This window comes from Telopea speciosissima, chromosome 7, assembly GCF_018873765.1.
Source record: "Telopea speciosissima isolate NSW1024214 ecotype Mountain lineage chromosome 7, Tspe_v1, whole genome shotgun sequence".
NCBI lineage: Eukaryota > Viridiplantae > Streptophyta > Magnoliopsida > Proteales > Proteaceae > Telopea > Telopea speciosissima.
In genome coordinates, this window is record NC_057922.1 from 55,028,490 (window position 1) to 55,086,900 (window position 58,411).

A 58,411-nucleotide genomic window follows, 5' to 3' on the forward strand; every position below is an offset into this window, starting at 1 on the left:
TATTTGGAACGAAATTGGGCGTCACACTACTCAGAAATTGTTGCACCATTTAAAGCCTGTTTATATTTAAATAAGGCCACAGCCCAGTTTTGCACCGTTTAAGGCCCGATTATATTTCCCGATTATAGGCCGAAACCTGACCTAATCCGATCGAGCCCGACCAGGCCCGGCCCGAATAATTAAATGGTCGGTCACAATGCAGGCTTTAAGCACCGTGAGGCCCGGCCTGGCCCGACCGAACCCGACCGGTCCCGACCGGTTGACACCCCATAAATAAAAGGGGCGACCATCACCTGCAGCAACTTTTTTCATTATTATTGATATCAAGTCTGTACTGCTTAAGTTTGATAGTGTCTGTATAATTAAAAAACCTAGACATGATATTCACATCACACATCAATTGGCACAATCTGCACCCATTCATTGTAATCAGGGCGACGTAGCTGAAGAAGACCTTGAAATCTTTCTTTAATGAAATTTCTTCCTTTTCATTAAAAAAAAACCATTCATTTGAAAGTAAATTCAATAGGCAACAATGAAACTGGAGAAATGAAATCACAAAATGAAATAAGCCCTAAGAAATTAAACAGAGGACTCGTATGATATCTGCGGAATCGTATGAAATATGCCCTAGAATCACAAAATGAAATTAGGGATTCAAACAACACAAATTGATCACATTAAAGGAATCAATTGAAGGAGGTAAAACTTACATTCGATTTGCAATCGTTTGTTCAAATCAATTGAAGGGGGAAAGCTTCACAGTATCGTTGAGTTACTGGGAATCAGGCACAAAGTCGATGTTGCAGGTGGTCTCGTTTCTTCAGCTCAAATCAGTGGAAGAAGATGAAATTGACGAAGTGAGAGTCCTGGCATTTCCTAATTCTCGGCACAGTGATGTTCAGGTCGTGGGGAGTTGGTTTCATTGTCGACGATTTGAGGTTCGGAGGAACAAGAAGAAAAGCTTTCTTCTTCGTTTTTTATCCTAAGGGTAAAAAAGTAATGTTACATGCACCAAAGGGTATTTTGGAGATTAAAGGTGTTAGTCCTTACTCACGTCACAACTTAACGGCTGGACGCTAACTCTGGAGGGTTCTGCTTGTAATATATTATGAACGGTAAGGGAGGGGAATGTAATTTTAGAAAACAGGTGATGGGGGTGTAATTAAGGTAAAGTACAGGGGAGGGGATGTAATTTAACACAAAACAAAACGACAAAAAAAAGAAAGAGTACGAGGAACACTACCGATTGATTGGATTGTATGTTAGATTCTGAGTCATTCGATATTACTGATCAACAACCAAATCAACCGATCCGGCGAGTAGATTGATTGATAGAGAAACGTTAGTCAATCCGATTCCAATCTGATGGTTGAGCTTTCGATAGCTACTCTATATACGTTTTCTTCCAATCATTTCCTTCTCGGATAAAACGAATTGTACGAAACGCTTCTCCAACACGTGGCATAATCGTAGAGCACTTGGACCTACCACGGGTGACCGAATCGCTCCCCTCTCCTCCCCCTCCCATGTCCCAATTCCAAAACAAATAGAGAAACTCTACGGTTTAAGGCTGACTCTCGTCGAGTTCAAAGCCCAGAGCCCAAAGCCATGACTCCAAAGCTCAAGAGCCCCTGAATTGTTTTCTCGATCGATCGTTTTTCGTGGGCTCTTCAGGCTTTACAGTCAACGCCAATAGTAAAACTCAGTAAGCTTTTCTCAAGAATCCAAATTAATCTTTTACTGGTATACTTTTGGAACTTTGAATTTGCTTCTGAAATCATCCACCATTAAGGGGTCTTACGAAGATTTTATTTTATTTTTTCTAAGGAATATTTGTTGAAATTAAATGCTATTGTTTCTTGTTTCTGGGATTATTCCTTGATTTCAGAACTAATACTATTGAGTTTTGGACTTTGAGTTGGTAAAATCCTTGTTTGAAATGCATATGCTGCTGCTGAATTCTTTAGAAAAAACAGGTTTCGTTTGAAACAATTGGTTGTTTTATTTGGATGAATATTTATGTGGGTACAGAAAATAATAGAATATAATTTTGTGTGACAGTGGATTTTGGACTTCATTTGGGTGTTAGTGGGAAGGAATTAGGGAATTCCACAGCTATGGTTGTTAGAGAGGTTCCTACCAATGAATTGGTTGAAAGTTCCGATCAAGGGGAGATACATGAGGGTGAGAATGGTATAGTATCTCATAGTTCTTCTGGAACAACTTTAGCTGGAACTGAAGGGGATGCAAATTTAGAACCACAGGTGGGTATGGAGTTTGAGTCTGAAACAGCTGTACATGCATTTTATAGTGCATATGCTATGCGGACGGGATTCACAGCCCGCTCGAACAAAGTCTATCGTTCAAGGCGTGATCGGGCTATTATTGGTCGGGAATATGTGTGTAACAAAGAGGGTTTCCGAGTACCTGATAAGCGTCGGAGTGTAATCAAGCCACGTGCACCCACAAGGCTAGGTTGCAAAGCGATGATTGCTGTAAAGAGACTGAGTTCAGGGAAATGGACTATTTCCAGATTTGTGAAGGAGCACAGTCATCCACTAACTCCTGGAAAGAATCGAAAGGGTTCACTATTAGATCAATATCCGGTGAGTCTCTTTCCTTTGTGAAATTCTGAGCTCATCAGTCTATAAGTTTGTCTTAATTTTTAGGCAATGTTTACAGCTGAGACTATTTCTGCCGCAGATTTTATTAGTATGTTCTGGGTCACTCCTTTGTATGTTCTTTTAGTGAATGATTTTACGCGTAATTTCTTGATCCATAGAAATAATATGATATTATATTCTATTCCTGTTATATAAATATATAGTGTAGTTAGACAAGCTACAAACTATATTATAAATGACAAAGTGCTTAAGAATTCTATTTATAAGAAAAAAAAAGGAAAAAAGAAAGCAGTTCAGAACAAAAGTGCAAGATGTTGCACCAGCACTGGGGGTCTATAAACTAACTGCCTAGTGGGTACCTTGCAACCAAAATATTATTTTAATGGAGAAGTAGTGACTGTTGCTTATAGCTCATTTGTGCAACTCTATTGTTTATTAAACACAATTGTAAAGATTAAGAACATTCCTTCTTGCGTATTAGCCATCTGTTATTCCCCTCCATTCAATATCAGAGAGTCATGATCATGGGGTTTTAAGCTGTTTCTGATGAAGTTGAATGTATGTAATGAGGTACTATAATAAATTTGAGCATCTACTAAAGAGAAAAGTGGAAAACTAAAAATGCAATTCTTTGGATCACTCAGCACCTGTTTTACTAAACAAATTATAAAGTTTGACAATTCCATTATTAAGTGTAGTGCAACTCAAATTTTTGATCTGATCAAACTAGGCACTCTTTAAACTAATGTATATTATGATACCCTTGATTAGATGATCAAAATGGGAAAATACCAAAGGCATTTGGATTTGCTTAAGTAACCATAACAAAACTTTATTTGACAGATAGATAAGCCATAATTTAATCAAATACTTGCATTATAAGAAGGGCAAGAATATCAATTTGAACATCATCTTGGTGGAGGTTTTATGTAGACTGTAGAGGTAGAGGAGCCATGGTGTCCTTTTTTTTTCCTTGGCGGGTGGGGGTGGGTGGGGAGAGGAGAGGCATGTTTGGCTTGTCTGACAGCACTTATGAAGTAGAGTTGGTTGGAGTGGTACTTGGGGCTTCTTGGGTTCAGACATTCAGTGATTTTGTTGATTTTGTTTGCTGATGCCTCCAACGATGAAATTTGCTGTGGCTGGTTGGTTTTGGCATGTCTGACCACTTGTGAAGTAGAGTTACTTGGAATGGTACTTGGGGCTTCTCAGGTTCAGGCATACAGTGATTTGTTTTGCTGATGCCTCTAAAGATGGAATTTGCTGTGTCTGGTAGGTTTTGTGCTTCATGGTCCTGAGTTGACATTTAACGTGTGAACACATGTCAGATGCAAGGTTATTTTCTCTATATAATATTCAAAAGACTTGTCATATGCGACCCACTATAAAATTCTTCATCCTTTATTTTATAACTAGTAAAATACTTAATAACACAAAGTGTTATTGTTTGATAACAGTTTAGGATTGTTATCAATCAACAACACTGAAAGTGTATACGGTTTGCCTTCCTTTGCAGGGTGACTCAATAGGAATGTAACCTGAAATGATACCTCTTCCCTTCTTTTATCCCCTCATTGTGATGTTCGTGCTATTATAAGCTACTGAATCTGGCAAGGTAGTGGGTTGGTGATTTCATATTGGATTGTCATTGTACCTTCATGTTAATACAATTAGTCGAAGTAATCTTTAGTAAGGAGAACTTTTGAGGCTTGTGGACTTTGCATATCATCGACATAATATCTGTCTTGGATCTACAAAAATCAAAGCAAGTGATTACTAGACAAGTAGACTATATAATGCAAGACTGGTCCTATTTTAATATACGTTGGGTATGAGCTTTTAATTATTTGGTTATCTTTGTAATGGGCTGAATTATAAGGCCTAGAAGTGAAGGTCTAAAAGGGTGCACAAAAATAAATATTTTAGTTCATGGTGGAGACCATTAGAGATTAGTTTAGGATTTATCTGGTAGTAGTCGTTATAGAGCTTATCTTGAGTTAGAGTCCTATTAGATCTAGTTTCTGTTTTGGGGTTTAAAAGTTTAGCAAGTTAAGAGTCCTAATAGTATTTTCTAAGTTTACTTTTTTTAGGAAACTAAATGTTCAAGGGACTATTCTTTTTATTGTTTCTGGATATTTAAATACATGTAACACCCCTCTATCATGTATGAATGGAATACGAAATTTAGATGAGTTGGTAAACAAGAGATGATTTCCTCTTTCTCTCTCCTCCACTGCCCTTTTCTCCTTGCTTCTCTTTCTATAGGTTGCTGTGTTACTGTTCATTGTACTATTCACAGCCCCCTTAAACAGATTGACCTTCTTCTCCTCTCTCTATCGATCTGGCTTTCTCCTCCCTTATCCCATTCTTTTCTTTCCCTTATTTCTTACCATATTTCCCTTCTTTCTCCCGTAGCAGGCAGCTGGAACATACAAACCAGCAAGCTTATCGGTCCCTGGTTAGTCATGAAAATAGCCTAGACTCGGGCCTGCGTTGCATCTAATTGAACTGTTTATTTCCTGATCTAGGATTAGGGTTGGCTGGCTGTATCACTCTCATCTCCAGAACAAGTTTCACAAAGGCTTTGTTTGGTTACTTTTGAAAAAGCCTTTTTGTTTTAAAAACAAAACAAATAGAATCTTCCAAACAAAATAGGGTTTGGTACTCACCTGTTTCAGAAAACTTTGGAAACAGGAAAATAAGGAAAGTCCTTCTTTTTAAACAAAAAAGAAGCTTTTTATAAAAAAAATATTTTGCCTTTAATCATTGTTGCAAGGGTTTTAAAATGCAAGTGGAGTTTTTTTGGGGCCAAAAAAAGTTATTTTCCCTTTAAACTTAAAAAATGAAAGTTATAGGGAGCTAGAGATGTTCAAAACTATATCTCCTCATTTCATGTGCTGCAACTACATCAGGTGCCAACCTCTTCTCTTTCTCTGCTACTCAATGTCTTGAGTTCTGACGAAATGATAAATCCCATCCATTCTTTTTCTCATGATCCTGCATCTTCAGGAGCGTCATTGTGCTTTGTTCATCATCTTGCATATTTCAAGATCCTCATCGTTCTGTTCATCATCTTGCATCTTCAATAGTTTCATTGCTCTCTCTCTCTCTTTCTCTCTCTGCCTATTTGAAAGACAAGGCCTTATGAAGTTTTGGTACTCAGTCTAGAGAAGACAAAGGTGATTAGGTGAATGACTCCATGTATGGTATAATCTTATACAGTCAACATTTCAAGTATTAAAATTGGATCATGCAGATCATCAGATCTCAAGTATCGGATGATCATAGGGAGTTGGCCAATGCTTATCCATCTGATACAGTGATACTTACCAATATTTCAAAGATGGAGCCAAATTGACCGATCTGCATTGGAAATTACGCAGCCGAATCCTACCTCTGGTACGGGTTTCTAAATGAATATATATAGTCGTATGTATCCATTCACAAATATTCACACCTTAAAACATATTTTGAGAATTTCATCTTCCAAACGCTATTTTAAGAAAGACAGTAAATGCTTTTCCTACCAAACATTTTCTTTTATTCTCAACAGAAACAAGAAACCAAAACAGCTCAAAATACTTTCATTATTTTGAAACAATAAAGGTGAAAGTGTATGCAGAAGAGGCCTATGTTTCTATGGTTCTAATTAGAAATCCTTGAACACTCATTTCAGTTTCATTGTAGGAAAGGAATCAGTTTCCATCTGGAAAGACTGCATGGTAAATTTGCTTTAAATCTGTCGGGGTTACCATCTTATTTTTTGGAAAGAAACTGTCGGCCACAGATGCAGTTCAAGTTATTCTTGGTCTTTGTCATCACCTTTTGATGAATGCTGACAGTACTATTTTTTTTTGTTGCTGAAGAAGTACCACTTGAATACAGCTGAAAGCTTGCAGAGATCTCTCAAGAAATTCTAGATTTCCACTTCATGTTCTCAGATTCTCAGTATCAGCACAAAGCATTTCGTTAGTAGCTCATGTGTTTACTGATCCTTTTAATAAAGGGGTTATAATTAGTAGCACATAGCTTTGACTTCATGAGTGGGAAGCATAAACATTGAACTGGAGAATGGAGATAACCTTCACTTGCACCCAATGCCCCATGTCCTTGTCAATAACCTTCACTTGCATCCAATGCCCCATGTCTTTGTCAATAACCTTCACTTGCATCCAATGCCCCATGTCCTTGTCAAACATCTTTTTGTTAAAGTTACAAATATTGTACCATGGGGTACAGGTTGGAGTGTGCCATGATAGTGGGTGGTTACTTTAGTTAGTATTTGTGTTGGTCTATCTAGTTCCTAGTTAGGTTTGTTTCCTATTCTAGTTAGTTTTCTTGAAGTTGAACATCTTCTCATACAGTTCATAAATCCGGAAAATATTCTTCTCTTGAGAGAAGCTTTCTTGTAAGTCTTCCCAGACACCCTTGGTAGTGGTAAGGAACATGACATAGCAGCAATAGATGGTTCTATGCTGTTCCATAACCATATCCTGATAGTGGAATTCTCACGCATCCAATTTTCATAGGCTGTGAGCGTGGCAGGATCTTTAGAATCAGTAGTGGGAGGATCATCGGTAATGTATTTCATCTTTCCCTTGACATGGATATATGCCTGCACAGCTTGGGCCCACAAGAGATAGTTGAAACTCCAGAAAGTTTAATAGTGGTAATCTGAATCTGAACATTGTTGTGAGGTGGTTTAGGATCAGCCATCAGGACAAATAATCAGTGCTGAGGTAGAAGACCAGTAGTAAAATATGCAATCGATCAATCCAATCAAAGTATAGTTACAACCAAGAAGCAACAGTAGTCGGCAGTAAGTATGGAGCAATAAACACCCAGATTTGGGTGATTTCAGGATACAGAGAAACAGCAGGTCTGATTGACCTGAAACAGTGAACGAAGGAGGGTCTAATGTATGGGAATATAATCCAAAGTGCAACTCAATCAGATGGTTAGACCAAAAGTAATTGCAGTAGCTTCCATCCTCTTCTTCTAGAAACTATATAGATCTCTATTGAATAGAGGAGGACGAGTTGTTAATGCACCTTCAGGCGAGCACAATCGGGTTGCCATTACTCTTCAGATTTTTTAAGTTCTTTTGAAGAAAACCTGCTCTGATACCACTTGTAGGACTGTATTGGCAACCCAAGGGGGTGAATTGGGAAGTGCGACCCAATTAAAATCTCCTTCCAATCCCCAATTGTGTGCTATCTCAAATCTCCAAACAAATGTTAGTAAAACACAATGAAGTAAATAATGGAGATGAAAAAACAAAGAGAGCAGCATACACAAGATTTATAGTGGTTCGGCATGGCCTCACTACCGTTCTACATCCACTGCCGAAACCATCATCGGCTTGGAATTAACAATCTCTGTTTAAAGGAGGGAGCGGCACCTTTACACCAATCACCACTGTGATCAAACAATCTTCGTTTAAGGGGATGAGACACCCATACAGACTATTCTTGCAGAGTAGGAGAAACACTGATCACAGGTTCAGGGCTTCAATACCCTTCACCTAACCCAATCACTTAAAAAGTGATTCACAATGGCCAAAAGGCCACAAGCTAATTTACCTCTTTGGTATGCAAATTTGCAAGTGCTAGTGCGTAATATTGATCCCCTTGCATAGTGGCTTATAGCTCAATGGCTGAATGATTTGCAAGTGTAAGCTCACAGCCTCCTTTTCTCAATAGCTCATATGATTTGCAAGTTTAAGCATTATCACGGTTTTATCCCGGCAGCGTTTCCACGTATTTGTCCAAAAGTCTCTTGTTGAAACACTGGCTAATTCTCAATTCATAGACAGTAAAAAAACTATCTGTTATGTTCTCTAATGGATCTAATTTGAACTTTGGTTGATTGCTACACAGCCAATCAGCCACAACGATTTAGACAGAGAAGATCATCTCTCGGACATCCTCCGAACGATGACCCGGTCGACTGAACTTTCATCTGTCTACAGAGGGGTCTTCTTGGTAACTAGCGGACCATGTTCCGCTCATCTGCTCTGCATGCACTCTGGTCATCTGCTGTGCATGCACTTTGGTCGTCCTCCAATTGCAAAATGGCCTTTTTGCAATTTCAAGCACATCACTTGGACATAATTTCTAGTAAGCTCTTATGCCATGCCAAGTGAACCATCTATTAGGATTACCAAAGGTCTAAGTCAATGATCATAATGGATGTAAACCATTTCTGTCCAGTTGACTTACTCAGTCTACACTAAGAGCCACCTATCTTAGGTTTTTTCCAATCTAGGTAGCATGAGTAGTAAAGATCATTACATCCTAGGATCAACTAGATATTACATATGAAGCACAACACCTAGAATACATTCAAGCAAACTAAAAAAAGATCTTCCATTCTTGGCTCGAGTTGCTTGAATCCACATGGATGGCTTGACTTGATCTTCCAATTTGAGTTCCACCACAATCCATGAAAAAGTCTCTTGAGCAGCTTGAGATATTCCTGTATGATGCTTGGGCTTAAGGACACGCTTTTCAATGATTGGAACCTGTATACTCAATAAAGCACTAGGAAGAGCATTATATCTTTTTCATACACAAATAGTATGTAATCACCAAAACATGAATTCCATTTAAATCCAAGATTGTATATGTGGGGCCTCAACAATTAGCTAAATCTGAGTTTATTTCATTCTTTTCTGAGACTTCTCTGAAATCCTGTATCTTTAGATCTGGAATCTCCTATCATAAGTAGGATTCTTTATATTCTAGGAGTCTGACTGTTCGATCAGGCTAGATTTTTGATATTATATTCTCCCATCCAATTAGAGCCTTTGACCAGAATATTTTCTGAATATGATTCTTTGGTTCTCTGGTATTCAATTTCTTCTGAAATCTGGTTTCTAAACCTATCATTGCGATTCTGGTTTTATGTTGGAATTCTATAACTATCCTTAGGTGATTTGGATCCACATTAATTGGTATTGGAGCTATGGAGAGCAGTGATTTATGTAACTCTGATATGAACAGTCTTCAAATACTCTTAATCAATTGGTTTAGGTGATCAAGAGATTGTCGGGAGTTGTTTATGTTGAGATGCAACAAAAAGGACTCGGGTCTAGAGATGACATCCACTACATGTGGTTTAAAGGACAAATTGAACTGACCTTGAAATTACAGTCTCAGCTTAATGTTGCACTGTTAAAAGAAGATGAAACAACATCAATCAATGAAGTGGAGCTTGAATTTGAGGATAAAGTAGAGGTAATCATATTGACCTGCGATGACAAAGAAGAGACAGACCTTTGGCTGAAACGAGAAGAACAAATCTTGAATTCAATGTTGAGTCACACCTGCAGCAACTTGAACAAACTACGAACAGAATTGAGGTTGAGTCACACTTGTGGTGCTGCCTTTAAGGTAATTCATGTCCCCTACTTCCAAGGATTGTTCTGCACCACTACTTTCAAGATAAAACAACCTCCAACTAGAAGACAAAGCAATACTTCTAGTCCCTTGAAGGAGCCAAAAGCTTCAGCACAGCAAACCTCTAACCTTACATAAACTTAAAAGAAAAGAGGGGAAGGAAAAAAGATAAACTTTATATGATTGCAGTGTATAGGCATAAATGTATATAAAATGTGTATTTTGCAACGTATTTGGCTGGATTTATATACACCCAAAACCAACCCTTGCACACCCTTAGAATCCCCAAGAGTAACCACCAATTAATGACCAATTAACTTGGAGAATAAAAACTTATGGACATGAATTGGAAATTAATTCCTAATTTATGGCCATTCCCCACTAAAGACCATGAAAAGCCTTAAAACTCATAGAGAGAATAACATAACCTATGGCCATGAATTGGGAATTAATTTCATAAATAGAATTAATCCCAATTAATATTCTTGACCCACCTTCCCACTCATAATAATGACCATGAATGGATTTTAGGGTACCCATAAGATGTTATAAACCCTTTGGAATTTAACCATTACTTTGATCAACCATTACCTTGATCCCGTGGGTCCCACACCATAACAAAGCAATCAAAACACAAGGATTTTTTTGGAAATCCTTATATGGATTAAAACACTGAAGCAATGACATGAAAAGTTAGACAAGGTTCTAATTTCAAATGGTTTCGTTGTAAACGACGCTGAAAGATGCTTATATAGCAGGTTCTATGGTGATAGGGGCATATTCATGTTACTATATGTAGATGATATGCTTATAAGGGGAACCAACTTGGAAATAGTGAATCAAGCTAAGAAACTTTTTATGTCAAGTTTTGACACAAAGGATTTAGGAGTGGCTGATGTGACAATTTGGATCAAGATCATCAAGCAAGGAAATTATATTTTAATATCCCAAACCCATTATATAGAAAACATACTTAAAAGGTATGGGTACCATGAAGTTTCAGCGGTTAAAACACCTTTTGACATTGAGTGTCATTAGAAAAGAAACTTGGGTAAACCAGTGAATCAAAAAATATATGCTCAAATTATTGGTTAGGTCACATATCTAATGAATTGTACGCGTCCAGATATTGCGCTTGTGGTAGGAAAGTTGAGTCAACATACTCACAATCTAAGTAAGGAACACTAGAGCGCGGTTGATAGGTTGCTAAGGTACCTAAAAGGTACTATAAACTATAGTTTACACTACAGTGGTAAACCAGCGATTTTGGAAGGGTACTGTGATGCAAATTGGATCTTGAATACAAACAAGTCTTTAGCTACTAGTAGGTATGTATTTATACTAGCAGGCAGTGCAATCTCATGGAAGTCCACAAAGCAACCTTGTGGGACGGGCTCTACCATGGAAGCTGAGTTCATAGCCTTGGAAAATGTGGGAACGGAAGCCAAATGGCTTAGGAACTTAATGGCGGATGTGGCAAAACCCTCGCCATCGGTATCACTACAATGTGATAACCAAGCGGATATACATCTAGCCAAGAACCGGATATACAATGGTAAAAGGAGGCAAAAATGCCTAAAACACAATCTTGTGAGACAGTACATAGATGAAGGAATGATAGCTATGTTATGGTGTGGGAACCACAGGGTCAAGGTAATGGTTGATCAAAGTAATGGTTGAATTCCAAAGGGTTTATAACATCTTATGGGTACCCTAAAATCCATTCATGGTCATTATTATGAGTGGGAAGGTGGGTCAAGAGTATTGATTGGGATTAATTCCATTTATGAAATTAATTCCCAATTCATGGCCATAGGTTATGTTATTCCCTCTATAGGTTTTAAGGCTTTTCATGGTCTTTAGTGGGGAATGGTCATGAATTAGGAATTAATTCCCAATTCATGTCCATAAGTTTTTATTCTCCAATTTAATTGGCCATTAGTTGGTGGTTACTCTTGGGGATTCCAAGGGTGTGCAAGGGCTGGTTTTGGGTTTATACAAACCCAGCCAAATACGTTGTAAAATACACATTTCATATGCATCTATGCCTATACACTACGATCATATGAAGTTTATCTTTTTTCCTTTCCCTCTTTTCTTTTAAGTTTGTGTAAGGTTAGAGGTTTGCTGTGCTGAAGCTTTTGGCTCCTTCAAGGGACTAGAAGAACTGCTTTGTCTTCTAGTTGGAGGTTGTTTAATTTTGGAGGTAGTGGTGCAGAACAATCTTTGGCAGTAAAGGGCATCAATTACCTTAAAGGCAGTACCACATGTGTGACTCAAACTCAATTCTGTTCGCAGTTTGTTCAAGTTGCTGCTGCGGGTGTGACTCAACATTGAATTCAAGATTTGTTCTTCTTGTTTCAGCCAAAAGTAAAAAAAACAACAGCCTAGTTTCTACTGCTTAAGCTATTGCAATGCAATTTGTATTATTTCAATTGTTTGTAAGAAATTGTAATACAGACAGTGCTTGAAGATTTGAAGACAAAAGATAAATAGGTAGGAGATTCTAATGAGGTGGTCTACGTCACATAGCTCAAAGCAGACAAGGCTTAAGTGTAACGCCCCCAAATCCGTCTAGGAGTTTAGTCGTTAACAGTCCACAAGATCATACGTCTTAGGGAATGTGAACCAGAGTGAATTCAACTATAAGTCCTCAAGTAACCTCAAAACATATTGCAGCGGAAGGCTATATCCATATCCATTCAATTGACATGATTAAATTCAAGTTTCCAATAGTATTGAAAAATTTAACTAATTATTACATCATCTCAAAACTCAAAATAATCAAAATTACATGTCCTTAAAAATTCAAGTCTAAAACATAATTTAGATAAACTTAAAAAATTAATCATACTGTACGTCTCTGTCACAACCATAAGCTCCATCCTCTTGATTCTCTATACAGGTCTGATCAGTATCTACGGTCTCCTCACCTGAAACATGATAGGGGTAAGCTTCGGGAAGAAACTTAGCGAGATAACATCCAAACCTCATACGAATATTAAAATAAAAAACATGAACCATAACAGAGTTGGAAAAATATATACATAAACATTAGGGTTACTCATCCCTATAACAAATTTCACAAAAACAACAACATGGCATATTCATAACCAAGTACTAACATCATGCTACACCTGGCCAAAAGCATAACCACGATATCCTAATTTAATCATGAGCATACAGATCAATGTAACCACAAACATCTGCCTTGTACCGTACTACAAGTGTAGCTCAGTCACCAACGGTGAGGACGAGAAGTATGCCCCATACCGTACTACGGGTTCATCTTCTCGATCACAATTAAATAAAAAAATAAAAATAAACATCCATACATCCATAAGCATGCAAGGAGTTGCCATGCTTCCATAATCATGAAGAATATCATCATAACATCCGTTTCACTATATCTCATGCTATTATGCCCTTAAATCAATGAATTTCTTAACATAGTTTTCTCAAATAAAATTGTTAAACACGTGCTTGAAAAAAAATCAGAACTTTAGAATCAAGAGAAGAGAATATTTTTAATATAAAATAAGCACAAGGTGATAGATGTTAACTCACAGGTTTGCTGAAAATCGAATTCTAAAGAAAAAGCTTGAAGGTGCTTTAATGGTGGAAGACCTCGCTCCTTTGGATGAAGACCGTACTTGAAGGAGTAGCAGTCCTTCCCTTCTTTCTCTTGCTGTCCTTCCTCTTTTTCTCCTTCTCTTTAATTTCTTCCTCTCTTCTTCCTCTTTTTATCTCTCTCTCCCTTTCACGATTTCTGTCCCCCTCTTTCCTATTTCAACTCAATCTCTTTCTTCTCTAACTTCCATATTTTTTTCCTATTTCAACTCAATCTCTCTTTCTTCTCTAACTTCTTTATTTTTCCTATTTCAACTCAATCTCTCTTTCACGATTTCTTTAAACATGGAGAATCTCCACCCCTGCTTTCTCTGACCTAGTAGTTTTTAAGTGGGGCCCACCAAGATGCTTAAGGCAAAATAAATAAAATTCCTTTTAATTGCTTCCCTCAAGAATTGATCCTTAGACCTCTTTAATTACATATAAGGTCCTAACCACTCGACTAACCCACTTAGTTATTAATAAGGTTATAAACATAGTTCGAAAACTCGTTTTTGGTGTTTCGGGCTGACTAAAATATCCGAAATATCCGAAATTTCGGTTGAAATTTTGTATTTTTTCTGTTATGTTTCGATAGGTCATTTCGGTGGGTTTTAGGCCAAGTTAAGGCCTGAAACTTCATGGAAACCCTATTTTAGGCTATATAAACACATTTAAGTGTTCAAATTGCAAAAATAGTCACCCAAAGTGGTGTTTTGGATTTGCATTATTGATTGGCAATGTACGGTCGAATCCTAATATATAACTTAGTTAATTACACATACACATTGTTTAAGACTTTAAGTACTAGAGGACATAATAAATTAATAATTAATAAGCAATTTAAACAAGTAAATTGACTTGAAAGTTGGAAATATAAAGTGAATGACTCATAAGTCATAACTTAAGTCATAATATTAAGTACATTAAGTCAATAACAAGTTAACAACTTAAGAAGATGATATCAATATGACAATATCCCCAATAGTCCAATACAAGTCAAGTAGTCATCAAGTGACTCAAATATTTACAAATTTTCTAATAATAATTACTCTGCCGTCCAGGATCGACCCCACTCAATAGTCCGATGGAGCCGACGTGTATTGTTCTCCGACTGTAGGACAAATGAATGTCACGTCATAGTCTGGGAGAAGAAACGAGTGTAGTCATCCACACTGGCCATGTAAATTGCATCATCGACATGCTGAAGGTAACCTATCCTAGGATATGGGTCACCAAACTGTGAAGAAGTACTACCCACTGATCTACTATGATATGCCGCCTCTGGGAGCATGTACGGGTACGGGCCGTACGGCTGGTGGGTTGGGTAGGAAAATATGTCATCCACAAAAGACGATCCACTACATCCTTGTAAGTGGGAGTCATACTCAAAACTAGGAATGGATGGAGAAGATATATGCTCCCCCCCCCCCCCAAGTCAACTGCCCTTTGCCATATGGATGTGAATGGGATGAACTATACTCTGATTGTGCTGGAGATGGACTGCTCTCTATATGAACAGATGGGTCACGGAAATGCCCAATCGATCTACTGTCCCTATCGTTAATGCTCAATCCACCAACAGAGCCAGATAAGGTATCAATGTCCATAAGATCAGCCTGCCTACTAGTACCACGAGGACGGGATTGGCCACAACACTGTCTCGAGTAGGTCGAGGTGGCTGGTGTGGCTGGTGTGGGGGTACGTTCACCGTGGTCTGTATCTTGTGTGGCATGATCAAACTGTGTTTCTCCGGTGAATCGGAGTGCCTCTTGTTGCTCTTCTACCACATACGGGACTCGATTTCCCTCATATGCTTGACCACCATCATCACCATCATCACCTCCATCTTCACCATCTCCACCATCACCATCTCCACCATCGTTACCATCAACACCATCATCAACTCTACGAGTCTGAGTTTGAGTCCGAGTCCCACCACTGCCACCAGAGGACACGGACCAATCTTCTTCCTCCTCATCAACATTGCAACCCATAGGCTAGAACGGTATGGGTGACGCGCCCCGTGCGTGTACCTCACCCTCTTCAGCCATGAAGGTTCAGGCCTACCTCCAGGCTGATCTAACACTGGCTCATCTCTATCCCTTACCCAATCCACAATAGGATCTTCATCATCTGACTCCACCTGGAAAATGTTGGTGAGATCGATATTTTCCCTGATACCCTCTTGTCCCATGCGTATGTGTTGCATCTTCAACCTCAAATTGTAATGCACATACACCAAGTCAGATAGACGTTCGGAACCCAATCTAATTTTCCTCTTGGAGTGGATGAGAGAAAATGTACTCCAATTCCGTTCACAGCCAGATGCGGAACATGTCTGGGAGAGACCCTTGATTGCTATTTTCCGTAAATTCTCTACTGAACCCTTATACAACACCCACCATTCAGCTGCATTACAACAAAAGAGACATGTTATATTCAGTTCAAAAGTTTCAATGCATACATAATTTAAAGAATAAGATATTGAATTGAGTAATGACTAATGAGTACCGGAATCACCGCGTGTACGGCCTTGCTTTGCAGCATCGGTTCCAAAACTCTCCAATGCATCCCTAAAAGTCTTCAACTATAATCATTTGGAAAATATTTAAAATTAGTAATGACTCATTACTATTTAGTATTTACTGTGGTAATTCCAAATGAATTATAACTTATAAGACTCACCTCATTGTTGCATATAGCTTGTAATTTACTATTCGGCTCCAACTTGGCAACTACTTGTTTTACTGCTTCAATAAGACTACTATTCAACCTAAGCCTATGATTGTATTGGTACTTGGGGTTCAAATAGTATGCTGAAGTTGACAGTACATATTGTCAATGCCTTAATAGTTAGTAATATATCTTTCAAATTAACTTTAAAAGATGTCATCGCATAAAAAACAAACTACACTCACCAGCCTTATGCAGTGGATGCATAAGTTGATTTTCCCAGCGCTCCTTGATAATTTTGAGAAAGTGTTTGCTACCTCGTGGAGTTGCATTGTAAACACCTTCATTCGTCAAGTCTATGGCAGCATATAGATGTGGTATGGTTGGTCCCTTGAGAGCAGAATTAACTATATGCAAAAACTTGACCACTGGGGCAAATACACATTCATGATCTCATGTGGGGTGGGCCCCTTATACCCTGGGCCAGCCTCAGCAATGGAATCTATCATAGTCTAATAAAAGGGGCTTTGTGCTGTGTTTGCTGGGATGGTATTGTATAACATCTACTTAACTATAGATTCCTTCACCATCCCCTTCAGATTTTTCCATGCTCCCTTGATTTTTGGTTGCTTGTTGCCTTTCTTTCTGTAAACACCAGGTGCTTGGTGAAGTGCTGGGTCATCTCGTGGTGGTACTACTGGAGGTGGTGGAGGCGGAGCTGCCCTCGTACTCTGTGATTTCCTAAAGGGATGAGGCAACCCGGGCTGCCTACCACCTGCTCTAGATGTACCTGCTCCTCCACTACCACTAGCACCAGCTCTAGAGGTACCAGCTCCTCCACTACCACCTACTCTTTGTCTCTCCTGATCCTCATGATAAGTGGCTCTGCTCATCATCTGTGCTCGTCTCCAATCCCTAGTCTCTCGCTCAGTCTCTATATCATCAGGAACATAGACGGAATCATCGCTGCCATCATCATCACCATAATCAACATCATCATAGCCTCCCGTTGTACACCTTACTGCATCCTCAAGGTCTACCCTTCCCTTCTCCCTCTGAGCCTTCCTCTTACTCCCTCCCTTCATGTACTCAATGACAGCCCTAGATACCTCAACAGGGACCATATGACATGAGACCACTTCAGGAGAATTCCCAGCTAGATGTTGTTTGAGTCTAGTGGCATCACCTCCCAAAAACTTCTGGTGATAGTAATTGCATTTTGTTTTTCTTTTATCCCCATCAATTGGAGTGCCGTGCAACCATGCAATGTCACCCCTAGCACGCCTGGGTGTTCTCTCCTCCCCCTGGGCCTGGGCCGCCTGCCTCTACCCCTCCTGCCTCTGGCTCTGTCGTTTACCACGGTACGCTATAATCGGTCTTGTTTACTGTTGCATAAATAAAAGACAATTCATTAATCACTGAAGCACATTAATTCTTTTAGTTTGAGAGCACTAACACAACTATATAGCTATTTAGTATTTTTCCCCTAACCCTCATATTTTTCTCATATTTAAAAACAATTTTTTAAAATATTTTTCAAATAAATATTGGCCTAGCACAACAGAACCGAAATTATATGCAAATGGGCAGCCATAAAAAAACATGTAGAATTTACTTATAGCTATTTAGTATTTTCCCCCTAACCCTCATTTTTTTCTCATATTTTAAAATAATTTTTTAAAATATTTTTCAAATAAATATTGGCCTAGTACAACAAAACCGAAGTGATATGCAAATGGGCAGTAGTTGAAAAACATGTACAATTTACTTTTATATTTTTCATTAATTTTAAAACAAAAACCTCATATTTTCCCAAATTTTTCCAATTTTTTGAATTTTTTAAATATTTTTTTATAATTTTCGAAAATTAAAATAATTAATTATTTACAGAAAAATATTTTCGACACCGTGAGGCTGTAGATCGGCCAATGGTGTCTAACATATATGTAATTGATAACCATACAATGTACATAACCCCTATTATATTTAGATTTTTGTTGTAGGAAAATCAAAATTTTGAAGCAGAAAATAAAAAATAAATATACATACCGAAAAAAAATTTCGACACCGTGAGGTTGTAGATTGGCCTCCGGTGTCTGACATATATTATTTTCATTACAGACAAACAAATATTGATCATGCATTTTCCAAAAAATTAAAATTTTGAGAAGATGGTTTTACCTAGAATAGTGAAAAGGCTTCACAGATGCGCTATTGGTGTGTTCTCCGGTGTAGATGCAGCGAAGATTTGAAGGCCGGTGCAAGAATCAGCAAGGAGAAGTGAAAGGATGAAGAACAAGGAGAAAAAAACCCAAAAAACCAAAGCTTGTTAAGTCTTGGTCGAAATTTCGACCGAGACTAATGAGTTTTGGTATTTATAAAAGGCACTTTTGAAAAGGCATCTCGATATCTTGCGAGATTTTGATTTTATCTCGAGATATCGCGAGATGGTCGAAATATCGACCGAGTTTTTGCATTTTTTTGATTCAAGCTGCTGTTTCGTTTCGGCCAGGTCGAGATTTCGCGAGATTTAGTACTATGCTTATAAATAAATATATTTAATAAAATGATCATCTTACCTCAAAATCCATTGATCGTGGATCCAAAAATCAAGATCCTCAGTTGGTTGTCAATTCAGAATTTGCGCCAATGTGAAATGTCTAAATTATCCTTATATTTTGGGCATGGGTATTACATTATGACAAGGTTGACGTCTTGAAAGATGAGGCCAAGAGTGAGTATGAAGTCAATGACACCTTACAAGAAACCGTCAACATTCGTGACTTTTTTCTTGAAGAAGTAAAGCTTGTGTTACCACCTCAATTCTTTGACAAGAAAATCCCAAGATTGAGGACTTTATTATCTTTACACAATCAGAGTTTTGGTTGGGAATCGTCAAAGCTACTACTCGCATGCTGAAGCCGGAATAGAATTGATGCAGATAAAACCTATAAGTGGGCTTATTTTAGTGGAAATAAGCCTTGGGTTTTGTTACATATGTGTTGGGTCTTTGGTCCAATGGTTTTCATTATAATATGCCACTTTATTGGGCCTAAATTATAGGTAGAAGGTAGGAATATGGGATTTACTTTATTAGTTTAATTTGAATCTTTTATTTCTTTTTTTATTTGTCATTAGAGTTTTTTAATTAGGGTGGATTAGGTCTCTATGAGTCCAGCCTTGTTAAGGTGTTTTCATTTATTTTTAGGCTGAGTTATAGTAGTAGTAGACTACCTCCAAGGTAAGCTATTGGCTGTAGGAGTTTTAGTTTTAGTTTGATTGCTGTTTTGAGTCTTTTATATAAGTTTGTAAGGGGCTAAAACCCTCGACACAGATTTGATGAATGGAATTGGCTTTTAGACCTTTAGTTTGGTGAGATTCATAACACCTATGTGCTGTGAGACTCAGTAAAGCCCTAGGTAGGATGCTGAGGTTGGCTTGGTGAAATGCCAAGTTAGTGATTCAGGTTGGATTCCTGACGCACATAGCATATCTCTTCTTCCATTCTTTTCTCCTTTATCAATTGATCTAAACCCAGGTCAGTTCCCTACTTTCTATTTTTGCACATCTTCTGTATTGGCATAAAACTGTTATCTTTGAGTTGATCTGAGTTGCTGTGTTTCTGCTTATCATTCTTTTAAAATTGTGGTTCTGTTTTCAACATTAAAATCTAATCTTTCTTCTAGTTTCTCGAGTTCTTGCTCCTACAAGGATTTCTAAAACCCAACTGTCAGCCACTGGATTTAAAATCTGGTTCCATATATAGCAATCGGTTTCTGTTCTAAACATCTCTACCATTTCAAAATTTGATTTAGATACTGTTTTCTTGGAGTCCTACGGCAAATTTGATATTAGAAAACCCAGTTTCAGATTCTGTTTTCAATTTCTAATTTCAGGTTTCGGTTCTGCTGCTGAATTGAGTTCTGTTATCAATATTAACTTAATCTGAGTTTATTTCATGCTGTTTTGAGATTTCTCTGGAATCCTGTATTGAGTCTTAGATCTGGAATCTCCTATCACAAGTAGCTGATGTAGGACAGGTTTGGGAATCCAAATCAAACCACAAACCAGTCCTATTCTAGGCACTAGTATGATTTATTGGGGTTTACAGACTGCTGTATTGAAAGGCTTTTAAGAACGAAAATTGAGGTTGGGAGAAATATGATGGAACAAACAACAATGGATTTTGGGGATCAAACAAGGATGGTTTGCTGAAGATATAAAGTTTGAAAGAGGAGTGGATAGAAGAAGAAGAAGAAATAAATAGACAAGAAAGAAGATAATCTTGGCTTCACACCATCTTGGATTCACTCCAAGAATTGCATAGTCACTCGTCACTCATGTTTTCATTCTTTCCTTGCTTGTCTTCCATCTCCAAATACAGTATTTTTAAACCCAAAATGAAAAAAAGAAGGAAATAACTCCCTAATAACTACTTTTCCAGCAATAAATCCCTTACAACATTAGTACATAACAATTCTGGCCCCAAATAAAAATACAACAAATAATAAAAAGAATGCTGGTCATCTAGCCATAATGAAGTGACATGTGGCTGCATAAATCCTTGAGTGATGTCCTCATCAATAGCATTCTTCAGATTCTAGGAATCTGAATGTTTGATCAAGCCAGATTTCTGGTATTATATTCTTCCATACAATTAGAGTCTTCAATCAGAATTTTGCTGAATCTGATCCCTAGATTTTCTGTTATTCAATTTCTTTTTAAATCTGGTTTGTCACAGTGATTCTGGTTTCATGTTGGACTTCTAAATCCTATCCTTAGGTGATTTAGATCCACATTTACCCCCCAATCCTGACCCAAAAATAAATAAATAAAAGAAAACCAAAAAGAAATTTAAGTCCCTCTCAAAGCTTGCTTTTCGTGTCCCTTCCCCCATTTTAGTAATACTACTTTTTGAAGTGTGAATCAGTATAGAAGATTGATAGTTGTGCATGGACCCTTTTGTATGTATTCCCTCCATGTAATTAAAATGAAGAGTTGGATGCCCATCTTTTCTTTTATTCTCCCTTGGCCTCAAGAGTGGCGGCAGTTCTTGATAGTATTTCTTTTCAAAATTGTGCCCACCTTTTCTTTTATTCTCCCTTGGCCTCAAGAGTGTGGTGGCAGTTCTTGATGGTATTTCTTTTCAAAATTGAGTTATTCTCAAGGATGTTTCTGGTATAGTTTGGTAGTATTATTAATGGGGGATCGGAAAGGAGAAAGAGAAGGCTAGAAAGAAATCAGAATTGAAGGGGAAAAGAGAAGAAACCGTGAGAAGAAGAAACAGTAGAAGAAGAAGAAAAAGAAGAGGGGGGGGGGGGGGAGGAGTGCACACACACACAGCCTTAGGCTTCAATTCATTCTTCAATAATCTGCCCAATACGTTGGTTACACATCTATTTATAAAACCCAAAAATAACTCCTAATTACTTACTAAAACATGGCTAACTAAAATAGAAACCTAATAAAACTCAAATTGGAAATTTCCCTATGTGTCTAATAACTACCTTAAAATAAAAGATTACATAATACTTTCCCAAATAAAATAAACTTCTGAAAATCCTACTAGATCCAAACACTCAAACTGAACCCGGTTCAATTGGGTTTGGGTTGGTCCAAGGTAGTGCACCCATAGTTGTCAAGGCGTCACGTAGGCGTCCAGGCGGATCTGTAGGGGCCTAGGCAACTGCCGCTATAGTGTAGGGTGCCTTGCACTGGTTTAATTGGTATCGGATCAGGTTTTGGTACTTATTTTTGCCAAATATCATTTAAGTAAATGTTCATTTACTTAAGATATTATTCATAAATAAGCAAATACTCTCTTATTTGAATCGAATAAAAATAGTTAAAAAATAAAATTTCAAAAGGATAAAAAGTCAACCCCCAAGTTCAAGAACAAAAACTGGATTTTTGGCGGTAGGAGAAATTTTCAACTTTTTAATGCTGAGTTTTTTCTCAAATCAAAAAATTTCATAAATCTTAATATGGTAAAACATTGCTAAATGCCAAAAGTGAGGTAAAATATTCATTTGTTTTGATGTCCAAAAAAATATTTTCATTCAGAGCGATTTTGACAGCATTCATGCACACCAAATTAAGTTTGACAGGTACGTAACTCCTTCAATATCAGATTTAAGCAGTCTTGAACTTGTTGGAAAGCTTTCAAATGGATCAACTAAACGATCAACTGCCACGATTTCTTGATGTTCATTAGCCAACGACATCGCTTGGATTGAAATCTTATCCGTCACGATTTCTTGATGTTCATCGGCCAATGCATTGCCTGGATTGAAATCTGGTCATGGAATTTCAATTCTTCGATCGGACCGTTGATTTCATTGTGATCTTCAACTGCTTGAGTTGAAATTTGATCATGGAGTTTTAACTCTGCCTTCAACAATTCATGATTTGCTTGGAGGGCTCTTATGGCTTCGTCAATTTGTTGGAGTTTTAACTCAGTCTTCAACCATTCATGGTTTGCTTGAAGGACTCTTATGGCTTTGTCATTTTGGTGAAGTATCCTGACCCACCCTTCAGAACTCATTGGGGTAGTGGATTGAAAGAGAAGAAAAGAAGTGTGGTGTAACAATGGGTGGGGGGGGGTAAACTTGGAAACTAATAAAATTAAAGGAGAAAAAGGAAATGAGAGAGAAAGATGGGGGTATTAAGGGGAACAAAATTTAAAAAAATAGGAAACTTAAAGGAACCGTAAGAGGGAGGGGTATACTTGGAATAAAATGAAAATAAGGGAAAACAAAATTAGTTTAAAAGGGGAGGGCAGTTTAGGAAATAAAAAAAGGAAAAGACACAAGCAAAAAGAGGAATCGTGGGTTTACCCAACAGTCCTATTTGGAGTCTGCTACTCCAGAGAACAATGAGGAATGGAGTTAGACGGTGTGTTGCGACTGTGGACAGAGCAGTTTGAGTTTGATTAGGACTCGATGACTTGGATGGAAGAGGCGGTGATGTCAAACAACGGTAACTTCGACCTCAACGATGGAACCAGATATGATTCTTATGTCTCTCTCTTTCTTTCTTTTTTTTTTTCCTGATCTGTCTCACTCTCGCCGTCACTTCTCTTCTTCCCCTCTGTTTTTTTTGACTGGTTATAACCCTGCAAAAAAAAGGGTTCAGTCGATCGGTTTACAGAAGGAAAGGGAAGGCAGTTGGGGTTTTGCTAAGGGAGTCGGGAGTCGGGATAGATGGGACTGGGTTTCAGTAGCTACTCTCTCTTGTTTTTCGCAGTCACAGTGGGGGAAAAACAAAAAGGGTGGGGTGTTGTTGCAGTGGGAATTGATGGAGAGGGGAAGGGTTCTGTGGTAACGGCAGGACTGATTTTTTTCTTTTGTTTTTTTGTTTTTTGTTTTTTTTGGTTAAATGTGGGATCGTAGGATGGGTTGAAAGGTCACGGACAGAATGTGATGATGGCAACAATGATGGATGATATGCGGATGGTTTGGGGTTTTACGGGAATCAAAGGGAAGGTGGGGTTGCTGATGGTGTTGTTCGGTCACAACTGCAGAGAAAAGAAATTAGGAAAGAAAAAGGAGGAAGAAGAACAGAATGGGGAGAAGAGAGACTGAGAGGAAATAGCAGAGAAGAGGCATTGAGAGGGTAAAGAATCTGGAAAGGAGAAAGAGAAGGCTAAAAAGAAATCAGAATTGCAGGGGAAATGAGAAGAAGAAAAAGAGGAGGGGAGGGGGAAGGAGTGCACACGCACACAGCCTTAGGCTTCGATTCATTCTTCAATAATCTGTCCAATACGTTGGTTACACATTTATTTATAAAACCCAAAAATAACTCCTAATTACTTACTAAAACTAGGCTAACTAAAATAGAAACCCAATTGTTAACAGAATCAGAATTAGAGTAATGCTTGGATGATCAATGTGATCAAATAAGCCTTGCATTTATAATAAAAGAGATTACGGCCTAATGTCCAAAATACCCCTAGCTTAGCCGACTTAAGTAGAAGGTACATATTACATAAACATAAAATTACAACTGTAAAATGACTAGAATACCCCCACGGTATTCTGGTGTATATTATTCAACACTCCCCCTCAAGTTGGAGAAAATATGCCAATCATGCCCAACTTGACTAAGTTTGGATGAAATAGCTTTCCAGACAATCCCTTGGTGAAAATATCAACAATTTGATTAGTAGACTTCACAAAGGGAACACAATTCACCCCCTCTTCTAATTTTTCCTTGATGAAATGCCTATCCACTTCAACATGCTTGGTGTGATCATAGTTCGAGAACTCGCGAGATCTCGCCGAGTTTCTCGGATTTTCAAAATCCCGAGATGAGATTGCCTACGAGTCTCACAAGTGCAATATCTCGGCGAGATCTCGGATCTCGGTTGGATCTCGGTTTCGACCCATTATTTTAACCCACCTACCACTTAAATACCTTACCTAATTGGACAAAACTCGACATATCTCAGCGAGATCTCGGATCTCGGGTTGACCCAAAGTTGAGGCTTCGAGTTGAAAAAAAAAAAATGCACCAACTCGGCGAGATCTCGACTCGTCTCGGTTTTTCCAAGAGTCGAGTTGGTACCGAGACCTGAGTTTTAGTACCTTGGGTGCGATCATGCTGTACCGGGTTTGTGCAATGCTGATTGCAATCTTGTTGTCACAGTACAACATCATAGGAAGATGAATAGGAATACCAAGGTCCTGTAGCAAGCCTTTCAGCCAAAGTAGCTCAAAAATGCCTTGTGCCATAGCATGAAATTCTGCTTCAGCACTAGAACGAGCCACCATGTTCTGCTTCTTGCTACGCCAAGTGACAAGATTGCCACCAATAAAAGAACAATATCCAGAGATAGACTTGCGATCCGTAGAATCAGCCCAATCAGCATCAGTATATGCCTCTATCCGTAGGTGACCATGAGGAGACAGGAGAATCCCTTTTCTAGGAGCTGACTTCAAGTAATGAAGAATGCGAAGAACAACCTCCATATGAGAAGAGTAGGGATCACACATAAACTGACTCACAGTACTCACAACAACAATGTCAAGACGTGTGTGTGAGAGATAAATTAACTTCTCCACTAGTCTTTGGTACCGGCCTTTATCAACAGGTTCACCCTCCCTTTCTTTGAGACGAACATTAGCATCCATAGGAGTATCTGAAGGGTGACATCCTAACAAACCAGTTTTAGCCAATAAATCCAGGACATACTTCATTTGAGAGAAAGATGCCTTTAGAAGATTTAGCAACTTCAACCCCAAGAAAGTACCGTAGCTTTCCTAGATCTTTAATCTCAAACTCCTGCCCAAGAAAGGTCTTCAAATGGCTGATCTCAACACCATCATTGCCAGTAACAACAATGTCATCAACGTAGACTATAAGAACAGTGAGTGTTCCACCAACCCTCTTTATAAAGAGAGTGTGATCAACATTACTCTGCTTATAGCCTACAGAAACCATGGTCTTGTGAAACTTGCCAAACCATGCTCGAGCCAACTGCTTCAGCTCATAAAGTGCACGTTTCAATTTACACACTTTGCCTTTATTAATATCACAAGAAAACCCTGGTGGAATATCCATATACACCTCCTCACCAAGTTCTCCATTGAGGAAGGCATTCTTCACATCTAGCTGTTGTAGATCCTATCCAAGATTGACTGCACAAGATAGCAAGACTTGAACCGTATTCAGCTTTGCAACAGGAACAAAGATCTCCTGATAATCAATTCCATATGTCTGAATGAAGCCCTTCGCGACCAGGCGTGCTTTATATCGATCCACAGTCCCATCAACCTTCTGTTTGACCACGAACACCCATTTACATCCCACTGGTTTTTTCCCTAGAGAAAGAGCTACAAGATCCCAAGTATTGTTTTTTTTTCCAATGCTCTCATTTCTTCCAACATTGCTGCCTTCCACTTTCCATCTGCATAAGCTTCCTGCCAATTTTTAGGAATGGAAACAGAAGAAAGAGAGGACACAAATGCACGAAAGGGTGGAGAAAGAGAACTATAAGAAACAAATCGAGAAATGGGATGCTGAGTGGAAGTCCTAGTACCTTTGCGATGAACAATAGGTAGGTCGGAGGAAGAAGTCTTACTAGGAGAAGGAGGATTTGGATCTTAAGTCGGCAATTGGATAGGTATTGGTGCTACAGTGGATTAAAGCTGTCCTCTTTTGGAACATCCTTTTTTATAGGTGAGAATGTTGGAGTTGTCAATTCTCTTCTGAAATTCACCAATGGTTCTTTGGACTAGAGTCAGCTCCCCCTGAATAGGAACATCACCATCATTATTTTCCATGATCTCCCCCTGTAACGGATTTCTTTGAGAACAACATCCCCCCAATATTGGGGGAAACCACAAAGGAGGAATCCCAAGTAAAATCGTAGCCGGACTATGGGAGTCAAGAACCCGAGAAGGCAACCGATTAATGAGGTAGACTGCAGTGAGAACAGCATCCCCCCCAATATTGGAATGGAACATTTCGAGCAAACATCAATGCTCTGGCCACTTCTATTAAGTGACGGTTCTTCCGTTCAGCCACACCATTTTGGGCTGGGGTATCTACACAACTAGTCTGGTGAATAATCCCATGATCAGCAAAGTATTTTTGAAATTGAAATTGAGATTCTTTATGCTCGGTTCCATTATCACTTCTCAAAATTTTGAGAGTAGCCTGGAATTGAGTTTGGACCATTTTATGAAAATGATGAAAACATGAAAAAACCTGATTTTTTGTGTGCATAAGATATACCCATGTGTTTCTAGACTGACAGTCAATAAAGGAAACAAACCAACGATTACCAGAAAGAGAAGTCTTACGACTAGGGCCCCAAACATCAGAATGCACCAAATGGAAAAGTGAAGAACTCCTTTTATTTGAAACAGAATAAGTTGAACATGTCTGTTTGGCCATAACACAAGCCTCACAAAAAAAATCATCCTTATTACATTCTTTAACCAAAGCAGGAAATAAACGTGCTAAAATTCCTAATGGAGGGTGACCTAATCTAGAGTGCCATTGGTAAAGTTTAGAAGAGACCAAAGAGTTCTGGTGTAGCAGAGAAGGTAATGGTGGGGGAGTAAGACGACCATAATCAAGCAGGTTCAATCCACCGTGCACTTTACCCAATCTAATCGTCTTCCCAGAGACCAGATCCTGAAAAACACAATCGGAAGGCAAAAAAAGGTAGTTAAGATCACGAGTAATACTACTAATAGAAAGGAGGTTAGTAGTAAAATTAGGAATGTGCAAAACAGAAGACAAAGTAAGAGAGGAAGTGAAGTTGATGATTCCTTTTTCAGAGATGGAGGAAAGGGAACCATCAGCTACCTTGACTTTGTCTTTCCCAGATGTGGGAGAATAGCGATGGAAAAGGCTAGAGGAACCAATCATGTGATCTGTAGCTTCAGAATCTATGATCCAAGGATGGGAAGCTACGGAAGCATAATGACCACCAAATGAAATACCTGACCGGGCAAAGTTTGAACTTGAAGGAGCAGAGGAATTGGTAGGAGCTGATGTAGTAGAAGCAGCAGCAGCAGAAGACCGTAGCACACGTAGGAATACCTGTAGATCATCCTAGGATAGACCAGTGTCGGTAGCAGGGGCTGTGGTAACAGTCTCAGTGTGATGAGCCTTGTTCTTTGTTTTTTTCTTGGCAGTCCGTTTGGCTTCAAAATCAGCTGGTTTCCCATGAAGCTTCCAATATTTCTCTTTGGTGTGGTAAGGCTTGTGATAGTGCTCACAAGTAACAGTGTCTGTAGTAGAATCACCAAGAAAAACATGTCCAACAGGTGCAGGAGTAGCCGGGGCAGCAGTCTGGAGGGCTGATCTTTCAGTGATAGGAGGGTGCAACATAGCAGCTCTACGGTTCTCTTCAGAGGAGACTAAAGCATAGGACTGTTTAAGTGTGGGAAAAGGGGAATGGCGCAACACTCGAACACGAATTTGGTCATACTCCACATTCAAACCAGGCAAAAACTCATAAACCTTGGTTTTGTCTATATGCTTCTTATATGCAGTAATTTCGGCAGTTGTAGTGGGGTGAAATCAGAAAAATGGTCCAATTGCTGCCAGAGACTGCGCAAGGTAGCGTAATACTTGGAAACAGATAACTCCCCTTGAGTAGTATGGTTGGCCTTTTTCTGGAGTTCATACACTTGTGCATCATTACCAAACTGTCCATATGTTTCCTTGCAAGCAGACCAGATTTGATGTGCTGTATCAAGGAGAAGGAAACCACTTGCATGGTCTGATTGCATTGAGCCATTCAAATAAGACATGAGGATACCATTATTGGAGATCCACCTGTTTAGAAGAGGACTAGGTACAGTTGGCATAGCAGTAGTACCATTGATATGTCCAGTATGCCCACGGCCAGCAATGGTAAAGTATGCAGAGCGAGACTAGATCAGATAATTGCTCCCATCCAGTTTGATAGGATTAGGAAGAAGGTCACGGTTGTCATTCCTACCAAACCTATCAGCAGCAGAAGTGCCAGTAGAGACTTCAGAGTCACCCATAATGCAGCAGAGAAACCCAAATTGCAGAGAAGGGCTGGTGTGATGAGAAACCCAGTATGCAGTTTAAGGGGCCAGAAATTGGTGGAGAGACTTGTGTAATGGTGATAATAAGTGTCCCCAAAAATCAGTAGCAGTAGACAGTCCAAACCCCTAGATCGATTTTTTCAGGGTTTTGAAAAAAAAACCCTGATTGTGGTGAGATCGATGTAGGGAGATAAGTCTTCAAAAAAACACTGGATGGGGCTGAAACTTGGCTCGAGTGTGGTTCCTGAAGGGCTGAACCACTCCTTCAAATATCAGCAACAATAGAGATCAGCAGCTCCTAGATTGATATTTGGCAGGGTTTTGAAAAAAACCCTGTTTTTGTGGAGAAAAAAATCGATCTAAGGAGGTATTCAATATGGTTTGAGATAGGAACTGATTCCCAAAAAAAAAAATCCTGCTGCAGTTCTTGACTTTCAATAATGGAGATTGGTTCCTTGTAGTTGAGATGGAATCAATCCAAAAAAGATGAAGCTTCAAATAGCACAGCCAGGGTGCTGGGTCCTATCGAGCAGAATTATGTAGGATTGAATGAGGTAATGGAGGGCAGCAGCTGGATCTATTGATCACGTCATCAGTGCTGCCCTATTGTGAGAATAGAGAGCAAAAGAAGAAAGGAGAGGAGAGGAGAGGAAGATTGAGAGAGAGAAGAGAAAGAAAGAGCTAAGAATAGAAGAGAGGAAAGACCCTAATTCGAAACCTGCTCTGATGCCATATTAACAGATTCAGAATTAGAGTAATGCTTGGATGATTAATGTGATCAAACAAGCCTTGTATTTATAATAAGAGAGATTACAGCATAATGTCCAAACCCCTAGCTTAGCCGACTTAACTAGAAGGTACATAAACATAAAATTACAACTGTAAAATGACCAGAATACCGTTGAGGTATTCAGGTGTACATTATTCAACACCAATAAAAGTCAAATTGGAAATTTCCCTACGTGTCTAATAACTACCTTAAAATAAAAGATTACATAATACTTTCCGAAATAAAATAAACTTCCTAAAATCCTACTAGCTCCAAACACTCAAACTGGATCTGGTTCAACTGCGTTTGGGTCGGTCCAAGGTAGTGCACCAGTTGGGTCAGCCTGGTCCAAGATTGTCCTGCATCGATTATGATATTATCCCTTGGGTAATGGGTTAGTCCCCTTGAAAATTATGCTTATTTCCTCTCTTTGGTGCATTTAAGAGGATTTGAATGGTTATCTTTTCCAAAATAGGACTGGTTATACTAAAGTGGTGATTGCTAAGAATATGGTATCAGTATTTGAGTATCACAATAGGCTTCAGCTATTGATTTGTTCAGAGGAATCCCAAGTGGTATAATCTGCTATGCCTAGCAGGTGCTTTTTATTCTTATTCCTGTGAAAACAAAATCCTTTTTGCTACAACTACCTAGGAACCATCATATGTCAAGCTCTTGATCGTCCGAAAAATCCACCTTGAGCTTGTCTTACTTATGGGAGCACTATTGAACACTGGAATTCCAGGAATAGATTTATCAACTTTTTTTCTGTTTTTTTTTTTTTTTGGGGTGAGGTGGGGTGGGAGGGGGGGAGAGGAGAAAGTGTTCCTATAATTTTCATTTTTCTAAAGTAAACAAAGGCCACTGTGCCCTCATTCAAGTCCATCTTTCTTGGAGTCCTGGGAGGAGTGTTTAAAAACATTCCTAACCTTTAAATAAATAAATCCAATATGTGTTGTAGCTTTAGGGGGTATACTTACGGTTAAACAGGTTATTTTAAGCGGTTGAGTATAGTTGGGTAAGTCTGGATAGAATATTTTGATAAATGATGATTATTAAAGAGGAGAGAAGAAATATTCAAAGCCGACAGACAAAGCTCAACCCACAAGAAAAGAAAAAAGTGAAAGAAGCAATCACAAAGTAGGGGGAAAGAAAAAGAAAGCTGTGTCCCAAAAGGAATGCTGTACCTTGTACAGAACCTAGGATGAACAACACAATGTTTAGCTTATTCATCTGCAAAGCTCATTGCCATCCATGTGGTTTTTTCTTATCTATTCTTGTAGTTAGTTAGATCTATTTAGAAGTGAAGTAGTAAAAAACCAGTGTGGTTTGATTATTTTGACTATGGAATAGAGAGGTTTGCCTTTTGGGGTTAGGGCCAGGGATGTTTCCCTTTTTATTCGGTTTCTGTTTATGCTATTTGACTGCTCTTTCTTGGCTACTGCAATTGTTCCAAGTGTTTATGGCTACCATTTGCAAGTTTCATATCTGCTGTTGCTGAGAATTCAATTCATCAGCATAGAATCGATCTGTTCCATGTCAATTCTTAAGCTTTATTGCTAGAAGTCTGAATCTGTTCCGAAGATCATGTGTTTATACTTGGGTCCCAGACAGCTTGATTGCAAGCTGTAGTAAGCAATCAAACCTGCTGGTTGGAGTGACACTATGGTCTTGTTTCTGATTGAATCCAGATATTGAATCTAAAGTTTGGTGAGATTCTGGTCTGGTCAGCCCAGTCTTTTGTTTAATTTGATATCATAATTGTTCAGGCATTGCCTACGCATCCAGGTGCCCTTTGCTGGAAGGGTGCCTTGTTGGTGTTGCCTTGACATCCAGGCCCCCTCCAACACCTTGGGTTTGGCTAGACGCCGTGACAACTATGTTCATTTTTTATGCTTCTAGAGACTCACATGCAGTTATTGTTGGGAAACACTTGACTTCTACTCATCAAAATAGGGTAATTTGTCTGTGTGAGACAGCTGCCAATCATGTTTATTCTTCTGAAGTTCAATTAAATTTCATCACTTATTCAAGCTGCTTGATGGATTTGGACAATTCCTTAGTCAGACCTGGCATTCAAAGTTTATTGACTATTTTGAACTCCAAAATCAATATGCGGTGGGCCTCTTACCTGCATGATTCTAGGGTTTCTAAATGTGTTCTGTCTCAGGTTCTTAATCATTCTTACTGGGAGGAGACTCCCATTTATTTTAGATTACTCTCTACTGAGTTGCAATATTTCTTGGATAGAGGTATTAAACTTGATAGTGGAAGGGGATCATCGAATGTTAAATGGATGCAAAGAGAGGATAGTGAGCCCTGTGATTCTTCCATCTCTTTAGGCATGGCCAATCTATTGTTTCATCAGGTATCGCTGTAGTGGATGCTTAGATGCACCAACAAGGATTCAGATGATTGGCCCAGCAGAAAACTTTTATGTCATGTTCTAGTTGTGTACTTAGGTCCTTATTTTGGCTTGCAGTCGTGCAAAACCAAGGTACTTTTCCCAGGGCACCTCATTCTGCTACTTAAAAGAATGATGTACCTTAAATTCATTCATTTATCCTTAATGTAGACGCATACCCTCCATGCATTTCCATGCACCCATTCGTAGTTCCGTGCACCCACTCCGTCAGCCTGGGTTTTTTAATGGTTTGTTTTGCCACATGGTCAACTCCGATTTGTCTGAAACTTGACAAATGAGCAAAGGATCATGGGGTTTGCTTGTCCACAATATTTCAGCTCCGTCAGAGCTTCCACTTCGCAGAACCATTGCCTATGCAAAGATTACTTATTTTGGTGTGTTATTTATTTAATTTTTGTGTGAACCTGTTAGTGATGAGATTTTCCATACATCTTCCATCAATAATTTCATAGTTATCTTAAAAAACAAAAAACTCAAACTTTTATGTATGGGTAGCCCACAAACCACTTGCCGTTCATCCAAATGGAAAGACAACAGAAAGATGAGAAACTGAAAATGTCAGAAGGATGTGCCAATGGATATGAGATGCTTCTGAAACCATTGTAGAAATATGTAATTGCATTCAGTTTTATATTGAGATTTTTGTTATATCATTTGAGCCTACAACACGATGCCCGTATGCTTGGTAGCTGGGGCAGGCTAAATAAATTGTGTCGTCTTCTATGAGTGTCTCCATTTGACATAAGTATTACTGTGCAGTAGGCTGTATTCTGAATTCAGTCACTTTTGAGTCTGGTGTGTATGAACATATTTCTGCGTCCTTTTAATATAATAAATGTGTGTTTTAGCCACACAAGAAAAAAATTTAAGAATAATTTAGAAGGTGGGCAATGGATAGGACTATCATTTTCCTGTCTGGATATCACAATCTATACCCCTTTGTATTTAGATAATTAGTTCCAACCATTAAATGGGCATAGTTCCTAAGCTTGAGTTGTGCTTCCATTGAATTTCAGCTGATTATGGCAAAGGCATTACAACACATGTACTAGAAACTATTTTTCTATGGTGTTTTTCCTTTATTGATTTCTTTTGGTCTACTCAAAATCTTAAACTGTTCCCTTGTCATAAATCCTTATAATGGGGAATTCTGTATCTTTTTATCCATTTTTAGAATGAACATGAGAAGATCCAGGACCTATCCCAACAGCTACTTGTTGAGAAACGACGATGCGCAGCTTACAGAAAGCAACTTGATCTGCTTTTCAAGTACATTGAGGAGCACACAGAGAGCATGTCAGAGAAGATCCAACACATAGTTAACACTGTAAATGAGATTGAATCTGGGAAGTCAGTGCATCGACAACCTAGATAGCCTTTGCATGTCAACTCGCTACCATTGTACTTTGTTTCTTTTATTTTTTCAATTTGTTGGAATTCTATTGGGTATCTATGGTAACCCTTTATTGTGGATAATCAAATTGCAAATTCAGGTGACTCGGTATTTGCCTTCATTGCTTCTAATAGTGGTATAAAGATAGAGACATGCTCTCTCCTTGGATCCATTGATCCATAATTTGCATTCCAATCTCAGACTTTCTATCACTCCTTTTCCAGTTTCTGTTTGCCTACTAAATTGTCATACTATACAAGTCTTCTAGGATCAAGGTAACACAACCCGGGTGTGGGGGTGTTGAAGCTTGATTACCCAATGCAACCAAGATGACCCAAAGGAGATGTTGTGAGAAGGTGAATGTTCAAATGTAATTGAAGGTGTGTGTGGGAGTGAGTATGAGAGAGAGAGAGAGAGAGGACACAATGAATTTTATAGTATAACCTCACACTTAGATTTTCACTAATGATCTCAATCACTCTTGCAATTGTTTTTCCCGGGTTTAACAATAACCTATAAGTGTTTTAAGTTTCACACTAGGCTAATGGTTTCGGATCAGTAACAGCCTTGCAACTTCAACAATTTGAGATGAAAAGTATAAGCTCAAAAGCCAAATTGCAATTAAGGTTCAAATCAATGAAAAACAACCTCTAGTAGGCAGATGTGCAAGGTACAAGCTTAACTTTTAATTGATATTCAATTGAGGGTTCAAAAGGTGGGTGGAATGGCTTAGAAATGGTCCTTAAATAATGTCACAGAAACTCAAAATATGGCCAAAAGAACAGTTCAAGCAGGTAGATTTTCCCAACCGGTCGGATCAGTACTTAGTTTGGTACCCAAAGATCGTTGCATAACGGCTAGTTTTATGGTCGTTGATCTGAACTGGTTGAACACCAACAGGCCAGTATTTAGGCCGGTGTCGGTCTGGTGGTTGATCTCAAGCTAGTTGAGCCTGTGTGCTCTCTCAGGCAACTTCGATTGGTTTAAGCAGTCGGACCAATAGCTCAGGTTGGGCCTCCCCAGATTCTTTGACTTGTTTAATCGGACGGAATAGATACTTAGACCGATAAGCCCAGAGCCTTCTGGCTGCTTAGATAGAACCGGTCTAATTGATACAGACTCCCTATCATACCCCCTATATAATTTTTCGCATCTAGGAGTATCTTCTTCATCTTTATCAATTTTGACATGTTTGTCTAGTGGGAGTCCTGTATTGGTTTGCCTTTACTTTTGTTTGTTACACATCTATATGAGCATGGTTATTTATTTATATATGTGTTGTCTTGCTCATTTGTTTTGCACATGTGTGACTTATTTTGATTCATTCATCTGATATATCAGTTATTGGTGGTTTGCCAAAGTTTTAGGCTGTTTGTCAAAGTGATTGGTGGTATGCCAAAGTCATAGGCGGTTTGCCAAAGTTACAAGCGGTTTGCCCAAGTATTGGTTAATATCAAAGTGTGTGCCTATAGGGTTGTTTAAGACACTCTGATTTTGTAATCAGATGTAGGACCTAAATGAAGTTTCAGTTTCATGGTTATGCATCTCAAAGCGGTTTATTTGACAAGTGTGCCCTGTTCGTGATGACAGAAAGTTGTATACCGTATATTAAGGTATATCTTCTACTGTTAAACAACATGGTATGCTGTTGAGTAAATCAAAGTTGTGACATATAAAAGTAGAGGGATTCCATGGCTACATCAATTGATATGGACTCAGTAATTAATCTAGTCCAAGTGGGAGATTGTAAGTAATTTCCAAAGTTATGGGCTTAATTAATTATTTGGACCAGTTAATTGGTGGGGATCCTAATACTGGAGCTGGTTCAAGCATGTCACCCGGTTCTAATTGTGATAGGTTAGCTCTAGTCCATTGCGGAAGTGGGTTAAGGTTTTGGGACAGTATTATTATAAATACTAATAAGGAGGGTCCTTACAGTCACGTCATTCACTTCTCTGTTTCTCCCACAAGAAAAATGTGCTCATGGTAAAAACGGGAGACTGTAGATGGTCCCTTGAAGGTTTATTGGTCTAAGGCTCTAGACTAAGGAGGAGATTGTTGGGCATTATTATTATTATTATTCTTCATCAACATACTAAGGTGAAAGGTACAATCCCTCCCTTATCCTATTTCCATCGTGTTCTAGTGTTCATATAAACATGATATCTTAGGATTTTTTTATTATTGTTTAAACCCAAAAGGGATTATATTAATCTAACACGCCTTACCCCTGCCCGAGCGCCTTACCTGAGTGGAGGTAAGGCGATTATTGCGCATCTTACTGTGTTTGCGCAACATGGTCGTTGGGGCAGCCCATGCAGCAGGAGACCCAAATTATTATCTAAGAGAAACTTGCTAAGCCGCTCATACCAAGCTCTCAAGCTCTAGGAGCTTGTTTAAGTTGGTAGACATGGTCTTGAATTCTATGATTACATAAGCCTGGTGGTTGCTCAACAAAAACTTTTTCAAAGATTTATTTATTTAGAAATGCACTTTTAATATCCATTTGAAAAAGTCTGAAATCTTTATAACAAGTAAACGTCAATAATATTCTAATAGCTTCAAGTCTAGCTACAAGGGCAAACCTCTTTTAATAGTTAATGCCTTTTTCTTGATTGAAACATTGAGCCATTAATCTGGCTTTTCTAACCACAATTCTAGACTCATTCAATTTATTTCTGAAAATCCATTTAGTGCCTATAACAAGATAGTCAATTGGGTTTTAAAATAAGTTCCAAGTCTTATTTCTCTCAAATAGATTTAACTAATCCTGCATAGCAAGCATCCAATTTCCATCAATAATTTTTTGACTCAATTTGAGATAAGAAAGCAACATGATTAACAAGATTTTTAATAGAGGAATGAGTGATTGCCCCTTGTGAAGTGAAACCAAATAATTTGTTTCTTAGGGTGATTGGTTGTGTACATTCTTTTTTCTTAATCTGTTTCTAACCATAAGGATTTCATTCATCCTCCTCCCCATCATTAACGTCTTAGATGTGTTGTATGATGTACATCCTTCTACTTTGAGGCATCTCACCATTTCAATGAATGAATTTCTATTCCGTGCTAGCTCCTTGTAGTCTTAAAATTTTCAATTTTCTCTTACTACTTGACAAATTTTGCTTGCGCTGGAATTTAACATGTGAGTTAAGGACCTTGGGGTCTACTTGTCTACAAAATTTCAGCTCCATCAAACCTATCATGTGATATGAAATGAATTCAAATTAAGAAATTGAAACACTTGCCCTTAGTTTATTAATGTTTACATTAATAAAAAGAGTAATTAGATATTTAAAAAAAAGAAAAAAAAAAAGAGTAATTAGATATTTATCATGGGAGAAAGTTCTTTGTCCAGGCAACACTCCCATGAGTCTATTTCTCTCCTCTCCATATGAAAAGACATCTCTGCCCCCTTGTTTTGAGGAGGAGAGAGATAGACACATGGGAGTGCTGGCATAGACCACACTCCTGGACAGAAAACTACTTCCCAGTTATCATATTTAAATTTGGATATCCACATCTTCTATACCTTTGAATTGAGATACTTAATTAGGTTAAGTATATGACCATTTCAGATTAAGTTTTTCCTTTTGATTTGTCTTGCCCTTTGCTGATGGCAGTGCCAAGTTAAATTTGTATTTTTCTGTTTGAGTATGACTAGACATAAATCCTATACTTTCATTAGAGGTGTCAATCGATCGGTTTGGGCCGGTTTCAGTGTGGATATAGTGAAACCGAAAACAAACTAATAATGAAAGTTTGGTTTTGGGTTTACATCGGTTTCTTATATTTATTTGCTATCGGGTCGGTTTCAGTTTCGGCCCGATTTGAGTTTGGTTTACCATACAAATTTACAGAAAATCTATAAAAAAAAAAAAGAAAAAGATTTTTAATGGGTTTCGGGTTGTTAATGGTTTCTTATCGGGATAGATCGGTTTAGTTTCGATCCGAGTTTTGAACCGGTTTCTGTTTGGTTTTAGGTTCTTTCGTTTTTCGGCTTGGTTCAATTTGATTTTGGGACTGTAATCCCCCAAATCGAAACCAACCCAATAAGACTTCGGTTTGGATCGGGTTATTTCGGTTTGATTCGGGTTGACTACAGTTGAGAAAGATAAACGTGTGAAATATCAAAGAATTGGATAATTAAGGTTTCTTACATAAACAACGAAATTTGCCTCTATTTCCTCGCTTGAAAAGCAAAACAAACTCTTTGGGTTAAGGGTGAGGAGAACAAAAACACAAAGAGCAAAAAAAAGAAAGAGTGATACAGTGCGACAACAAGATATGCTCCTACGTATATAGCTCTGAAAGTTAACACTTGGGAAGATCAGACGGCGGGGGAGGCAGTTTCTGATTAGGGAGCTTGCCATCCAAAACAATCCAAGCCATCCTCAAGCCCCAGCTGGTGTGAACCTCCAAATGACAGTGCATAAACCAAACACCTATTTAAAACAGCAATCAATCAATCTATTAAACCATAATAATTAAATCAGTTCCCCTTATATACGTTTTTGGAGAAATAGATTCTGTGGGGAGAGCGTGTGGGGATTTTTATCTCCTCGAGTTCCTGCTCGGCTCAGTTCCTCAGTTCCTCTAACAAGGGGCCTGAAATGATCACCCTACCCTTGCCTAAACACTCTGCCTGGGTAAGGTCCACCACCCCCTATTAGAGGAACTAGGGAACTAAGTCAGGCAGGAAACTGGAGGAGATAATTTTTCAAGCGTGTGGTCAGCGCCCAGACACAGAGGAGGGCAAAATGACCGACCCACCCTCATGAAAGGTGGAATGCCCATCCTATTGATGTTTCTGTGTGTGCTTCCATTGACCCCACATGCACAAGAGCCACCTCCTGAGCTCAGATCAAGTCCTTATATGAGGACCGATCTTGGGACCCCCATGCTACCCACATGGAATCCACTGCCCCCTCAGTGGGTCCCCTGGATTCCATATAGGTAGTTTGGGGGTCCCAAGATCTGCACTCCCACCTCCCCTACAAAGAACTCTTCCCCTAAAATTAATTAATTGCATGTGTAGGTGACCAACCTGGATTATCTGCAAGGAAGCGAATGGCAACCCAACCACCAGAAGGTATACCTATAGTGTTTCTCTCAACAGGATCAACAAGATTGAAATTGGTTGGATCTTTGTTTGGATCAAAGTTACCAAACCCTTGCCCTACCACAAAGAAGTTGAAGCCATGGAGGTGAAGAGGGTGGCTTTCTGCACCAAGGATACTAGTGTCTTGCATTATTAGCTCCACCCTAGTGTTGAAAGGTAACACCACCAACTTAGTGCCATTATTCACCAATGTATTGTTTGGTGGAGTGCCTGTGTAATTGAAGGGAACAGGACTTGTGGTTGGAAAATCTGTTGTATAGACACTCTTTGATTGTCCAAAGAAATGGGCTTGAAGTAGAGCTGTGGTTGGAAGTACAAATGAGACATTATTCACTGAAGCTGCAAATTTGGTCCTATTAGTTGGGCCTTGACAGATCTGGTTCTTTGGGCACGGGGTCGTCCCTAAACCGATCGTAAAGAAGAACCGCTTATCTACGGTTTGTGGGACATTAGCTGGGAATTGAGCCGTGGCTAAACTACGGAATTTTTTCGCAAAATTGGCTGCAAATGAAGTGTCATTGATGCTTGGGAGGATTGTTTTCTTGAAGAGTTGAAGCTTCTTTATTGAGCCAACAGAGGAAGTTAAGGGGGATTCATACTCAAGTAACCCTATAGTGGTGGAGTTATCAAATGTACCAACTCCTGTAACATAAGGTCTAGCAGCCATAAAGAATGTTGCATTTGGGTAATTAGGTTTGGTTTTGAGTAGAACATTTGTGGTTTGTCCAGGAGCAATGAGAATAGTTTCAGTTTCAAAAGGTTTTAGGTAAACTGCATCAGCTTCAACAACTGTGAGATTGTGATTTGCTATGCTAAAAAATAGCTCTTCATTGAGTCCTGCATTGATCAAACGTAGGAGATATGTCTTGCTAGGCTTCACCTTCAATTTGAATGTATCTGGTAATAAGAAAGGTTTTATTAATTAAGGTTTAATATATAGAATGGAATATATCCAATTAGATAACAAATTTATTTTGTAGTTGTTTGGTACCTTTAGTGGAGCAGTTGTAGGAGAGTCCAGGGAGTCCATTGATAGTGTAAGCATCTGATACATTGGGTCCACCTCCAGTCTGCATTGCCTGATTGATCACTGCCTCAGTGTCCACATTCCACCACTCCCCTGAAAATTCAAAACACCAAGTTCATGATGTTATAGTGTGAATTGATAATAAATAGGTGAATTTTGTTGTAATTTTACTTTTTTAGCCCCTTGTCTTATTTTCAAAAGTTATTTAATGTAGGGGTAATCTTGTCATTTCACATGGACAATGACAGCTTTTGAAAATGACATAATAATAAGGAAGAAAGTTCTCTGTGGGGAGAGTGGAGTCCGGAGCCTCTCTAGCGCGCCAGTTAGTGCAGTGCACGTCAGACGGCTGGAGCTATTTAGCACTTGCCCCAAAGATAGCTCCAGTCGTCCGATGTGCGCTGCACTCACTGGCGTGTTGGAGAAGATTTTTTCGCGGGGGAGTGTACCGCCCACATCAGACTTAGGGCACGAAATGATCATCCTGCCCCCCATGAAAGGTCGAAATCCTACCCCATGATGCCAACGCACGCATAGGGGTTACGTTCCCCCACAGAGAACACCAACCCTAATGATAAATCACTTTCAATTTATTTTGAAAACCCTTTTTTAATTCTGCATTTAATAAATTTTGGAATAAGATTAGGAGAAAAAATATATATTAAAATCTTGTTGTAACCAACCTTGGTAATTACAACAAGATTTTCCCTAAATAAAAAGAGCATAAACTATAACTACTAAAATATAAGCATTAATTGGATTAGTAGTTCATTACCAAAGATGAGTGGCACTTCCTTGTATGGTTTGGTAAATGGGTAAGGGACATTGTGTTTGGGGAGAATGATAAGAGGTCCATAAACTGTTGACCTTAACCATGAGACATGGGCATGCCAAAAGAGAGTCCCTCTTTGTCCAATAATGGTGAAATTGTATACATAAGACTGCCCTGTTTGTATGGGACATTGAGTCACATATCCTGGCCCATCTGCCCATGCACTTCGAAGCTGTCGAATTCCATGCCTGAAATTTGGTCATTCATACCAAAATGTTTAAATATATAAAAATCCATTTATCAAAAACAGAAACTAATTAAGCACATTAATTAGCTTTCAATGCATTACCAATGGATAGTTATATTGTTTTGAACATGGTTAACAACCCTAATAAGCAGCTGGTCACCCTCTCTTGCCACAATCCGAGGCCCAGGGAATTGTCCATTCACAGTCACAATGCTCTTTGTATGACAAAGTCTTGTTACATTCTGCAACTTGATCTACAAAATTGGAATTCAACAAATACAATTTTATCAAGGTAAAAAATAGAAATTCAATACCTATCACAGTACTTTTATAAACCATTGTAGTACACTTTCCTCGGCGTTTATTAAAAAACACCCTTAAAAAAGTACATACTGAGACATACTTAAAAAAAGGCCATTGTAGCCTACGATGGCATTTTTGTTTACCTATAGCAGCATTTAAAAACGCTGTCATAGGCCTAGTTTCTTGTAAGTGAAAATCAAAAAATAAAAAAGAGCAATAGAGTTATAAGATGCAAAGGCTTCATATATAATACATACATCAAATTTGTAATTCCTAGTTATGCTTGCATGAACTCCAACAAAGAAGAGCTCCAAAACAAGCAACAAAGAGATCAATGAGAGTAGAAAAATTCTCACAAATGCTGATAATGGAAGAATAGAAGAACCCATCTCTCTCTCTTTCTCTCTTTCTCCAAAGTTTAAGACTTCACTCTCATTGATGAGAATGGCTATGACTTGTTAGTTGGTTTTATAATAAGGAGATCAAAAGATGGAAGAAAGGCGTTGTTGGGTAGTCAATTAACCAACCATTAAACTTAAGAGTGATGTCAAAGTCAAAAATATTATATTTGACCAATCTTTCATTTTCTGTCAAAGCTTAGTATCAAGGAAAAGAGAGATCTTCATCTTAAAGGCATAACGTGGTGTGATTTTAGAGACCTTCAACTTCTCCAAACTTGTTCCTTGTGATCTAGGCAAAAATCAAACAGATATTGTTGTGTACAGTGACATTTTACTGTTCACTGATGTTGTTGTTATATAGACAGCAAAGAAGCAGAAGCTTGGGTTAGGGTACAGGCAACGTCAAGCCATACATGTAACTATAATTAAGGTTCATTTTTATGGTTGGATTGGAATCATGGCCAACATATAGTACAAGTTTTCAAATCTGAGTCTCTAAACAGTCACTTATGAAGTATGGTAAGTGGGGCTGATTTGTTCTTTGAAGACAGTGAGGTTACAACAAAGTTGGGTTGGAAATTTGTCAACTCTCCACAAAATCTCATTTGAGATTAATTTACCAAGAAAATATAAAATGTTTTGTGGGTTTGGTCAGATAGTGCCACATTTAGAGTTAAGCCCATGAGGTACCTCTTTTGCATGCCAAATAGAAAGTGGTTTGGTTAGCAATTAGTGAACATTTTATCTTTTTATATCACAAGGAAATGGTCCACTGTGGTGTAATCCATCCAATTATAAATTTTTTTATATAAATAAAGGAAGGACAAAGTTGTTTTCCTCCACCCATAGAGGATGGTTCATCCACCATCCACCCACCATTCTAGGGTTCACAAACCCCTCTTAGGCTTTTAGTATGTTCCAAAATACCCTCCCAATACCCATTCCTGCCCTCTCACACCCCTCGGTGAAAGGGATTGCGGATGGAAGGAAACTTGGTCCATAAAAGAAAGTATAAAAATATAGTAAAACCTTCGATAAGCTTAATGCAAAAAATGACAAATTGTTGGTTATATAACACCATAAGTTAGAACGGTTCCTTAAGTATTAATAGTAGTAACAACCAATACAACCTCAGCTCAGTGGGTCCTATTGTCCAAGTTATCATTCACATTTTATCTTATTTAGAATCATGCACTTTTGCTTTTGTTCCAAGGGAGGGAAACAGTTTGACTGACTTCCTAGCCTTGCCAGGAAGGCCCGATCAGTATTGTGTAGGACTGTTTGGCCCCTTTGCACTCCATTGTTTCTTGAAACTTGTAATTCAGATTCTATGTGTAATACGCGTTATCAGCACTAACGTTATGTTTACCCAAAAAAAGCAACCAATACAACCAAGCTCTTTTGCATGCCAAATAGAACATGGTCTGATTAGTAATTAGTGAGCATGTTATCTCTTTATATCACAAGAAAATGGCCAACTGCGGTGTAATCTATGCAATTAAAACAAATTATATAGAAAAAAGAAAGTATAAAAATATGGTAAAACCTTAGATAAGCTTATGGCAAAAAGTAACAAATTGTTGGTTATATAACACCATAAGCTAGAAGGGTGCCTTAAGTAGTATCTGATAACCAATACAACCTCAGCTTAGTACTAGCTCTTATTGTTGAAGATATCATTTACGTTGTATCTTATTTAGAATCATGCTCTTTTGCTTTTGTTCCAAGGGAGGGAAACAGTTTGGTTGACTCCCTTGCCAAGAAGGCCTGGTCCTTAAAATGTAAGACTGTTTGGCCCCTTTTCACTCCATGGCTTCATAAAGCTTGTAATTCATATTCCATTGTAATACACATTATCAGCAATAAAGTTGTGTTTACCAAAAAAAAAATCTACCTCTTTTGTATGCTAAATAGAATGTGTTTCACTAGTCATTAGTGAATGTGCTACCTTTATATATCACAAGCAAATGACCCATTGTAATCAATGCAATTATAAGAATTTTTAGGGGGACAGAATGCTACCCGGTTGTGTACTGTGGCGTGTACCTACGCCCAAACACAGTTTGGCGTGAAATAATCGCCCCACCCCCATGGAAAGGTAGGGGTGTGCTAGTCATTTTGCACCCGGCTGTGTCTAGGCACAGGTTTTTCCAAAATTTTATTTAGAAAAAAAAATATATAAAATATTGTAAACCTTAAATAAGCTTAAGGCAAAAAAGTGACAAATTGTTGGTTATATAAAATCATAAGTTGGAAAGGTTCCTTAAGTATTGCCAGTGGTAACAAACCAATATTCACAATTAGTCTCATTAACTAAAAATCAGCCTATTCCCCAAACAATGTTACATAGTGAACTATAGGGCATGTTATTTAATTATTGCCAAATCCCAGTTCATTGTACATGTTCATATCGAGATTCTACGATGGTGATCCAAAAAAAAAGCTTTCAAAAAATAATATTAATAAATTAGTATTAAACATTTTACAAAACAGTATACTGGATCAAGATTTATGTCTAATCATACACTGACACTCTTTCCTCGATTTCCCCAATTAAGGGTAGTGGATTCCATGTTGAGTATCTCTTTCATTCCTGATACGACACCACGACTCAAGTAAATCAATATGTCGTCCAAGGGACATCAACCATTGGTGCACCAAAACCCATAATATGTTACCGCAATGAAATAACCTCTTAGGTCAAAGGGCCAACTAAATTCTACACAAGAGATTCTCGTTCCTTAACAACTAGTAGTAACACATTCGAGACTCTCATTTGATTAAGTTCAATACATATATTGAATATGTGCATGTGTTTGTGTCCCTAGAATTACCATTCCTAGAAGAACATAATGTGAAGATCATTTGAATAGGGTGTCCAGACTTATCCCTAGTCGAGAACGTTTTAGGTACAAACTTAAGGACAAACATAGCACATTTATTATATGTCACACATAATAATATTCTTAGGTACACACTGAGAGGGGGTGAAGCAATGTTCTATAAAATTTCTCCCACGAGTTGTCAATTCAAACCTACTACACACACTGAATTGTTACTGTGTTCAAGCACCTATGCACACCATGGCTGGAGCACTCCAATTTTACCGACTATAGTTCGCATTCACCTTACCTTCAACAAAGAGAGGTCAGACCTACTAAGGGTTGCATGTCCATCCTGCAAAATAAAATACACTCCAATGCACTAACAAGTTACCACAACTCACAATATTATGTGGTTCAATAGTGTCTACACCACGGGGTATTGCCCAACCTTGGGTTTCATATTTTACCCAATACACTCCACTAAATACAATTCAATTGCTCCAACACTCTAATTAAGATCCCCTACTCCTATTTCTGATAGTGCCACAACACTGTCTAAGGCAACAACTCCCTTTACAATAGCATCCACTATGTAACAAACAATTTAAGAAACACATGTTGAACACCCACTCAACAACCCTTGTAATTGATAATTTCAATGCAAAATACTAATCCCCAATGCACACTACATGTAATTAATACAATTCAACAACAATCAATCCACACTAACTACCAAATTAGAAAAGAATTGGTTTAGGGTTCATCAAAATGGTCTAGTCACTTGTAACACTCCACCAAGCTCTAAGAAGTCCAAAAAATGCACCTAATGCAATACACCACAGTCTGGAGTCCCAAAGTATGTAGAGCTTTAAAAATCACTAGAAAACTCATTTTCAAGCACCATCAAGCTCCCAAACTCAATCCCAATGAATTCCTCTCATTTTTGTGAAAATTCTACAACTTGAATCACCAAAAACGGAATTGTGTAGCCCAAGTTATGGCTATTTAAAGGCAAAACTTTCTTTTTTTAAATATTTTTCATGACATTTGGTGGTTCACAAGGGTAGGCGTGACATAGTATCGTGTCACTATTCTTGTCAGTTTGCATGTGAGCTGTCCAATTGAAGCATTAATTGGCACCTTGAAATTTGTATGTCAAATCTATCAAATCCATCAGTTCGAAAATCGACACCTTAGGGCCAATCAAATGGTATTTGAATCTTTGCACACCGTACGCTGGCATACACATAAGTTAGTGCTTCACATATCAAATATTCGATGTAGTGCCACGGACGAATAGATCTCTACATGACCAACAAATATTCGTGAGCTAGAATCTTAATACAGACATACTAACAATTTAGTCTTTCGAAGCTCCATGCACACAAACATTAATACACTGAGCCTATAACAAATCATGCGCACGAATAAGGTGGAAGGCAACCTTCATGCCTTAATCTTGAAGCTTGAAATGGAATTTAGTGCATTGGATTCCCATCTGATGGTTGTAGAGCCTCTGGAACTGAGAAAAAAATGTAAAACAATGTCTCAGTCACGAAGACTTCCCGAGAGGTGTGATTTTTACACTAAAAAAATTGACTAAGTGTATGCTTTGAGCTTTATACCTTGCAGCCATGGCATGGACCACTAGGCACCCCTGCGCATGAGGGTCTCTACGGGCATGTTACCAAGCACGTAGGGCCCTACCCCATGCCACCCATGGTGCTCCTGCCGACTGGCAATTTGGCCCCTATGTAACCCAGCCCTACTGGGCTTTACTCAGCTCTTGACCACCTGTTGCTCATGTAGCATGCCACATCACACCCTACTGCCATGTCAGCATATGACTACTCATTGATTTACATTTCATCAAATCAAAATTAACATGGGTCCATCCTTTCATGCACAAACATCAACCATGCACCTCATTATACATTCCATCACATGCAACTTAATATCATCATGACCGTGAGCATCACATCATACATGCCACATTTCACCATCATCAATTCGTTGTAGACACCTCATTTTGTCGCTTTGGAGTGGTCGGATAATGATGAGTTGGAATCCTTTCAAAATGTGACTAAATCTTTTATTTATGTCCAAGAGTATCATTTTAGCCGGAGGCAGCCCTTTGAGATTCCATGCTGGTTTAGGAGGTTTTAATTTAATAAATGACTTTTCAAAATTAAGGTTAAAGGCTTTGTCATGCATAGATTGAACCAAGACCAAACCCCAAGAGCCAAGACCGATCTTGGTATAGGCCCAGTCCTAAACTTGATCAAACCCTGATGAGAGCCCGAGCTAGTTCGTTCACTGATCTTGGCCGATGTCATTTGCAGTCTAGTCGATGTTGTTTTCATTCTGATCGACTCCATTCGCAGTCTGGCTAATGTTTGTCACAGTACATCTCATGCCGGCCTAGGCGATTTTGTAGGGATTTCCCCTTATCCGCGAGAGAGTCATCTCTACTTCATGTTTTCTAACCTTGGCCCTCACCTAGATGACTTTTAAGACCCTAGGAAAATCCTAGAAAACCCTAGAACCCAATGGATCAAATCAAAATCTTTCCTTTGTGCATAAAAGTGATTTCTTCCCATATTTGATCCATTTCCTTAGAGGAATGAAATTCACCAAGAATGGAAGCAAAGAGCACTTGCCTTTGACAAAATTAGGTCCTCAAGACTATAGTACCTACCTCACATTTTAAGGGGATTCCACACAATAGAGATGCATTATCATATATTTGGAGCATGCTTATAGCTTGAATTGTTGTTCTATTGCGCTAGTTTTGACTTAAGCTTTATAAAACCTAAGTTTTTCCTCCATGAAATTTGGAGCTATGTAAATCTATTTTATTTTGGATTTTACTTAACTTGATTTCATTGTATATGGGATAAGTTATCAATATTGTTTTATTGGGCACACGTTATTGTTGCCATTCGTAGAGAAACTATGATGTGTTGATTCATGTGATCCACTTGCCTAGTGTTTTATAAATATTTTTTTTGTCATACTTTGGATCTAGGTCTTTGTTTCTAATCATAATTTTCTCATAATCTATTGTGGTGTTTTGTTATTTTCATTTATTTTCTATATTCGATGGACAGATTTTTATCATTCTAATGTCTATTTTGCTCTCATTTTTCATCTTCTAGGTCCTCCATGATGTTGTTTTCTTTTTCTGATTGATTTTGATTACGTTTAGGTTGGTTTTCATGTGTCTTAACCTTTGGTTTCCAGTTGGTGGTCTTCCCTTTTCAATTTTCCATAATTTCTTCTTTCTAGGTTGTGTCAAGGTTGAAGGGTTAGTATTTTTGTAATTCAATTTGGACATGAATTTCATGTATTTTATTTTAAACTTTATAATTATTATATCCTTGATTATAATGGTTAATAAGTCTAGCATGTATATGTATCAACGATTCCATAAAAGGAGAGCAAATTGGATCCATCCCTGGAGGCATAGGCATAGACAGAGAAAGCAGAAGCATAGGGAGAGGTTGAAGCAAGAGCAAAGGAGGGGATTGAATGAGGGATGCATCTTCTGGACTGCTTGAGAGCTGGAAGATTGGGATTTTTCATGGTTTTATTCTCATGATTAGATAATTTGGAATACTCATATGTTGTGTTATGTGCCTAGTAACATTGTTGTAATTTTCAGTGTATGGCTAACATTTGTTTAGGTTTAGAGTTTCATTTTCATTGTTGTTTTATTGACATTTTGAATAAGGATATGTCAATGGTCTATATCATATTCCGTCATATTTCAATAGACTTCATTGTTAGTTTTATCCTTTCGTTTTCTTTTTCTTCTCTTGCCTAAGTTAGCTCTAGGTATAGGGGTATCTTTGTTCTATTTTTATACACAATTCTCTTGTATATTAGTATTTTTATAAATTCCATGCCTATGATGTCATGTTTATTTAATCTCCAATGCATATATGCTTAGTCCTCATATTTTCCATGCTTTGGATACTTATGTGTCATGAATGTGTAGGGCAATGACAGTTCTTATAATTTTCAGGAAGCAAAACATAAGATTAGATCGATCACCTTTGTCATTGCGAGTCACTCCTCCTCCACCACTGTTCCTTGGATTTTCGTAGCTGGAGCCGTCTGTATTTCATTTTTTCTTTCCCATCGAAATTATGATTTTACAGAATGAGAAACTGTCATCCCATTTAATCCGATTGGGAAGCCCTGACTCTGACATGTCTCTTGGGAAAAATAACATGAAGCTCAGAATTATGGGTGTATTCAATACTCCCAATTTATAATTAATCTTGGATTAGGATTACAGTAATGTTTAGAGATATTATTGTGTATTATATTGTCTTTTGTTTTGAACATCTATGGCTTTCATTGTCGATTTTTCATATGGGGTCTTTTCATTTTTTTTCATCATTTTATGTATTCTAGGCTAGTTTTAGACCTAAGGCTGGGTATTTTCATGTTTTCGTATTTACACTAATTTCTTAGGTTTTACTTTATTTTTAATAATTTTATTTCTCTATTATTATCCCATATATGTTCAATATGTGTTTTTTATTTTATTTTCATGTTTTGATCCTTGTATGTGTGTCATGTGGGTGAAGACTTTTTGTTTTTTTTCCCATAATTTTCAGCATGTGTTATTCCTAGTGTAGGGTTAATATCTTGGTAACCCCTGTAAGATTTTGTCATGCTACCATGATTCATTAAGATTTTGTAATAAATACTTTACCTTCAGTATACTAACCATGTAGATGGCTAGATAGAGGTATATATGTTATCTTGTCCCTTATTTTAAAATTTATTTGTATCATGTTTGTATGATTCATGCTTAACTAGCCCACATAGAATTTATCAACCTAAGGTAGAAGTCCGATTTTCATCGGGTGGACAGAGGTTCCTAACACCTTCCTCGGACTGTAACCTGACACTAATCGTAACTCTTGGTTAGATTAGCTTGGAACAGAGTCATTTTTCAATGGAAAAAGAAACACTAACCGATCGTTCGGCGCAACGTGTACCTACGCCCAGACAAAGCCCAACGCAAAAAGACCGATGCACCCCCTGGAAAGGCAAAACGGACTAGGGGTGCGTCGATCTTTTCATGTTGGATTGTGTCTGGGCGCAGGTACACGCAGAGGCACAACACCAATTAGCGTTCTTTCTCCCTTTTTATTTATTTTTAGTTTGGGTCCTAGATCCTAAGCTAGGTAGCAACTCTTTGTTAACTTGAGACCTAAGATCTCTTTTCCTTTCGAGAGGGAGGGTCTGATGCCCTTTGTCCTCACACTGATTACCAACATTTATGCACATCCAAATGCCATGCATATCATCACCTCACCATGCATGCATGTACACAAAGACCATCTCTCATCCATACATGTAACCATGTCAAACACATCTGCACACATCATTTACCATATTGTAGCATACCAGGTCATCCCAGACCATACTAAATACATATTGTTTCATGTCTAACATATCACCAGACATCCAATAGCATAGCACGCACATATACAGTAAATAAGAGAGAGAGAGAGATGTAGCAAGTTTTCAAAGAATATTGTTAAGTCCTAGCGATTTGGTGGGACTTTGCAGGGAGTAGAGTGAAAAAGACACAAAGTCGACCAGGAACTCTAATTTGTGGAGTGTGTCAGATAATTATTCCACCCATGTAATCAAGCACATACAATAATTTTATAATAAATCTAAACCACTCTCCCATCCCTTTATTCCCACCACACTACTTTCCTTTCAAACAAATGGAGCCTAAAAGAATAAAATGATGTCAGCATAAGAACTACGTTCGAATTGAACCTTTAGATCCTAAGGGTACGTAGGAGGTATGTAGGTAGCTTGATAAAGTTACCATCAAGTTCACTCAAATTAATCAAAAAAATAAAATAAAATATGCAATGCAAAGTCAAAATCAAAGAGTTTGAGTGTAGTAAAAAAGAAAACAACCAACATATGAAAGCCTACCCTAAAAAAATAAAGGATCTTAATCAATGGTCTAAATCCTAAGAAAGATCTGCCAACCTCTTCTGCAATTTTGTAATTTGTTCTTTTAGGACAATGGGATCTGTGCACTTGGCAAGTCCAATGATAATCTTAGTAGTGAATACTCCTATTATACTTCTCCTTATATTATCATAATTTTATACTCCTTAAGTTGAAGGATTTATATTCACTGGATCAAACCCCAGATCTTTTATTGTCCTTAGTAAGCATGAATTTAGTGTTGAGCCATTATCTTCTAAGACTTGGGAGACTTGATTTCCATTGCGATCTATTGTTATGTGCAAAGCCTTGGTATGATTAGCTCCTTCAGATGATAAACCAGTATCAATTAACATGATAGCCTTTACAACAAAGATAATGACATTGATGTTCGCTAGTTGGGTAGGTCCATCTTAAAAGAAACATGCACTCTAGTCAAAGCTGTCAACACAACCTTGATGTGAAAGGAGAAAGCGATCAACAATCCCCAAATTAAGACATTAGCTTGTGCATTTTTCAATTGTTCTAATCTCATTTTCAAACTTCGATGGGGCTTTGCATTGTTCTAACTATTTGTTTGGCATATCAATTCGACTAAATTGTCAATATTGAACTCAGGTTGTTTATAATTCTTGTCACTTACGTAAGCTCTTAGATGAGCTTTAGGATCATTGGTTCTGTCAATCTTATCAATTTTTCACTTGAATTTTATCAAAATATGGGCATTGGGGAAGAAGCACATTCCTTTTATATTAATCATTTGGTCTTTTACCCCTTTAATGTTCTTAGGTGTATACTCGAACTTTTGTAATTTTTCCCTTAGGGCCTATTTAACTGACGGGGTTTTGATGGAGTGGGATAGTTGTACAAACTTTTCCACCCCAGTAGTATTTTAATGTGCTTGTTTAGCTGGGGTAGGTATTTGGATAGACAACAGAAAACATTTCCTTTTTTTCTATCGGCCCCACATGGCTGTATGTTTCTCCTACCCCACCCCTTTCCAAAGTCCCACCTGTAGACACCTCATTTTGTCACTCCGGAAGTCGTCCTGACAATGATGAGTATCCCTTACGACTGAGAAACTTTGTATCTATGGATTTAGGTGGTTTTCATGGTCTTTGACAAGTCCACCAAATCGTCCATATAAAATTATCAAAATAACCTTGAAGAGAAAAACATGATAATAACTTATTATTAATCCTGAAAATGTGTCGAGGTGCTTGAATAACGGATTATTTCATCATACCCAAATTTGGTAAAAAAAATGAACTCATTTGCCCCTTTATTGGGAGAAGATTTTATTTCTGATAAGTGGGACCCACATTAGAGGTAGTCCATGCTGATTAGTAGTATCTTCTATTTTCATACCAAAATGTAGTATGCAAAATAAGGAAAAAAATGACTTTTGAATCACTCGATTCGAGCATATAAAGATCAAAAGTTATGAGCATTTAGATGTTCCAAACTAACCCTAGATGGGCTAGACCCAGCCTAGTTCACTTTGGAACTAACCCGGTCCAGAATAGAACCATAAAAAGTGGCACAATCGACATCCAGACTAGAGGTCGACTGTCAATTAGCCCTAATCGACATTGAACTAACCTAGTGTTGGGAGGCCTTCACCTTTGCTATTAGCTAGCTCTGTCGCCTGCCCCATCTACGCTCTAGTGGCTTCGTACATCCTTGCTCTTTCTCCCGTCCTTGTTCCTGTCACGGGTTGTGCTCCCGTGACTCTCTGCGTAGTTATTTATTTTTATTCATGTCTGTATCTGCCTCTACCCCCTGTGACTACTACTACTATCTCTGGGCCAAAACTAAAGCCATCCTTGAAATGAAACCACTAACTAACCTCCGGGAACTCAAACGGCTACAAGGTTTTTTTATCCTACATCAGAAGTTCATCTCAAACCTATAAGGAAGGTGTCAACTGTTTTCATGCCATTGATCAGCCATTTGATATTGTCGAGCATAATCCTCCAAATATCGACATGTAATTGAAAATAAAAATTATTTCTTCGATAGTTAAGCCCCTCCAATCAATGTAAAATGATGTTTTTCGACACCACTTCGATGTCGTCTAACCTTGGACCGATGTCGGGAGAAGCTAAGAAAGTGCTTTTAAGGTTGTCAATCTATGTTTGTGAAGTAACTTCATGTCCATTTTGGGTTATCTTCAAAATGGATTTTTGGGAAGCTTAAAACATAAGAAAGGTAAATATTTGAATTAGTTTCCATATGCAATTTGAATCATATCATTACGATATCGGATTTGGAAGTTATGACTCGATTTTCAAGGTTGACGCGTGTGTTATAAAAAAAAGTAGTGTCTACATATTTGACAGATTCAATATCTATCTTGGGGTTCTTACACCGAGACTTAGCTCCTAATCAAAACATAAAGGTTGTAGCCCTTCGAGTCCTTTGTACGTAAGAGAAAGAATTGGGTCAAACGGAGGACGGATGAAAAAGTTATGATCATTTTTCATGAAGAAGCGTAATAGGCAATGTCAATCTCAAGATGTTGTTGATCGACACTATGTCGATGTCGACTTGGGGCATGTCAATGTCGAACAGAGCCATTTTAATCTCGATTTCTACGAATGCAAAGTGCATCTAACCTTCCATATCTTATGGAGTTTGATTCCTATTACACATGGAAACCTATTTGGAAGCTATGAACTCGTTTATGGATAGTCTTAGGCCCCAAGAAACACATCTTTGATAACAAAACACTTGCTTCAACATCATAGGCCAAGATTGTTGGCAAAACATACACCATTGATGCAAAACCACTTGGGAAATTTTCCATGGATGATTCGGATCCAAGCAATGATCCATGGACTAGTTTAAAAACATATACACTCTACTGAATCTATAAATACACTGCCTCCCATGTTGAGGAAGATCCTTATCTAGTTTTCTCTACGGTACAACTTTCCTTTGAACTTGGAATGAGCTAGAGAGAGAAGGTTGTGCAACCTAATACTTGGGTGACTATTATGAACGAATTTGAGTCTTCTTACTGAGTCAAGGGCTACCTCTAACCCTCTTCTTCAAAGCCTTTTGTTTGGGTAGGATCCTTTTGTCTTTGTTTACTTAGTTTTATTTTCTTTTAGCATCTTCTACACCTCCAGCTCTTGGGTATTGTATGAGCAAGGTGTGTGTGACCCTACCTTTTTAGGTAGAGATTGCACACACCTATTACTTTGCTTCCTATCTTGTATTTAGGAGATCGATTTCATCCTATGTTGTTCTCTTCTTCCTTTTAGGTATGATACAACCTATGTTTTGCATAGATTTTCATATTTTTCTTGGATGCCTTAGGTTAGTTTTTCATGGTAGTTTTCATACATATTGATCTCACAATGCTTGATATGTTATGTTCTCTTTCATGACATATAATTTCTCATTGCCATTCCATGTTATAGATTTTTTTACTATTGCATGCATATAGCTTTGTTTATCATATTGTCATGTCTTGATGTGCATATTTTTTGTGTATATTTTAGGATTTCTTCTCCACTTTCCACTCATGAGCATATTGTAATCTAGGGTTGTTTTCTATGTTTAGGTTGTAAATTTTTTTTTGTTTTTATAGTCATCTTGTGTTCTATTTGTCATTTACCCATGATACTCTCATGATGTTTTTTATTTTTTATTTTTTATGAGAAGAGAGAAAGTGTATTAATTAAGATGGCAAATATTTACAGAGTTTATACACAATTGGGGTTTTGGTTGTCAAGGCTTTTTCAGACCAACAAAAAAGCATTAATCGCATCAAATCATTTTGAAGCGGTCTATAAAAAGTCTCTCTTGATTTTTCCATCACTTGTAAAAAACTTGTTAGAAGTTCCCAAGGCCATGAAGATTGAGTTGGAGTTGGAAGAAGTCCAGGCAACTCATCATGTTTGCACCAAACTTCTTTCACCTTCACCCCTATCTCCTCAGCCAAAATAACCCTTGTGCTATCCCAACAAATTCTGCTTCCAAGAGATGACGAGAATTAATAGAACCTGCAGTTATCAAAATGAATTTGCCATCTAACAAAATGCAAGAAGCCCATCCAGATGGTCCTAGTTTTGTGGAATTGTTCCCTACGCATAGTAAAATAGGAAAATTGCAAATAGGTAAACTATGTAAAGAGGTAGCAACAGTTAGACCCTCATCATCAAAAACATCCCTTAAGGGATAGGGGGAAGGGCTGATCTTAAGATCTAGAAGCCATTGCTCAATCTTCTTAAGAAGTCTGAGAGGGTTTGGTTGAATAGAAGAAAAATATAACTTGTTCCTAGCATCCCAAATAAAATAACATGTTACAATAAAAACAGAAAAAAATAAAGATAGAGTTGACTTGTCAAGCTTGTGATTCAGGTAGGTAGACAGTAGAAATGTTCCAGAGAGGGGTGGGTAATAAATTCAGTCCTCAGACCCAAAAGACCAGCTGCCCAGATGCGTTTAACCCAATCACATGATAGAAAAATATGCCAGAGGGTCTCATTACAAGTGCCACAGAAACCACAAGTGGGATCGATCTGAGTCCACTTCGAAACATAGTCCTTAATTGGAAGCTTTGCATGTAATACACGCCAGAAAAAAACTTTAAATTGAGGATGTAATTTAATTTTTCAAAAGAAATTCCATCAAGAGGAAATGCACAAATCACGATTATTGGAACGAGATTAAAGAAAATTAGTAGCATGTTTAGTGCAAAATTGACCCTCACTTGACAACGTACACCACCATTTATCATTAGAGCTAGAGATGGGAATATTAATAATGTTGTTCAAAAGAGAAGGCACAGTAACTCTGAGCAAATCTACATTTCGGGTCAAGGGGTTTGTAAAACCACATATCTTTTTAGAAGAGGAGCAAGAAGGAAAAGGGAGCAAAGGGAGAAACCTGGTAAAAAAAAGGATCCAAGGATCAGTCCAAAAAAGGGTGTTTTGCCCATTCCCAATCCTCCTTAAGCAAAAGGACTACAAAGCAGGAATAATCTAATGAGTTATGCTGTTCCACGACCAGTAACCTCTTTTCTTAACCGTGCGAGGGTAAAAAAGAGAGGCCCAAGGAAAGTATCGAGCCTTGAGAACCTTAGCCCAAATAGAGTCTTCTTCTGAGAGTAATCTCCATCCTAATTTGAGGAGAAGGGCTTGATTATGGACTTTAGCTTTCCTGAACCCAAGGCCTCCGCAACGGATGGGGGTAGAGAGAGTATCCCAAGAAATCTGAGAAGGTTTCCTCTTAGTGGCAGAACTACCATTCCAAAAGTTGAGGCAAATAGAGTCAATTTTTTTGCAAATAGTCGAAGGGAGAGCAAAGCAATTCATGAGATATGAGGGAATGGTGGCAATGACAGAATTAACGAGAACCTTTCTCCTAGCAAAGGAGAGGAGGTTAGATTTCCAAGAGGAAAGTCTATTACTAATCCTGTTAATCAAGGGTTATATGGATTTCACTTTGGACCTCCCCACAAACAATTTGGTTCCCAGGTAAGTGGAGTCCTTGGACATTTCAGGCATATTGAGCACATAGCAAAGATTATTCCTATCAGCACAGTTAACATTCCTCCTAAAGTGTATGCCACTTTTGGAAAAATTAATTTCCTATCCAGAGAGATCAGAAAAGAGGTCAAGAATAGCTTCGATGGTAGAAAAGTCATCAACAGTAGCTCTACAAAAAATAAACATATCATCATCAAATAAAAGGTGGGAAATCTCAGGAGTATATCATGCCACCTTAATCCCAATGAACATATTTAACTCAGGGTAGGCCGTCATTAGTCTGGAAAGAACCTCCATCCCAACAATGAACAGATAAGGGCTAAGAGGGCAGCGCTGCCTAATTCCTCTTGAACCTGTGAAATAACTAAAAGGGCTCCCATTTAATTTGATTTAAAATGAAGTTGTAGAAATAAAAGCATTAATAAGGGAGCACCATTTGTCAATAAAGCCTAAAAGTTTAAAAACAGATAGAAGGAAAGACCACTCAATTTTGTCTTAGGCTTTAGACATTAATTTTGATAGCAGCAAACCCAGTTTTGCCTTTCTTATGATTGAGAAAGTGAAAAATTTCCTGGGCAATCATAATGTTGTCAGAGATCTGCCTACTGGCAATAAAGGCAGCTTGACAAGGGGATATGAAAAGAGGGAGAAGTCTTTTTAAGTCTATTAGCCGAAATTTTAGCAATGGTTTTATAATCCACGTTACATAGGCTAATAGGCCTAAAATCCCCAACTCTAGAGACATTTTCCGATTTTGGAATTAAACAAATTAAAGTATGTTTAATACCCATATGTAAGGATCTAGAGTCAAAGAAATTACAAATAAACTTAGAAAGTTCCTTCTAAATAATTTCCCAAAAATCCTAATAAAAGCAACCTTGGAAATCGTCCATACTAAGGGCCTTAAGGGTCTCATGGAGAAAATAACAAATTTGATTTCCTCTAGAGAGGGAATGTCACAGAGAGAGGAAGACATGTCCAGAGAGAGCACGGGTTCAAACAGGCATTCCACAAACGAGGTATCAAAAGGTCTAGAAGAAGAGAAGATCTTACTCATGTGATCCAGAAAAGCAAAAGCCATGTCTTTAGGATTATGAATGCACTCTCTATCCTCGAGAACAATGGAATCGATTTTCCTTCTCCTAAGATTGGATTTGACCATCGAATGATAAAACTTTGTGTTTCTGTCCCCATCTCTAATGTATAAATGCTTGGACTTTTGGAGCCAAAGCAGTTCTTCAACCTAGAAAATCCAACCCAACTTGTTAGACGTCAAAGAATCAGAGGATTAGCAGCTTTGATTATCAAGTTTGTCGAAAGCAGAGAATAGCTGGCCTTTAATCTGATCCACATGGCCGAAGACATCTTTGTTCCATTTCTTTAAAACATTAGCAAAGGAGTTTAGTCGATACTAAAAAGGATCATCAGAGGTAGAGTTCCAAAAGTCAAAGTAGAATTTGGGGAAGTCAGGGTGGCAGGTCCACGCATGTTGGAAATGGAATAATTTTTTGAAGGTAGGATGAACAGGAGAAGTATTCAGAAGCAAAGGGTTGTGATTCGATCCAACAGCAGAAAGTTTGAAAATAGAGATAAAAGGAAAGAGATTCAACCACGAAGGGGAAGCGAAAGCATGGTCCAAACATTCTTTAACCAGGTTTGGTGGCTTCTACCTATTAGACCAGGTATAAGGGGATCCCCCCAGGCGGATATCGTCTAAAGCAAGGTAGGAAAGAACATTTTGGAGAGAAGAAACAGAGGAGGTAGTTCGAAAGGGTAAACCACCAAGCTTGTCATTTTGACAGAGAACTTAATTGAAATCACCAATCAGACAAAAAGGATTCATAAGGGATGCAAGAAAACCAGCAGAATTAATCCAAAACTGAGTCCGAGAAGAGATATTGGGAGGAGCATAGACACCAATGAACCAGAAGAAGCCACAGGACTTGTCCAAAATTTTAAGAGCGATAAAGTCAGAATCACAGCGAACCTCCACAACCATAGTGGCCGGGTTGACCAACACATAGAGGCCTCCTTTGCCTTTCGCATCGCTAAGACTATCAGAGACAGCCACTAACTTATAATCATTAACAGGTACCAAAAATTTCAAGGTTTTGTGGCTTAGACATTTCGTCTCACACAAGAAAATAAAATCAGGTTTAACTTTTCTAGTATGATACGCTAAGCAGTTTTTAGAAAAGGTGTTGTTAACACCACAAATATTCTAGGAAAAGAAAAGCATGATAGAAGTAAGCAAACAAAAAAGAAAAGAACAACAAAGAAAAAGAAGAGTACAAAGGAGGACCTTTATCGAGGAAAATTTCACCAGGGAAAGAAGGACCGTAACAGAGCATGACGATTCAAATCGAAAACACATAAGATAAACTAAGCAAGATAATGAAAAAGACAACAAAGTAATTAAAGAAATCACAGTATCGGTTAAAGAAATTTACCGAACCAGGTGTTTGGGTCCTCAAGTCTTCGACAGTTTCAGGAGTCAAGGGTGTGCATCCAGAAGTATTCGCGTTCAGATCACCAAATGCAACTTCCGTCATCTCCCCAATCCACTCTCTAACCAAGGATAACAGAGACTTCGGATCCGAAGAAGAGGTCAAAGAGGACTCAATGATAGTTTTAAGGGAAGAGAACTCAAATGCCAGGGATGGAGCAACATCAGAGGTAACCAACTTACTCCTTTTACTGGCAGGGAACACAATGGAAGATGCATGAAAGACAACACGACCGTTGGATAGATCATCCATACTAACGCCAACGCACCGAGAGGAAAAGCTC

At 38.2% G+C, this 58,411-nt stretch overlaps 2 protein-coding genes across 2 annotated transcripts; one reads left to right on the forward strand and one right to left on the reverse strand.

The window, feature by feature from the left end:
* Positions 1–1,526: 1,526 nt before the first annotated feature.
* Positions 1,527–33,658, forward strand: LOC122670102 (protein FAR1-RELATED SEQUENCE 5-like). The gene is made up of 3 exons (XM_043867067.1): positions 1,527–1,708; positions 2,065–2,609; positions 33,211–33,658. Coding segments are annotated over exons 1-3 (747 nt in total). The 5' UTR covers positions 1,527–1,707; the 3' UTR covers positions 33,412–33,658.
* A 4,028-nt stretch (positions 33,659–37,686) lies between these two features.
* Positions 37,687–41,293, reverse strand: LOC122666945 (laccase-17-like). The gene is made up of 6 exons (XM_043863070.1): positions 41,158–41,293; positions 40,700–40,851; positions 40,354–40,598; positions 39,543–39,671; positions 38,477–39,448; positions 37,687–37,874 (listed from the first exon to the last, which is right to left on the reverse strand). The coding sequence occupies exons 1-6, from the start codon at positions 41,287–41,289 to the stop codon at positions 37,744–37,746; spliced, it is 1,761 nt and encodes a 586-aa protein (XP_043719005.1). The 5' UTR covers positions 41,290–41,293; the 3' UTR covers positions 37,687–37,743.
* Positions 41,294–58,411: the final 17,118 nt, after the last annotated feature.

What these genes read in the sequence shown, in the direction of transcription:
- LOC122666945 (XM_043863070.1), bottom strand. Translation starts at nt 41,289, where the DNA reads ATGGGTTCTTCTATTCTTCCATTATCAGCATTTGTGAGAATTTTTCTA. An exon ending in CTACAACTGCTCCACTAAAG is followed by an intron (nt 39,449 to 39,542) that starts GTACCAAACAAC and finishes TCTTATTACCAG; the next exon opens with ATACATTCAAATTGAAGGTG. An exon ending in CTTCCTTGCAGATAATCCAG is followed by an intron (nt 37,875 to 38,476) that starts GTTGGTCACCTA and finishes TGTTTTAAATAG; the next exon opens with GTGTTTGGTTTATGCACTGT.
- LOC122670102 (XM_043867067.1), top strand. An exon ending in CACTATTAGATCAATATCCG is followed by an intron (nt 2,610 to 33,210) that starts GTGAGTCTCTTT and finishes ATCCATTTTTAG; the next exon opens with AATGAACATGAGAAGATCCA.